At 45.5% G+C, this 66,839-nt stretch overlaps 5 protein-coding genes across 8 annotated transcripts; 3 read left to right on the forward strand and 2 right to left on the reverse strand.

The window, feature by feature from the left end:
* Window positions 1-578: 578 nt before the first annotated feature.
* STAG3 (stromal antigen 3) lies at window positions 579-31,876 on the reverse strand. The gene is made up of 34 exons (XM_037135001.2): window positions 31,793-31,876; window positions 28,564-28,746; window positions 27,405-27,507; window positions 26,859-26,975; window positions 20,901-20,997; window positions 20,143-20,219; window positions 19,653-19,857; window positions 19,028-19,179; window positions 17,360-17,433; window positions 16,442-16,565; window positions 15,821-15,919; window positions 15,531-15,610; window positions 15,110-15,217; window positions 14,740-14,854; window positions 14,478-14,583; window positions 14,171-14,274; window positions 13,839-13,931; window positions 13,627-13,716; window positions 13,175-13,375; window positions 13,002-13,072; window positions 12,805-12,892; window positions 11,334-11,414; window positions 11,160-11,252; window positions 10,850-11,018; window positions 10,591-10,727; window positions 9,913-10,014; window positions 9,227-9,375; window positions 8,883-9,011; window positions 8,627-8,784; window positions 3,399-3,573; window positions 3,028-3,129; window positions 2,652-2,730; window positions 1,251-1,310; window positions 579-977 (listed from the first exon to the last, which is right to left on the reverse strand). Exons 2-34 carry the CDS (start codon window positions 28,734-28,736, stop codon window positions 969-971), a joined length of 3,720 nt encoding a protein of 1,239 aa, XP_036990896.2. The 5' UTR covers window positions 28,737-28,746; window positions 31,793-31,876; the 3' UTR covers window positions 579-968.
* GPC2 (glypican 2) lies at window positions 30,239-36,230 on the forward strand. The gene is made up of 10 exons (XM_037135002.2): window positions 30,239-30,425; window positions 31,073-31,231; window positions 31,554-31,876; window positions 32,792-32,872; window positions 33,607-33,769; window positions 33,976-34,106; window positions 34,321-34,464; window positions 34,560-34,699; window positions 34,808-34,983; window positions 35,694-36,230. The coding sequence occupies exons 1-10, from the start codon at window positions 30,260-30,262 to the stop codon at window positions 35,924-35,926; spliced, it is 1,716 nt and encodes a 571-aa protein (XP_036990897.2). The 5' UTR covers window positions 30,239-30,259; the 3' UTR covers window positions 35,927-36,230.
* A 948-nt stretch (window positions 36,231-37,178) lies between these two features.
* GAL3ST4 (galactose-3-O-sulfotransferase 4) lies at window positions 37,179-42,767 on the forward strand. 2 transcript variants are annotated; one of them, XM_037134953.2, is made up of 4 exons: window positions 37,179-37,262; window positions 38,538-38,639; window positions 38,832-39,135; window positions 41,312-42,767. In XM_037134953.2, exons 2-4 carry the CDS (start codon window positions 38,542-38,544, stop codon window positions 42,341-42,343), a joined length of 1,434 nt encoding a protein of 477 aa, XP_036990848.2. In that variant the 5' UTR covers window positions 37,179-37,262; window positions 38,538-38,541; the 3' UTR covers window positions 42,344-42,767. The 2 variants fall into 2 exon arrangements, with proteins under 2 accessions (XP_036990848.2, XP_036990847.2); XM_037134952.2 differs by having other exon boundaries at window positions 37,181-37,262; window positions 38,341-38,639.
* Window positions 42,768-42,991: 224 nt separating this feature from the next.
* On the forward strand, window positions 42,992-47,332 carry TRAPPC14 (trafficking protein particle complex subunit 14). 2 transcript variants are annotated; one of them, XM_037134949.2, is made up of 11 exons: window positions 42,992-43,586; window positions 43,785-43,880; window positions 43,983-44,112; window positions 44,276-44,362; window positions 44,523-44,643; window positions 44,745-44,892; window positions 45,008-45,090; window positions 45,177-45,340; window positions 45,852-46,006; window positions 46,246-46,439; window positions 46,552-47,332. In XM_037134949.2, the coding sequence occupies exons 1-11, from the start codon at window positions 43,176-43,178 to the stop codon at window positions 46,703-46,705; spliced, it is 1,743 nt and encodes a 580-aa protein (XP_036990844.2). In that variant the 5' UTR covers window positions 42,992-43,175; the 3' UTR covers window positions 46,706-47,332. The 2 variants fall into 2 exon arrangements, with proteins under 2 accessions (XP_036990844.2, XP_036990846.2); XM_037134951.2 differs by having other exon boundaries at window positions 44,823-44,892.
* A 236-nt stretch (window positions 47,333-47,568) lies between these two features.
* Window positions 47,569-50,963, reverse strand: LAMTOR4 (late endosomal/lysosomal adaptor, MAPK and MTOR activator 4). Of its 2 annotated transcripts, none has more exons than XM_037134954.2 (4): window positions 50,868-50,963; window positions 50,248-50,328; window positions 48,238-48,355; window positions 47,569-47,872 (listed from the first exon to the last, which is right to left on the reverse strand). In XM_037134954.2, exons 1-4 carry the CDS (start codon window positions 50,868-50,870, stop codon window positions 47,775-47,777), a joined length of 300 nt encoding a protein of 99 aa, XP_036990849.1. In that variant the 5' UTR covers window positions 50,871-50,963; the 3' UTR covers window positions 47,569-47,774. The 2 variants fall into 2 exon arrangements, with proteins under 2 accessions (XP_036990849.1, XP_036990850.1); XM_037134955.2 differs by having other exon boundaries at window positions 47,569-47,889.
* Between the last annotated feature and the right edge of the window lie 15,876 nt (window positions 50,964-66,839).

Here is a 66,839-nt window from a genome sequence, read left to right on the forward strand (position 1 = left end):
TGTCTTGACAGGACTTGGTGAGAACTAGCTCGGGAAGGCAAGAATGAAGGAAAGGGTGATGTCCAAAAGACTTGCATTTTAGGGTTGGACACTTAGAATAACTTCTAAGTTACCTCCTAATTCTCAGATACTGAGATTCTATAAAATTTCAAATTATTAAAGGTGTTTGGGGGATGCGGGCTTACAATCACCCCTGCAAAGAACCCCTAGGTGAAGGCTGCCAAGGTGTATGGACTGGCCTGGTCTCACTGTAGGTGGGACTGGCAGGTCCACCCTCCAGCAGATCAGTATACTACCCTTCCTCTTCAGCCTAAACTGTTCTCAACCGATAAACTACTCAAAGGCAGCCAGTCTCCCCCTAACTTCTCTGCCTCGCCCAGTCTCTCCATCACTGAGCAACAGATCCTTGAGAACCAGTATAATATAAGCACCTGAGGTGTGTGCAGGGCCGCCCCTGCACACCACACTATGGAGCTGGGCAGGGCCATTTAATACCAGCAAAGACCTGATCCCCATCAGTTTAACAATCTCAAGCCACATCTGGGACCCAGCTGATTCAAACATGTTTATTGAGCTAATCATTAGGGTACAGGAGAAGCTAGGAAACATGTTCCAAAAATAAAGGAAAACTGTTATGCTCTTTCAATTCAACACAGGAAGGTAGTGCCCCTCTCAAATACTGAGGTGAAGTCCCCACCCCTCCAAACACAGCAGGAAATAGGCACTATGCTCAAACACAGGGGAACAGAGCCATGGTGCATTAGGAACGATGGGGCTTAAGGCTTCTCTATGCCAACATCATCAGAGAAACATTAAATTAGAAGGGCAAAGCCCACTTCTTGTTCCTCTCAGAGATCAGGGCTGGGGCTGCAAGTAATGGTTCCTTTTGCTTCTTTTCCTGTTTGCCTTTTCCAAGTGGTCATACTGTTGAGGTGGTGGGTGGAGATAGATAGGGGTGCAGAGTCATGTCAGAAGTCCTGTATTGAGAAAGTTGAAAGGCAAACACAGATATTAACAGACCACAGGGCAAAGAGATGACTACAAGGTCCTACAGAAGACAATTCTAATTCCCCTCCTGCCTTCCTCCCTGGGCTAATCCTAAAGCTCCGGACACAGCTGAGAGGGCAGGCCATGACCTGTGGCGTTTCTTTCCATCTATTTGGCAGGTACACAAGTGACATGCCAACACATCCTAAGAATACACAACTCCTCTTACCCTACCATCCACAGCCTGTTTTGGGGTCACTCACCTTAAAGTTCAGCTCTGTAGAATCTAAGAGGTCCAATCCAGGCTCACTGGAGAAAGAGTGCTAAAAGAAATGGGGTCAAAAGTCAGAAAGGGCCTGGCTGGTGTAGCTCAGTGGATTGAGCACGGGCCTGCGAACCACACGATCGCGGTTCGATTCCCAGTCAGGGCACATGCTTGGGTTGCAGGCTGGTTCCCTGCAGGCCAGTTCCCAGCAGGGGATGCACGAAAGGCAACCATACATTGATGTTTCTCTCCCTCTCTCCTCCCCTTCCCCTCTAAAGATAAATAAATAAAATCTTAAAAAAAAAAAGAGTCAGGAAACTGTTTAGAAAAAAAAAAAGTCAGAAAGGTCCTTGCCTAGTTTCATCACACTGCAAACAATCACCAAGTTCCTTTTCCAGTAACAAGCGTAAGGGCTGCACTAGGTCCCTAAAGCAGTCAGGGAGAGATTAACAAAGGCGGGGGGGGGGGGGGGTTCAGGCCTAGGCTTCCCAAAGTCATCAGAGAAGTGCCTCCTCTTCTGATGTGCCAAGTCCCTTAAATTTGTTCCATTTTGGAACCTGAGAATGGGATTTTTTTAGGGGTCTTTAGGAAAGACTACAGAATTTTAATCACAGCTTTGCTCGCTAGTCTCTGGTTTAAAGATGTCATTGTCTGGTTTTTTCCTTCTGAGCATAAAATCTCGTATTCTCCTGCTTTATTCCATCCTTTCTCCTTCCCCTCAAAGAGAAGGGAGCAGAAGGATAACAGCAGCAGACACACAATCTTTTTCAGTTTATAATCATTTTTGTTCTTTTTCATTTTGTATTTTGTGTAAAAGCTTCATTTTAAAGATGAGGAACCTAAGAAGGGTTAAAGAGCTAGCTTTATGAAGTGGTAGAATTGAGGACTCTCAGGTCACCTCAAATTCCATGCTTTTCCTACTCAACTGGCAGCATTTCCTGGGGAAGTAGTCAGGCTGGGGTAGAAAAGGAAGTGAATGGAGGAACAGGGACTGGCACAGCTCTTTAAAGAGACAGGAGGGAAGGCAGGGTGTCCATGTGCCCATGTACATGCGTACATTATGAAGAGACTTAATGAATGGGCTGCAAGACTAGGCTAAGTGACTTTCCATCTCTAGCTCTAGGACTCCTTTCAATTTAGATTCAGATGGAAAATACTTATTTGGAGTTCTGTTTTAGTCCTTTCTGGTACGTTGTGCATTTCTTTAGTAAAAGTAAAATCCCAGCAAATACAAAGCAACTTCAAACCTCTTTCCATTAATCTGTGATGCTTTCAAAAAGTCCTAAGTATCTTTCAGGGACAAAGACATCATCAGGACTGATAGAGCAGAATCACTCTAGTTTCTCTTTCTCATATGTGCATCTCATATGAGGGAGAAGGGAATGTTGGGTCCACTCACTTTGTCTGGATCTTGCCATTCTTCACCTGACTTGTTCTGAATTTCTAACTCTTCTTCATCCTCTTCCATAAGGCTGAGTCTGATGGCAGTAGCAAAGAGTAGAGGTTTCCAAACTGCTTTTCAAAGACTCCTGAGAATTTCTCAGAGGCACCCCAGGGAGCAATAAGTAAAACAGGTTCCCACTCCTGTTTTAACCAGCAACTCTATGCTTACCACAGTTTTACATACTAGAGTTCCACACTATATTAGAAAGAAGTGTTCTGTTGTTAAAACAATTCCACAAAGCATCAGCACAGAAGCTTTGGATAAGGGGAGAACCCTTTCACCATGGGTAACAGATCTGAAGTGAAGACAGTAGATAATGAGAAAAGCTCACCGGGTCAGCCGGTGGCCCAGACCAGGACCTGAAGGGTTGAAGGAAGTCTGGAAACGCTGTGGACTCAAGAACCTTGACCTCTGGGTGCCTCTAAGGAGTTGGCTGTTGGGAAGGGTGTAGGATCAGTGACAGTTATATAAAAATAAAGGGTAAAAAGAAGAGATAAGGTGGCCAGCATAAAGGGGGAGAACAGCTCAGAGTATAGGGAAAAAGAGAAAGTGTAGAGCTGAAAAAATTGAAAAGGATTGGAGGAGGATCCAAGAATGAGGGAGTGCTACAGGGGAGAACAACAGAACAAAAACAGCAAGATGGAGATGGCAAAACACCAAACTAAAAAATCAGACACCCAGATTCTCCCTCTCAACCCTCACCCTCGAGTAAACTCTGATTCTGAGCCACCTTCTTCTTCTATTTCTTCCAGCCCCCCTAGGGGCTGCCTATTCTTCACCGCCGTGGAGGTAAGGGTGGGTGTAGGTGGGATGCTGTTCAGCTGCAGGCTTTCCTCCTGGGATGAAGAGATGTCCTCTCTGTGCTGCCTGGAGGAGCCTGCAAAGAAGCAGATGCACATATAAACTGTAGACCAGGTACTGCCATGGACAGTTTTATTTTTTTTCAAGACCTGCATTTTGGTTAGAAAAAGTTAAGAAGGAAATGGAAAACCTAAATGGCCTCATTATGTTACGACTAAAAAAATGAGTGTAGCCTTACATACTAAAAGAATAATGACTATAGAAGTGTATCTAGCACTTTCCAACTCCAGCCGACACAGTAAAAGAAGCTGCCACCACGTCTGCCTACCTGCAATGGATGGTCCTACAGAACTGCTCCAGCTTTCTGATAAACAGGAATAAGCAGACATACAGCATGGACCCCAATGATCTGAAGGCATGCAACTCCTTCTGCTACAATGGGCTGATTCACCACAAGATGGCGGGTGTGAAGCCAGTGGCTGATGGCAAAGGTGTGGTGGTCATCATGAAGCAGAGATGGGGACAACGAAAGCTGGCCACCTCCTATGTGCAAACACCATCAACAGAATGCCTAGGCCACCCTGAGCAGCATCCAGCACAAGATCCGCAAGAACAAGTTCTACTTGGATCTGCACGGTTACCATATGCAGGGCCAGCACTACCCTGGGCAGCCAGAAGCCCATGATGGTAAAGAGGAATCAGGTCCACCTCACCAAGAGCTTCTGAACATCACAAAGTAATAAAGATATCAGCGACTTTTCTTTAAAAAAAAAAAAAATGTCCTGGCTGGTATAGCTCAGTAGATTGAGAACAGTCTGTGAACTAAAGAGCCGCTGGTTTGATTCCCAGTCAGGGCACATGCCTGGGTTGCTGGCCAGGTCCCCATTGGGGGCCACATGAGAGGCAACCACAGATTGATGTTTCTCTCCCTCTCTTTCCCCCTCCCTTCCCCAATCTCTAAAAATAAATAAATAAAAATTTAAAAAATAAAATATTTTTTAAAAGACATGGAGGGAACTTAAATGCATATTACTAAGTGAAAGAAGCCAATCTGAACTAAATAAATAAATAAATAAATAAACAAACAAACAAACCTAGGACCTAGCTAAGAAAAACTTTACTACCAGCTCAGAAAATAAGATGGAAAAAGATATAAATATATTTCTCACATATGAACAGTAACATCTGAACACGAATGTGAGAGGGCTGGACTCCCCTAAGACTGAGAGGTCTCAGTTAATAAATGAAGATATTTAAGGTCCTGGTTATTCAAGATTTCTGTGGTGAGAAAAAGCTTAAAATGGCAATAGAGTTTGGGACCTGAAGGGGCAGGGAAGGAAGAAAATGGAATACTGGATTTTCAAAAAGCCAGAAAAAAATGAGATGATTGCAAAGTTGGTGTAGTGCTGATATGAAGGGTAAGTAAAGAACCTAGTTAAGAATCTCTCTCCTGCAGAGATCTGAGAAGGTAGAGGAGAAAAAAAGAATCCAAAATGTCTCAAAAAAACTCAGGTTATACTATTTGAAAACATGAGTTAAACTGACACTAATATTTGTCATCTGTAAATATTCACATCCCCATTATCCCCCCCACCCCTTATGGCCATGCTTATACACTGAAACCAAAAACCTGGAAAAGTGAGGAAGGGGAGGACTACAGATAACAGGAGGAAGCCACAAGCATGAGGCTGTAAACCCACAGAGGAAACCTTGGGCCCCCAGGTGGAGCCTCCTAATCTCCCCAGCCTGTTAATGGGCATAATTCCCAAGCACTCAGCCTTTGGGCCCCTCCTCTGTCCCACCTTCACTGGCTTCCTTAGCCATTTAGCCTTCACACCCTTAAATACCAACTCCCAAACTTATCTCAGCTTTTGCCTCTCCCCTGAACTCTAGATTCCTATTCCCAGCTGTCTGTCCAACATCTCCACCTATAAAAACATGGCTAATATGAAAGTCCTGATCTCACTCACAGCCTTGCCCATTTCCTATCGATGACATCCTTTCAACTGTTAGGCCAAAATTCTTGGAGGTACCCTCACTCCTCTGTCTTACATCACACATCTGGTTTGTCAGGAAGTGCTATTAGTGATATCTTGGAAATATGTCCAGAATCTGGCCACTTCTCACCACCTCTGCCACTCCCCCCTTTGTGTCCTGTCTCATCTGTACTCCTACAACAGCCTCCTCAGTGGCTCCTTTGCTTCTACCCTTGGCCCCTCTTGTCAATTCTCAACACAGCAGCCAGTGGAATGCTTTTAAAACATAAGGCAGGTTCTGTCACTCCTCTGTTCAACTCCTACAGTATTTTCTCATTTCATTCCATATAAAGTCCAGTCTTTACTCTGTGCCATACATTCTAGGCTCCTATGACATCTTTGTTCTCATATCCTACACAATCTCCATTCGGCAATTATGTACAGCCAAGGAACAACAGAGAAGCCAATCTCTATTCGGCTACACTGGTCTTCTCTGTTGTTCCCTGAACGTGCCAGACAAATCCCCTATCATGGCCTCTGGATGGGCTGCCCCTCTGATAAACTATTCTGATATACACCTAGCACCCTTCCTCACTTGCTTTAGGTTTTTGCTCAACCTTCGCTCTCTATGAAGCTTCCTTCTGATCACTCTCTACACGCCACAATCCCCACCACATCAGTGTTTCCTTATCCTCTTCCATTTTTTCCATATTATCACTACCTGACACTCTAAAGAAAGGGATAGCTGTCTTTTTTGTTTGTTGTTCACATCTCCGGCACATGGTGCTCAATATGCATCTGCTGAATGGACAATGGAACCAAACTTTTTAGTGTCATCCTACCTTTCCAAACCCTGTTTTAGGCAAACCAATCAGTACATCCATGTGTTTTACCTAAAGCATAGCTTCCTGTGTTTGCTTATGCTATGCTGCTAGTCCATGGTACTCATTCTTCCTTGGTTCAGTGTATGTAAATCTTACCCATTTTTCAAGTTCCAGCTTAAATTCCATATTCTTGGCAAAACCTTCAAAGATCAACTAAACTTAAAGTGGTAACTTCCTTCCCTGAATTCTTTAGCATTTATCTTTAAATTCTCAAATGCTCAGGAAGTTATCATTTACTGGTGACTATTCATAATTCATATTTTCTATAAATGTATTTCCTCTTTCCTATTAGATGATAAGCTGCTTAAGGATCTTTCATGGTCTCTGAAACACCTAACACAGTATGTTGCATATAGTAGGTTCTTAACAAATAATTTATTAGCTAAATGATTAAAATCAAGTTTCCTGGTAGTACAGGATAATTTTAGGTGGTATACTGAAGACATTAAAAAGAATTCATACCCTCCCTCAAAACATATATAAAAATTAACTCAAAATGAATCACAGACCTAAATGTAAGAGCAAAACTAGAAAAGTCTTAGAAGAAAGTATAAGTGTAAATCTTCATGACCTTGAATTAAGCAATGATTTCTTAAAATGACACCAAAAACATAAACAATGAAAGAAAAATCAAATAAGTTGGATTTCATCAAAATTAAGAACTTTTGCGTTTCAAAGGACACCATAAAGAAAATGACAAGAAAACCCACAGAATGGTAAAAAACTTTTTGATATCCTATCAGATAACATATCTAAAATATATAAAGATCTCTTACAACTCAACAATAAAAAGACAAACCAATTTTAAAAGGAGCGAGGGATTTGAATAAATATTCCTCTAATGAAGACAAATGGTCAATAAACGCATGAAAGATACTCAGCATCATTAGTTATCAAGGAAATAAAAATTTAAACAACAATGAGATACCAATTCATAGGCACTGAGGTGAATAAAATAAAAAACACAGACAATGACAAATACTGGCAAGAACATGGAGAAACTGAGGTCCTCATATATTGGTACTGGGATTGTAAAATGATGTAGGCACTTTAGAAAACAGTTTGGTAGTTCCTCAAAGACTTAAACATGGAGTAATCATATGACTGACCAATTTCACTCCTAGGTATAACCCAAGAGAACTGAAAACATATGTCCCTGAAAAAACTTGTACATGAATGTCCATAGCAACATATGCATAATAGCAAGAAAGCAGAAACAAACTAAATGTTAATCAACTGATGAATGGATAAATAAAATGTAGCCTATCCATACAATGGAACGTTATTATTTAGCCCTAAAAAGGTATGAGGTACTGACATATGCTAAAACATGTATAAAACTTGAAAACATTATGCTAAGTGAAAGAAGTCAAACACAGAAGGCCACATATTATATGATTCCATTTTATAAAATGTAAAAAAACAGGCAAATCCAGAGTTACAAAGTACATTAGTGGTCTTGCCCAGGGTTGGGAGGGTGGGGAGAATGAGGAATGACTACTACTACTATTTTAATCACATCAAACTTGTGATTTCTAGGATGTCACTTAAGATGACACTATATAAGAAATTTAGTTTAAAAAAAACCCCTTAGGTGAATTATAAAATAGGTGGTGATCTGAAGGTAAAAAATCATGAAGGTGCGTAAGAATATTTACAATTTGTAAAATCACAGAATACAAGGGGCAACCCCAAACATATAGATCTTACCGCAATCTTTGGCTTTATCATTAGTTTCCAATTGATTTTTCATGGAGGTTTGCTTTTTTTAAGTTGGCTAAATAGACCTTAATAAAAATGAGTACCCTTAGTCCTGGCTGGTGTAGCTCAGTGGATTGAGCACAGGCCTGAGAACCAAAAGATCGTGGTTTGATTTCCCCGTCAGGGCACATGCCTGGGTTGCAGGCCAGTTCCCAGCAGGGGCCAGTTCCCAGCAGGGGGTGCACAAGAAGCAACCATACATTGATATTTCTCTCCTTCTCTCCTTCCCTTCCCTTCTAAAGATAAATAGATAAAAATTTAAATTAAAAAAAAAAGCTGGAAAAACTTAAGAAAAAAGACAAAGAATGCTATTTTAAAAAAATGAGTACCCTTAATGGTAGTAGATGCTTCAATAAAATATTTTTTATTTAACCAAAGGCAAAAGTTTGAAGTAGGCAAAAGACCATATGCTGCTTATCCACATAGTGGCACTAAAGGAAGTAGTGCTGGGGACCCTGAAACCTGTACACACAATATATATACACAGCACACATACATGGCACTTTACCTTCAATGCGCCTCTTCTTGGAGTGGGGGTAGCCCTGAGGGTTGGTCTCTGCTGTGTTCTCCATAGGGCTGAGGGAGTGGCAGTAAATGGTGACTGAACCCCAGGGATGGCCAGGGGTCTGGGAGACATGCTGCAGACACTTTTCCAGGTAAGACAGTCTAAGCAAAGGGTGGAATGAAGAGGCTGAAATGATCCCTGGACCCTCACCTTCCCCTTCTTCCCTAATCCACATCTTTATCCATCCACCACAACTTACAGTAGCTGCTTGTCCTGATGGAAAAGTCGGGGGGAAAACTCTGAAAGGAGCTCCAGGAATGCAAGATTTGGAGGCTGACTGGAGGATCCAGCTGGAGGAAGCTCAGACAAGGAGAACTTGATACCCTCCCTTGGTTGGACAGATTTATTTTAGGAAAAGAGTCCCTTTTCCACTTCTGTCCCAGGGCTGTCCAAGTCCCCCAGCTTGTCTCCCATAGGTGCCCACCTGCCAACCTGACTGCTTATCCTCCCTCTAAGACCTTATTCCCAGCTCTCCCTACACAGTGTTTGGCTTAAACTTCTCAGGAAAATTCAAAACACTGACTTCCACCAATATAGCCTTACTTGTGCAGCATGACCACAAGGTCACGGTTCTGTAGCTGCTGGGGTCCAAAGCTCAAGGCAAACCTCCGGGCTAGGTCCCTCATCTCCATGAAGGCTGGAAGCTCATTAAGGCCCTGGGGCCCCTGTTCCTGCAGCAGTTCTGTGTACAGCTGTGTCAAAGCCACATGATACATTTGAGAGAGGGAGGAACAAGGTGGACATAGAGAAGCAGAGCATTCCCTTCTCTGCCTAGAAATTCTGAAGGGCTTGGTATGCTGTCTGCTACTTTTACTCTTTCTTTCCTCCTAGGACACTATCCCTACCTCTGGCCCCTGCATCAGAGAGAGCTTTCACCCCTCCTCTACAGCAATAAAAAACAATGTCTGTAGTAACCAAAGGAGGCTGAGAGATAACAGCTTTTTAAAAATTAGAAATTCCCTATCACTTTATTGTTGGTGTTCCTAAGTCCCATCTAATAGTTGAACTGCTATAGAGTTGGGGTAGAAACTGTCCTTCAGTTAAATATTTCATATGGGTCTAGTAGTTATGAAGGAGATGTCATGTAAAGTAACAGCAAAAAAAAAAAAATCAGAAAGTTCCTGCTCTTAAGGATCTCACATTCTAAGTAGCTTCAGGTGAACAGAAAGTCTGTGAACTATACACAGGGCATGCCACAGTTCTGAGGCACTCCAGGCAGAAGAGTATACCTGCTTGAGGCTCAGCAGCAGGATTCGGGAACAATGACTTCGGTCAATCTGTCTTGTTCTAGTTAATGTTTCCTTGATGATGTCACCATAATCATTGTAAAACTGAGGGAGAAGAAATGGAGAAGACAGTGTTTGACTATAGGAAAAGACTGTTTCTGTTTGGTTTCTTCCTTCACATTCCTAATTAAGTCTCCTTCCAAAAGTGACTTAGTGACACCTTCACTATTTGACCCAACTAGAGAAAAGTTCTATGAAGCAGGAATTTTTTTCTATTTTGTTCAAGGCTTTGCCTTTAGTGTTTGGAATGATGCTTGGCACATAGTAGATGCTCACTAAACAGAAATCAATACAATGGTGGGTTGAAAAAACCAAGATATACATCTAGGCATCTTATAAAAGCTGATCCCTCTTTTTTTTCCTTCTTATATTACCCCATTCCAGAGACTGGGTTCACACAAAAAGATATTTCCTCTCCAATGAACTTCATCCTCCTAAAAACTTTTTCTCCATAACTGTTTACTACTAAGTTTCTTTTCTTTGTTCCTTTATTCTAAACTCCTATTGCTTTTTTCTCCTACTTTTCCTTTAAGCCTCCATACCATAATCTCCCCTACCCTCCTTTCTATAGTGCTACAGACTCTGCAGTCATGCCTATAGTCAGCTTGGTGCCCACTGTACCTTGTTATAGTGTTTGAAAACATCTGAAGCTGCATCCATCTCCAGCACCCCATAAATCAACAGCTTGCAGAATCCTGCCAGAAGGCGGCGCCGCTTGTGCAGCTGCTCTATCTGTAAATGATCCTCCTGGGAATGACCTGGCTCATATTAAATGCAGAGTGGAAATATAAGAACCAAAGGTTTAAGCCTCTTGTCCTCTTTGCCTGAGGTAGGCCCAAGCCCCAGACCTTCCTTAACCCCAGGTATACAACTCCTGTACCCTTGCCCAGTTCTCCGGGCTGGATGAAGATGTGGTCCATGAGGAAGCTGGCTAGCTCAGACTGCAGAGTAGCTTCAGGAACAAAGACAAGGGGCCTAAGAAAATCACGTCCCCCTACAATCATCTGAGGGCTGAAGATGAGAAGTAGATCACTTAACAAGACAAAAGCCTGTTAGGGAACAAAAAGAATGCTTAAAAATGTCAGAACATAGACCAAGAGCAATATTACACAACTAATTTCTCCTTAGAAAGGGATTGCTCAAACCATGGGAAGTCTTGCCTCCTTTGTCCCTCTTGAATAAATGCTCACCTGTTCCTGGATCTCAGGATCCACATCTGAGAGGCAGCTTTGGCAGAGTTCGCAGAAGGCCACCATTCTGCCCTTCAAACTCAAAAGCTGTTTCTGTGGAGACAGTGCCTTCAGGGGAAGGAATGAAGACACAGCGCCTTCATTCCCATTCCCCCTACTCAGGCCCATATTCACCTGGGAGGCACCTGCTCCAGAAAGGTGGGTTAGTGTCCAGAGAATGGAAAAATAGACAACAGTCAAGGCTGGCAGGATCACCTGTAACCACCAAATGTTACAAAAATGAGAGATAGGTCAGGAGAGTAATAAAAAGATAGGGAGGGAAAAAGAGAAAAGAGAAGGAGAGACAAATAGGTAGATGTATATGAGGTCTGTCTGGAAAAAAATCCAGCCAAGAACAGTTTGCACAACATCAATGTAACCTGGCAGCCAAGGAGAGTGGACTGGAATGCGCATGCATGAACAATGATGCCTTCACTGTACTAATCAGTGGGGGTGGATATGCTGTTGAGTGAGCATGTGTAGGTACTGCATGGCCATTCTATTCAAAATGACTGAGTAGAACAATGAATTTGCATCAGATTTTTCATTAAGCTTGAACACTTCTCCTTGGAAGCTATTTAGATGATGCAGAAGGCTGCAGCTATAGGCAACCAGTGACTGGCAGTTTTATCACAACATTATGCCCACTCATGCATCATGTCTCATGCAGTTTTTTTGGCAAAACATCAAATCACCCAGGTGACTCAGCCCCCCTACAACTCAGATTCAGTGCCCTGCAACTTGTGGTTCTTCCCAAAACTAAAATCACCTTTGAAAGGGAAGAGATCTCAGACCATGGATGAGATTCAGGAAAATATGACGGGGCAGCTGATGGTGACTGGGAGAACTGTGTGAGGTCCCAAGGTGCCTAATTTGAAGGCAACTGAAGCATCATTGTCCTATGTACAATATTTCTTGTATCTTCTTCAATAAATGTCTCTATTTTTCATATTACATGGCTGGCTACTTTCTGGACAGACCTCATACAAGGCAATAAAAAGAGACAAAAGCTGTGAAGAAGAGAGATGAGATTAAGGGGTGCCCCAATTCCTTTTCTGCTATAAAAGAAGTGATTCCAGACAATCTTCAGAGGATTTTATCCTGGATAAAAATGTCACCTCTGCTTAATTTATTTGAAGTCTAGAATCTGTCAATATTATCCTTGACTCCCAGAAACCAGAGATGATAGCTGTTTTCAGGCATTGAACAATACAGTTCAGCCCTGACGGATGTGGCTCAGAGGGTTGAGCACTGTCCTGGCAAAGCAAAAGGTCACTGTTCAATTCCCAGTCATGACACATGCCTGGGTTATGGGCCAGGTCCCTGGCTGAGGGCATAAGAGAGGCAACTGATTGATGTTTCTCACACATCAGTGTTTCTTTCCTTCTTTCTCCCTCCCTTCCCCTCGCTATAAAAAGTAAAATTAAAAAAAAAAAAAGTACAGTTCACTTTCCAAGAGTGAAATGGAAGGAGAGCATAAACATGATCTTCTTTTGTGTCTGCTTCACATCCCTAGGACTGGAATTGCCTGGGAGAATTTGCTATCTAGGACACAGGGCCCTTAAAAACTCCTCTCTGCCTCCACATCTCCAACTTGTCTACTTGCCTGGTGAGGAACCTGTCCTGTGTCCACAGCCTTCCGGATGAGTCGGTAGCATGGCTCATAGAGCTCCCATCGAGTTAGGTCATGAGCACTTGAGTGGGGAGGGAAGAAGGGAAATGTTACACCAGAACAGAAGGTGAAGAATCAACTCCATAGACACCAGTAGAAATCAAAGAGAAGGGAGGTGGTGAGCTGCTCACTTGTAGAAGGCAGAGAGGCGCTTCAGAGTAGCTGCCAGGCTATACACCTCATCCTCATCTAGGAAGGATGACTGAGGAAGAAAGAAGGTCCACAATGAAATTTTCCCAAGAACTCACAGATCCATGTTCCCTGTACTGTGGCCCTCTCCCTGTCACTCAGCCCCAGTTCCTACCTGCAGCAGCTCTTCAAGTTCCTGCTGGACGTGGTCAGTCAGCAGATCGACTAGTTGGCTGCGGGTAAAGTCCACTCGGCTGAAGAATGTGAACTCAGGATTACAGAGCAGATAAAGGGCGTGAGCTCCAGCCTCAAGCACTGCTGGGTCTGCATGCTTCATCACCACCTCCTGAAGTTGCTGTAAAAACAGCTCCAGGTGCTAAGGAAAAAATGTGGGAGAAACTAATGCTGTTAGGGAGGTGGAGAGGACAACTCTTCTGGAGGGGAGTATAGCTAAGGGAGACAAGAAACAGTGTTAAAAGCATTAAACTTTAAAAATAAGATACCTAAGAAAGGGAAAACTGATTTTTCAGAAACCCAGGTTCTTGAGAAGAGCCAGATACTAGCCAGTAGAACCTTTGGCCCTAGCAGGGAAGTAGCAAGGCAGAGGAAATACATCTTCCTTCTCACCTTCTCTAAACGCCTGGTGCAATAGATGTTGAGGTCAAAGTAGTTAAGAAGCTGCAACAGGGGAGCAACCTTCTCTGCATCAGCTGAGAACTGTGATTGAAAGGGAGACCAACTTGTTACCTAATATACTGCTAATTCTTACTCCTATTTCCCATCAGATACACATTTTTCACCCCTTCATTCCCAGATGCTGAACAGTGAGGCATCTCTACCTTGGCCAGGAGCTGAGGTAGCAGGGGAATGAGATGCTCAGTCAGCTTCACCTTGTCATCCGCTTGGATCTTACGTTCTTTAGGGGTTAAGCCCTGGAATTAGAGTCATTTGGAGGTGTGGAAAAGGTGTAGAGAAACACTGGTATGTGGGTCTCTCCTCCCCAGGAAGGAAAAGAATATTCAGCAGTTCCCTTCAGATTTTTTTTTCTGGAAATGGAATTCTTTGAGAGACAGAGTAAGGGGCACCCTAAGCTAAGACTTGAAGATAAAGATTGATAATACCTGTCTGGATTTAATATTGCCAATCAACCCAAGCCATCCCCATGCCATACCTTCCTCCCAGTGACCCGTCCCACAGGTGGGTGACCCTCTGAAGCTTGCCGAACACTGGACACAAGGATTTCTATCAGTGTGTTCTCTTGCACATCACCCAGGTCTGGATTGGCAAGAGAATGAAAACACAGAATCATAGATTGGCCACCTTCCATATCCAAGTCTTCCCCCACCCTGTGTCCCCACTGCCCATTTAAAATATGGGAAAAATACTTCTGCCTTTTAAAATATAGGACAGAAATCTTTCCTGGTTTCCTACTAGGTAAAAGACCCCCACCCTGCCCCCAGTTACCATATGACACGCACTCTGGTCCTTCTCCAGAAGCAAGCTTGTCAGACTCTCCCAGTCCTTCAGCTGAGACCCTGCACAGTCCCACAAGCTGTCTACTAAGTAAGCAGCATGGTCATGGAGCTGTGGAAGAAGGTACCCATTAAGTTACTGAAGCCACATTAAAAAACCCTAGGAAGTGACTACTGATAAACCATGTTTCTTCTTCCTGTAGCTCCCATCCTTCTCTACCTGCAGGAGTCATGCACAACAACCAAACAGCTCCTTCCTATACGTCACCTCACTCTCCAGAAAGAAGGACAGCAGAAGGTGGAAGAAAGTCCTCTGAGCTAGTGGACTTCGGCGTCGCTCTCTCCCACTCACCATTCTTGTCTCATATTCAGGGTAGAAGAGCCTGGTAAAACAGACACAAAGAAAAGGCACAGCACGGGAAGAAATAACCACCATGGAGGAAAGAAAAAAATCCAAGAAGTGGTATAAAGAGGAAAGAGGTTCAGAGCTAAGGGAAGCCCCAAGGAATTGAGAGAGAAAAGGAGACCCTGAGAGACTTTAATAGGTATGGGGAGTTCTTAGCAAGATTAGCAGCAGGTGAGAGAGAGAGAAAACAGAGGATGGTGTTAAAGGAACAAATGAAAGGAGCCCCACTCACTTCCAGTACAGAAACTCCCCTGCAGCAGAGGCCAGGGCTCGGTGAGAGGCATACACAACAGGGTAGATGCTCTCACAGTCTGCATCCGTCAGCACCCCTTCCATGTTCCTGTCAAGGGAAAAGCAGAAAAAGGAGGTGGGTATGGATATAGTCTTCTGGCACAACTGAGGCTAGAAATGGAAACAAGCAAAAACAATAAGGATTAACTCACGAAGAACTTTTAAATGAAGAGTGGAAGACAGAGGAGTATGGAGAGTTAAAGAAGATAGGAGATCTTGCAACTCAGGAATGACCTCTTTCAACCTGTACATAAGGGAGAGTCAACCTATGCTAGGTGGAGGGATAGAACTCTGGAAGGGCCTGTCTGATGCTGCAAAGGTGCAAGTTCGAGAAGCTTGCTTCTCTACTTCCCATGACTCACTTAAGGATAAGTATAAGCAACCTGACGGCCTCCACTGCCACATCGTACTCTCGGTCCATGACCATGGATACCATCCGATCCTGCAAGAAGGAGAACATTGTTCAAAACTTCACTATACCCATCCCCAAAATCGTGTTCTCTTAGAATTTGAGAGATTCCTAAAGAGAGGGTATAGAAGCAGATGCTGTGATAGCTATAGCTTTATCAGAGCAATAGAAATGGAAAGATGAGGCAGGGCAATGGGAACCACAGGACAGAGCCAAGCACAGGAGGTACTGCCCCAATTTTACCTTGAAGCGGCTAGTAAAGAGCTCTAGGCGTGCAATCAAGTCTCGGTTGCTGTACAACTCTTTGAGAGCCTTCAGGCACTTCAGACGGACCTCTCGATGCTACTGAGGAAAATGGAAGTATGACTGACTACTCCCTTCCTCACCCTCACTGGGCCTCCATACTATCTCCCCCTCCCCCAGATTACTCATTCTGGGCTTGGGTGTCCTCTACAATGAGGATTCTGAGATGCCCTAAAGACAATTTACAACTATCTTATTACTTAAAAAATAAAAAGATCACAGCGATATTTAGCAATCATAATGGAAAGGATCTCTGGTTATTACCCTAGTACCCTTGCTATACCAAGCCATCAATAATGTTCTTGCTTTTTTATAGAAAAAGTCTTTCTCCCCTCTACTCTGGTTTTGAGGTGTTATATTTCCTGGATAGGTCTTTCTCTTCTACCTTATCCTATCCTCTCCTCCCCAATATTGAAGAAGTTTCAAGGTTCAGTATCTCGACAGGTTGATCACTGATCACTAATGAAACACCGAAGTGGCAGGACCAGGAAAAGCTGAAGTGTCCTAGGGCAGGGGAAAGAATGAGGGCAGCAAGGAAAAGGAGATGGACTCTGCTCTCACCTTATCATGCAGGGTCCAGCCAATATATTTTAAATAGCTATCGGTGAGGAAAGAGGCACTGTAGCTTTGCATCCAAGACCCAATTTCCTCAATGCAGATAGCACGAATCTCAGGAAGAACATCTCTAGGCATAGAGAGATAAATTGACCCATATCATCTTCTCTCCAAATTCACTTTCCATGCTACCTGATGACCTCTCTGTCATGGAAGAATTTTTCTTGGCACCACCTACCATGCCTTTCACTACCTCTCCCCAATGTAAATATAATAGATAAAAAGTAAACCTCTTCTTTATATTACCAGCCCATAAAATAATTAAACTTATCTTTCTTGTCCCCTTTAAAAACTAATTTTGGAAGTTAATTTAACTGTTGGCCAAACAGTGTGTTTTAATTTCATTTCAGGAAAAAATTAAATCAGCTAAAGGGTTCTGAAAAGGCAGAGGCAAAAAAAATATAAAGAATGAGAAACAAATACAGATGCTCTTTTTTAACTAAGTCTACCCATTTAAACAGTATAAAACTCCCCCACTTTAGCATAGCAAAACAGTATGCTAGGCTTGGAAAAGGCTTGCCAAACTATACATCCTCAGAAAAGCCCTTTTTGCTTTCCATTCTTATCCTTTCAAGTATCTAGCCCCAAGAAAATGGGAGCGGGAAGGTACGAAATGATGCTAGAGTAGAATAATACTCAGCAATGCCCACCCTCTTATTTGATCTCCCAGAAGAGCTTACAAGATCCTTTGTAGGTGAGGATAAACTAAACTTTATTAATTTTAAACATCTGGTAGTTCGTGCTCTAGCTGCATATGTTCTAAGACTAACCAAATAACTCAGAGTTAAGGAGGGGGCCATGTTACTTCTATAAACTCTGTAACCAAGGACTAGTTCCTTCAATGAGAAAAGCCCATTAACTCACCTATACCGATGTACAAAGACACCCCTGAAAAGGGCATTCATCATCCCCTCAATCTCCTCTTGATGCTCTTGGAGCTGAAGGATAGGAAGGAACAGGTCGATGTTTCTTGTACTTGAACAATATAAGGCCATAGAAATATGAAAAAGTATGGCTTCTGCTTGCTTCCTATTTATTACAGGACACAGTCTGAACCCTTGGTATCCCAAGTTCCCTCTGAACCTTCTAATTCTGGAAGAACCTATATAGTCAACTAATATCTCAGGGGCCTCTCTGTATTTGGAAAAAATAATATTTCCTTTGTATCTGGTTATTTTTTTATTTTCCTAAATTTTTGAAAATTTCATATTTAAAAGAAGAAGGAGAGGGAGGACAGAAGGAAGAAAGGTAGATTATCAGTACCAAACTCTACAGAAGTTTGGAAGAGGGAATTTGAGAAAAGGCCATTGACTAAAGGGATTAGAAAGTTACTGGTTTGAGAATGATTTCAAAGAAAAATGAGGACAGAAGCTAGGCAGCAAAAAGGATTCAGCTGAATATTAAGAAAGTTAGGAAACACTTTCTCACAGAAGCAAAGAATAAGGGTACACTTCAAGAGCCTCCATATATTTATAAGTGGAGAGAAGAAAACAGCAGGGAAGGAGGGACTAAAGAAAAAAAGAGGAATGATAATTGATAAAGCAAGAGCATGGAGAAGTACAAACAAAAAGACACACTCTACTGTACATAAGATTTGAGACAGAACTAATAATACACGTAAGGTTTAAGAGCATACTGACAGTGAAAACTGAGAAAGAGAATGAAGTAGAAAGTTTCCTTCTCTAATGATTTAGCACAGAAGATATCTTTGGTAAGGGCTGGGAAAACAGTTAATTAGTATAGTTAGACATGGTGAGTCCCGCCATCTCAAGATGGGAAAGTCTCAGATATCGAGGGAGAATTGGGGGGAAAAATCAGTGTCTGTCTCATGACAGACACAGCTATTTGAAGTTTTAATCAGAGTAAAAGATTTTGTTAGGGCTTATGTCCTCCAGTGGTCTTTTTTAAGTTTCAAAGGAAATAAAGCAAGTATCTATTATGTGCCAGGCTAGGTAATTTACTCATCATACTCTCCATAAAAAGGTAGAATTATCCCCTTTCTAAAGAAAAGGAAACTGAAACTTAGAAGTGTTACATAAGGCCCTGGAGCTAGTAGCTAAATGGAACAGAATTTAAACTCAGGAGTGACTGAAGGGCCTGTGCCCTTTCCATTCCTTAAAAACTTGGCTTCCCCGATCAGTGGTAAGCCTTCGTGGTGACCTGCATACTGTATACTTGACAAGAAAGTCAAAACTTAACTTCTTACATGAGATGTAGGCACAACACTTAAATACTCCTAATAATGAATGTAGATAATGGAAACTGAACAAAAGTGGAATTATAGAGAACTCTAAAGTCTACAAATTATCAATGGCAATGATAATGATTGAGCCCACATCCCAGAAGCAAGATGAGCATGCAATGACCTCTGACAGGATGGGTCTATTAAACTACTGCTAGCCTCCATTATTCATGATGTAGAAGGATGCTTGGGGACCTGTGCCTTGCCAGAGAGAAGTGCTTGGGGACTGATACGATGGGCTGTGGCAGCAGCAAATGGAAACTGGGAGAGAGGCAGAGAACACTTCTCACCTCTTTCCGTTTCTCCAACAGACTCTCCAGCCTCTCAGGTGCTCTCTGTCCTGGCCCCTTGTTTCGTTCAGCCTCATACTGGCGCTGATTGTTGTCCTTGTGCAAACTCAGTTGGAGGGCTACTCTTACTAGAGAGGTCATTAGCTTCATGGCTTTGAGTCAGGAAAAACAAGATAAGGAAATCATCACTTAAGTCAGAGGAAAGAGGGTAGGTTCAAAGAAAGAGGAAATAGGAAGCAGTAAAAATAAAAAGCTAGAACAAGGTGACCCTCAAATTGCAAGATTCACTGTTCTGGAGTGGACTTTTTCCTCCCTAACCCCTTGAGGCTTCTTTTAATCCTCAGCATATTCCCAGCAGTGAGCTATAAGAAACATGGGAAAGCTGGAAACTGTCAATGTTTTGTTGAACACTGTCGAACACCTACCCTTTTTTTACAATTCCACTAGTGAGAAACTAAATTTGGTTTGTGATTTAAAAAACAAACAAACATACAAACAAAAAAAACCCACGGCCTTGAAATAAGGAGCTAAGATGCAGGAAGGAAAGAAGATCCAGGACTATAGAACAGAGGAAAGTCCTAACAATCCCCAGGAGAACATTTACAGAATAAAAATGAGTGCTCACCAGCCAGGGTGCTAGTGTGACGAAAGGCACGGACTTGGGAGTCTGACAGGCCAGTGAGCAGGGAGATGAGGTTGTCCATAGGAAAGCCATCATAAAGGAGACTGTACTGACACTGATAAACCAAAGTCCTCACAAATTCACAGAAACTTCCATGGAACTTCTTCCAGGAGGGACCTGGAGCTGTCAGGGGATAATCTCCTGAGTCCTACACAGGGTTTATGAAAAGATTGGGAAAGTTATTACCAGGTATACGAAGCCATGGGATGTCAAAACCCTATAGTATAGTATGTTATCTTTGCTTTACCTCATTTCCTACTATTTTCAACTCTAGAGATATATTCAAATAATATCTACGGGTCCCTTTTGCCCCCAAGAGATTGAGCTTCTCCTTCTAAAAACTATCCTATTTCCCAGAATCAGAAAGAAGGCGATAAGGAGTCTTGTGTTTTGAAACAAGAGTGGCATAATAATCTTGGTCTTCTCCTTCTACCTCATTAAACTGTTCTGTTAGGTGCTGGATGATCTCTGAGTTGGACATCTTCTTGAACATCTCAGGTGTCACAGTGCCTAAGGAATGGAGGAGATGAGATATTCACAAGGAAAATATCAAGGCATCATGACTCTTTACATATACATCTGAAGATGAGCTTGGGAATATATCAAAAAGAGCTTAGCTATCAAGAAGACCCAAATCATCTAACTGTATATCTAATATAAGGCAACCACTCCAGAAAACCCAAAGGAATCAATCAGTGGAAAAGTACAGTTACAAAAAAATCCAACAAACAAACAAAGATAGCAATAAAACAACACCAGATTCTGGATTCTTATAATACAACCTACCTAAGACTACCTGCCCCAATAAATTAGGTCCTGGACCCTGAGGGCCCATAGCTTCAATGAAGAAATATGCAATAAAATGGCTAAAGAATAGGGAATAAAATAAAATATTATTTCAACCAGAGAAAGGAAGACTAAAAGGTATCTGATGGTCCATTTTTAATTTGTGACTAATGTTAGTGTGATTAATTGCTTTTCCACAAAGGGTCTTGTCTCCAAACCAACAGTGATCCCCACTGGATCCCTATTTGCCACTTAACAAGGTAGTTAAAAAAGTGAAACTTTCTTATGATTTACCTTCTCCCTTCATTTAGGAAATGTCCAATCCTACTTGTCTCTAAATGGAAGAAAGTTTCATAACATAGGAGCAGAAGGCTAGAGACCAGAAAGAGGTAGGCGTTTCCTCACCTTTACATCCACAAGATTGAATGAAAAAGTTAATGAGCTCCAGGAATGCTGCCTCTTGGTTTTGTTTGTAGCTCTCCAGCCACTCATCCACCAAAGACTAGGAAAACAATGTGGATAATTTATATTTTTGGCAATATGACAGTCTAGAAATCCTGTATGATCTTCCCAATTGAAGCATGTAAACTTCTGATTAAATTTTTTAAAAACATCATTTAAAATTTATTGCTGAACTGGAATGAAAGGTAAAATTCTGTATAGTCTAAAAATGAAGTGAAGGCAGAGATCCCTAGAGATAAGCCAACTGACTTTTGCCCTGAGGGTTTCTATAAAGCCCTGGGAACCCCGGCTTTCTGTCCAGAAGGCTGCCTGGACATCAGAGCATAGGAGATGGAACCTAACAATTTCCCAAAAGGAGGCTCCTGCATAGAGTTGGGTCCTGCAGAGAGTCATATCCTCATGAAAGGAAGATGGGAAATAAAACTATGGGTCAGAAGAAGACAACAAGAAAACTCTCTTGCTATGAACTTAGTGTGAGGTGGAGAGAAAAAAGAATTCTCCTTTGAGAATTCATAACCATGAGCCAGCTCACAGGTCTAGATATGCAGTTCAGATTCACACTCCCTTGTATAATCAGAATAATTGCAATAAGAGAATTTAATTAAAAGTGATTCTGGAGTGTCCCCAGTCAACTACCAGAAGCAAATGCAGATTCCTTTCTTAAAATCCAACTTCAACCCAGGCCCCAAAGAATTCTAACATGTAGAGCTCCATGGAAAATGAGATCATAGTAAAACCTAGTAATGAAACAAGGCACTGAAAGTAAGAATCAACAGGAGAAACAGACAGCAGAATTATATTCACAGACTTTAGACACTGGTTATCACAGATTATAAAATTGCTATGTTTACTATGATTAAAGAAATGAAAGAGAAGCCTGAAGGTAGAAGCAAATAATAATTAATTTTGAAAAGGGCCAACCAAAATTTGCTGTGATAGAAAATGTAATAAAATTTAAAACTTCAATGAACGAATTAAAAGCAGATTGGGCCCTGGCTGGTGTAGCTCAGTGGGTTGAGTATGGGCATGTGAATCAAAGGGTCACCAGTTCGATTTTCAATCAGGGCACATGCCTGGGTTGTGGGCCAGGTCCCCAATAGGGGGCGTGAGAGAGGCAATCACACGTTGATGTTAATTTTTTTTAAAAAAGCAGATTGGACACAGAACAGAAGATGAGTAAACTGGACAATTAAGCAAAAAAAAAAAAAAAATCCAAAATGCAGCCCAGAGACTAGGAGAAATAATGAAAGTGCTATTTAGAGACATGGAGAATATAGCAAGAAGTTCTAATGGTATCTAATTGAGTTCTAGAAGATAATATTTGAGATTAGACAATATTTGAAAAGAACTTTCTGTAATTGTTGAAAGACACCAATCCTCAGAGCCTGAACACTAGTAGATCTTAAGCATGACAAAACATCCTTTAAAACATCATAACACAAAAGCAAAAAAAGTCTCGAAATAGTCACAACGAAAGGAGATCACTCACAAAGAACTGGCATTTAACACTTACAAACAATAACATATACAAATTACATCTACACAAATGCATTAGCCCCTCGCCATATCTGGCTATTAAAGTTAAATCAAATAAAAATTAAAAATCCAGTTCCTAAGTCACATTAGCCACATATCAAATGCTCAATAGCCACTGAATAATGGATACTGTACTAGACAAAGGTGACAAAGCACATTTGCATCCTAACAAATTGTTGTATTAGACAGCACTAACTTAGACTGATAGCTGACTTTCAGCAGCAATAAGGGAAGTTAGAAGGCAGTGAAATAATATTTTTAATGTGTTGAGAGGAAAGAAAAAGGTCATCTTAGAATTCTATATACAGCAAACAATCTTTCAAGAAAAAGGGTAAAGAGACCCGAGCAGGTGGCTCAGTAGGTTAGAGCAGTGTCTCATATATCAAAAGGTTTACAGGTTCCAGCCCTGGGGGTTCAATCCCCAGTTGGTGCACATTTGGGATGCTACTGATCGATGTTTGTCTCTCACATCAATGTTCCCCTCTGCCCTCTGTCCCCACCCCTTCCAAGTCAATAACAATATCCTCAGGAGAGGATTAAAAAAAGAACAAAGGCAAAGACACTTTATACAAGCAAAAAATAAGTTTGCTAATAAACTCCTATCAAAAGAAATTTTAAAAGATAACATTGGACAGCAAGAGAATGATTCTGTACAAAAGATCTGAGATTTCAGAATAAATGACAGACAAAAGGATAAAAATGTAGTTATATACAAACACTGTATAAAATAGCAATGTCTAATTTTGGGGAGAGGAAGAATGGACACAACTAAAACACTGTACGAAAGCATGTAAACTGGAAGGAACAATGGGATTAAAATGTGCTCAGGTCCTGTGGAAGGCAGAAATCCAAAAGCAGGCAGGAAAAGGGAAAAACAGACAGGAAAGGCAAGATAAAGTGAAAGTACATACAATTGTAGAAATAAATTCAAATATATCAGTAGGGACAATAAATATAAATGAATTAAACTCTCTTGTTAAAGGAGAGATTGGACTTCCAGTCAAGATGGAGATATAGGTAGACATTCTTTACCTCCTTGTGCAACTACAGAAAGAATTACAACTAGAACTCAGAACAATTAATACCCAGAACTGTCAGGAAAGCAAGCTGTATGGAAGTCTGACAACCAAGGATTTAAAGAACCCACATTCATCCAGACGAGTAAGAGGGGCAGAGTCTGCAGGTGGACGGAGGGACATGGAAACATGGTATGGCACAAAGAGGCAGCAGTGGCAGAATGGACAGTCCCATATTCACGCATGGTGGATAAAAATCAGGAGGGATACCTTGGTAGTGAGCAATTCCAGCCCCAGGTCAGACTGCATAGCTCAGGGTTCCAGAGCCAAGAAGATGAATCCCCGTAATTTCTGGCTGTAAAAATCAGTGGGGGTTGGGGTGGCAGAAGGAACTGCCAGACTATCAGGAGATTCTGTTCAAAGGGCCCATGCGGACTTAGAACATATGCAAACCCATCCACTCTGTGATTCAGCACCAGGGCAATAGCTGGAAGAGTGCCAGTCAAACATGGGAAATGAGTGGAGTGACGGGAAATGCGCAAACCTCCAGAAGCCAGGCAGTGGCACTGTCCCCTCTCTGAGCCCTCCCCACACACAGCCACAAAGTAGTGAAGGGGGTTGCCCTGCCCTGGTGATTACCTAAGGCTCCCCCGCGTACTATTTACAGGTGCCTTTTCTATAATAGGCCACACTACTAAGGCAGGGAGTCCAAGCAACTCTTCCTAATATGCAGAAATAAACACAGGGAGGCTACCAAATTAAGGAGACAAAAACATATGGCCCAAATGAAATAACAGAACAAAACCCCAGAAAAACAACTAAACAAAACAAAGACAACCAACTTAATTGATGCAGAGTTCAAAACACTGGTGATCAGGATGCTCAAAGAACTCATTAAATATGGCAACAACATAAAGGAAGAAATGAAGGTTACACTAAGTGAAATAAAGAAAAATCTTACAAGGAACCATCAGTGGAGGGTAGGAAGCCAGGATTCAAGCCGATGATTTGGAACATAAAGGAGAAATAAGCATTCAACCAGAACAGCAAGAAGAAAAAAGAATTAAAAAAAAAATTTTAATGTGGATAGTATAAGGACCCTCTGGGACATCTCCAAAAGTCCCAACATCTGTATCATAGGGATGCCAGAAGGAGAAGAGGGAGAGCAAGATATTGAAAACTTATTTGAAAAAATAATAAAAGAAAACTTCCCTAATTTGGTGAAGGAAATAGACATACAAGTCCAGGAAGCACAGAGAGTTCTATACAAGTTGGACCCAAAGAAGACCACACCAAGACACATCATAATTAAAATGCCAAAAGTTAAAGATAAAGAGAGAATCTTAAGAGTAGCAAGGGAAAAGCAGAGACTTACCTACAGAGGAGTTCCCATAACACTGTCGGTTGATTTCTCAAAAGAACTTTGCAGGCAAGAAAGGACTGACAAGAAGTATTCAAAGTGATGAAAAGCTAGGACCTACAACCTAAATTACTCTATCTAGCAAAGCTATCATTTAGAATGAAAGGGCAAAGTGCTTTCTGAACAGGGTAAAGCTAAAGGATTTCATCATCACCAAACCATTGTTACATGAAATGTTAAAGGAACTTATTTAAGAAAAAGAAGACGATCACAACTATATAGAATATTAAAATGGCAACAAATTCACAACTATCAACAACTGATTCTAAAAAGACAAACTAAGCAAACAACTAGAACAGGAAGAGAATCATAGATATGGAGATCATCTGGAGGATTATCAGATGGGAGAGGGAAGGGAGAGAATGGGGGAAAAGGTTCAGGGATTAAGAAGCATAATTAGTAGGTACAAAACAGATGGGGATGTTGAGAATAGCAAAGGAAATGGAGAAGCCAAAGAATTTGGCTTGCACAACCCATGCACAACCCATGGACATGAACTAAGGTGGAGGACTGCTGGAGGGAAGGGGGGCACTAGGCAGAGGAGGGTAAAGGGGAAAACTGGGACAACTGTAATAGCATAATCATAAATATATTTTTAAATAAATAAGTAGATAAAAATATAAAGGAGAGATTGGCAGAAAGAATTAAAGAAAATAATCTGGATGCATGCTGTATGCGGCAGATTCCAAACATACCTAGAATGTAAGAGGGTAGAAAAAGATACTAGGCAAATACTAATAACAAATAAAGCTAGTGTAGATATGTTAACACAAAACAATTTTTGTCTTAACATATAAAGAAGTATCAGTATACCACACGAAAGGTTTGATTTACTAGGAAACAAAGCCTCCTCATACTTAAGGCAAAGACGGATATGAACACAAAAAGAGTAATTGAAAGAGTTGCCTTTTTAACACACCTCTTTCTGTAACTGATACATCCAACAGACCAAAACCAAACAAACTCCCTAACCCCCTAAGTCAGTAGAAATACCAAAACAGTATCACATTTAAATCTTTCATCTCACATAAGAGAACACTGGACCCAACAACTGAAGAAAACACATCCTCAAGCACACGTAGAATAGTTTCCAAAAAGGACTAAATGCTTAGTCATAAAGCTAATCTCCAAGTTTCAAAGACCACATTTTCTGACAATGCAATAGTGTTAGAAATCATGACAAAAATATAAATATAAAAACTCAGTTTGAAAATTTTAAACTTCTAAAAACTATAGAAACCTATACTACACATCAATATGGATCTCAAACAACTGAAATAATTAAGTCACAGAACAGTATAATGATTCATTTATTTAAATTAAGGAACGAATTAACTGGTGATAAAACCACCATGAAAAGACTAGGAAATGATTAACAGAAAATTCACTCTAGTGGTTGTCTCTGGGTGGTGAGGGGACTATGGGGATAGGGTAGAAAGAAGATATACAAGGGCCTCTACAGCACTATTAATATTCCATTTCTTGAGCTGGTGCTGGAGATCTGGATGATCATTTAAAATTTCTGTAAACTACATAAAAGCCTTATATACTTTTAAATGATAACAGAATTACAACAAGTTATAAAAAAAGAAATGTGGTGAAGGAAAAAGGAATTAGGTATAATTGTTAGAGTGGAACTAAAAAATGACAAGGGTGAACAAGTTGCCACCCATATCCAAGCATTCTCGCTAAATTTTCCAATGCCTACTTGCTCTGTGATACTGTTAGGAAAGGAACTATCTTTCTCACCTAAGGTCTCCCTTCGTATCATTCCAAGGATTCACTTCATGGTCTTATCTGCCTTTCCTGATATAGGTTATATTCATTAAAATGTCCACATCAAATTAAGTTTGTAGACACCTGTCCTTATCTTTCCACCCTACAAAGAGTGAGATGGTATTAAGAAAGAGAAGTGAGACACTGTGTTACCTGCATGTCACTTTTGGCAGCTTTCACAGCATCAAAGAGATCACTGGCTGGTGGCTCTGACTCTTTCTGGCTATGACCACGTACCATTTGAGAGCCCTTCTTAGGGTGTTTTGCCACCTATTAAGTATAAAGAGATCAGGGATATGTTTAAAAAGTGAAAGTCACATTAACACTTGGTTTCATCATCACATTGGTAGACTTAAGCTGCCAATTATACAGCAGTTTGAGTTCCTGACTCAAATCTGAAATAACTGGTTTTAATAAATAACTTTATTTTTTTCCTTTTAAAAAGTCCCTTAGCCCAATAAAGAAAGATTTATTCATTTAAATTAAGGAACGCATTCATTGGTGATAAAACTACAATGAAATATTCCTCTGAATCCTAATGCCCTCTTTTATCCTTTTCTCTTCAAAATTTGCCTTATTCCTCTTAACACTCTTTAAGTCTTGTTTTTTTCACCAAACATATCTCCTGAGCCTCTTCTAGGTTTTCTTTTGGCATTTCCCAGAACAGGTTTGAAAACAAAACAAAATGGACTGACTCACTGGGGCTGTTTTCAGTGGTCGTTTTGCTGCTCTCTTCTTCACATTGCGTTTCAAGCTGTCTTCAAAGTCACTGCCTTCATCAGCTGACAAAGAATCACTATCCCTATGAGGGAGTGTGGTTCTCCTTAGATACAACACCCCAGTACCTCCACAGAAAAGGGTAAATAAATTATAATTTCTTTTTAATCTCTAACTGTACCCCTTCTCCATGAAGTATGTATTCAGATTTTCTTCAAGAAGAGATGAGCTTACTGATACCCAGAAGTAGGGACAAAGTCTTAAAGAAAAACTCACTTGAATAAAGCAATGGAGGTGAATGAGGAACTACAGTAATTGAAGAACAACCTTTTACTAACAGTCTCTCTGAATAAGAAAATCAAATGGTATTTACTTAAGCAGGCAGAGGTATCACTGCTGAGCGGAGAAAAATCAGCACGGCTTGGGGAATCATATATTACTCATACATAAACAGGAGATTGATACGGACCTGGAGTTTAATCCCACCCTGGAAACAAACCCACATGTCTGACTGATTAGAGTTAAGTTTGTAACATAGGTATAATCTGGTCCTCAATAGTAGCACTGACAAAAACAAATGATTTGAAGGAGGCCAACTGAAAGAACTAGGAGATAAATCAGATCTTGTGTAAGATTATATTTTTTCCTGCAAAGATTAAAAGAACTAGTTATTATAACCTTCACCAAAAAGGCTCAAAAGTGGATAAGGATACAAAACAAATAAGGATAGATGAACCTGTATATAATATACCCAAATTAAAGCACTAAAGGACATAACTACAAAGCATACACTGCATGTCAGGCAGCAAACAAAGAACTCTTAACTTCCCCTTCCCCTCTCTCCCCGTCCCCACTACAGGCTGTACATGCCAAACATAAAAACGTATTCAAGAAAGGGATCGACAACTTGGATGATGGATTTAGAACACAATGTATTATTCTTGATCTGCACAACATGGATAGCAACTAAAAACAGACACCAGAACTGGAGGGGCGTCACTGTTGCTCACCAGAAAAGCATCTTTTACATTTTCATGTAGTCACACCCATTTTACTACTAAGGCAGTAAAAAGAGCGAAAAGCTGCCAACCATGCAGGAGAAAACCGGACAAGGTAACAATCTCTCGCCAACTCCACTCACCCCTCTGAAGTCTGGTCCGAGTCCCTGTCTTCACAGGGCACATTGACATACAAACTGGAAGATGCAGACAAGCCTCTCTGTCCACTTCCCATTGCTTGTTGCAGTGGGGAGGACACACTGCTCGGGGAGGAGGAGCCATGGAGGCAGGAAGATGGGGATCGAAGTGTAGGCATGGTGGTCCAGCTGGGGAAGGAAGAGAGGGAAAGGTTTCTATCCAATCACTTCCCCAGCTCCGACCACCCGCTTTCTTTCCAAAGGAACTGCTCTGGCACTTGGATGGGGGGGGGCACAAAAAAAATAATAAGACAGTCTTGACCCAAGGCATCAGGGATTAAAAACACCGCTGCCCCAGACAGACACAGACTGGGTTTGGAGTTACTCTCCGAGGGCAGAGCGAGGTACACACACCACAGCAGCTGAAAGCAGACCCCTCTCCAAATTCGGAAGCCTAAACTGACTGGAGCAAGTGAACCAGACCACACGTTACAAACAAAAAACAAAAAATTACCTAGAGTTTCATTTCTAGCATGGAATGGGACATTTTTTCACAATTTGGGGGTGGAGGCGCCATTAGAAAATAGCCAGAAACGCCGAAGGAGTAAAGGAAAGCTCACATTCTCTACTTTCCTAGATGGTGGTACTTCTGACCCTCCATCGGGTAAGTTTCTTTGGGCTGAGGAGGCTTCTGACAGTTCAGGAGAGTAACTATCAGTCCCTCGGGTTGTAAAAATGGAGGAGGCCACTGAGGCATAGAGGAAAATGCCTCTCTGAGGGCCAGGACGGCTGCGGGTGAGGGGGTGGGGGCGTATTCTCAGGTCGAGGAGCCTCACTGTCTGAGTCCGGAACAGAAATTCTGGCTGAGCAGGGTTGAGAAAAAGTCACCACCTGGGGGGGTCCCTCTGGTCTCTGTAGTCACCCCACCTGCGACACAGGAGCCCACTGCTTCCCTTCCTGTGGCAGAAGAATCCAGAAAAACGCGGGAAGGCACAAAGCGCGTTGTGCGCAGGCGCGACCCCAACGGCTAGTTGCGGGGCTGGTAATTGTCGCGAGGCTTGGATGCGTGCAAGCTCGTGCTCACTACATTGCAGTCACGCTGCTCTGGAAGCCTCGTGTGCTCGCCTGCTCTACCGCGTGCGACCCCGTCACGTGGGCTCAAGCGTGCTGTCTGCCTGCATCAGCTGTGCCCCACCCGGCCCCGCCCCTCTGCTTCAATATTCTCCTTTCCCCCCACCCCATTGGCCGGGCTTTGCACTAGACCAGTAGTAGCCCCTTCAATCTAGTTTATCAACTGCCATAGGCTGGGTTCTATCCTGGCCCCGACTTTCAGACTGGATCGCCACGCCTCTAAGACAGGCCACGCCCCTCTCCCTCCAACTAACCTCCTTAGTTCAGCCTAATTACGCCCCTCTGCTGAGCTTCCCCACTACATTGGCTTAATTTCTCTCTTGATCCCGCCCCTGAGGCCGGCTCCGTGCCATCATTGGTAAGGCTCCACCTTGGGCTCCTCCCGCGGTCCGACTCCCGGCTCCCATTGTCTCAAAAGAGACAGCTATCGTGCTCCGGGTTCACATATCTGAGGTCGCTCTCTTTCTCTGGCCGGCGGGGCAGTCCTGCAACGGAGAACCAACTTCCCGAGTTCGGGCAGTTCCTCTTTCTTCCTTAGGACCCACTTTGCTGTTCCAGGGTCGCAGCTACTATGTCTGCGCTGCGAACTCTTCTGCTTCTGCTGCTACCTCTGTATCCTGGTCTTGGTCCTGGAGCCGGGAGCGAGGCAAAGGTCACCCGGAGTTGCACTGAGACCCGGCAGATTCTGGGGGCCCGGGGATATAGCTTAAGCCTACTCCCTCCCGCCCTGATTTCAGGTGAGAAGAAAAAGGAAGACTAGAGAATTCGGGGAGAGAGAGGGGTGCGGGGACGGGTCCTCCCCATCTGACAATAATAACTCTTTCCTTTCATTCTAATCTTTTCATCCCATAGTAACTTCTCTCCTCCTGAAGTTCCTTATTAGGATCACAATAACCCTCCTGTTCACATAATAGCTTTCTTACTCCACCCCATCCCACCCCAGGAATCCCTTTCTAGTAATGAGCATCCACCTCTCGGTTCCTTTCTTTATGGCCCAATATGTTCGCCTCGCTATTTTTAACAGTACTTCTATAATAATACATTCCCGCTTACTAAGTAACTCCACCCCTCTAAACCCCATTCTTCCTATAGAAGCTGTCCCGTAAGTCCTTAGAGACCTGGGGTGTGCGATGTTGGGGAAGGTCCACTGAGGACCCTCTGATCACTAATTTGGCCCATCACTATTTGATCCCATGGCCAATGCCAGTGGACTTGGGATGGGTGAGGGGACAATAAAATGGGGATACAGTCAGGTAGGAATGCCGGTACAGACAATAGAAAAGAACCCCCACAGGTGAAAGAGAAGGGATGGCCCCCAGAGATTGGCAGGAAAAGGAAGGAATTTCATCACATCACTTCCCACCATTCTTTGTTCTCTGTCCAGGTGAGCACCTCCGGGTCTGTCCCCAAGAATATACCTGCTGTTCCAGTGAGATAGAGGAGAGGCTGACCTGGGACACTGAGGCTACCTTCCGAGGCTTGGTGGAGGAGAGTGGCTCCTTCCTGGTTCACACATTGGCTACCCGGCATAGAACATTTGATGGTGAGGACTTGGGGTCCCCAAGCCTGTCCACACACCCCCTCTCTGTGCTCATGACCCCAGTAAGCATCCTATCATTTCCTACTCTATCCCAAAGGCACCCCAGCCCAGGCTTAGCCCCCCACCCCCACCCCATCCCCACCCCAGGCTCTTTCCAGGATGCTGCCCCACCCACCCCATTCCCAATCTGCTGAGAGTTGCTCAGTTTCTAACTCATTTGTCTCTTCTCTCCCCATTCTCATCTCTTCTTTCCTCTACCCTTTCATTTTTCCATCCTTCTCTGGCCTCACCTCACCTCACCCCCCTTTATTTGCATTTACCACAGAGGTTTTTCGGGAGATGCTCTCGTCAGCTGAGCATTCCCTGGCCCTGCTCTTCCACCGCTCCTATGGCCGCCTGTATTCCCAGCATACTCCCTTATTCAGTGGCCTGTTCTCTAGGCTGCGGGACTACTATGAGAAGTCCAGTGAGGGGTTAGATGATGCCTTGGTGGATTTCTGGGCGCAGGTCCTGGAGAAAATGTTCCCCCTGCTGCACCCACAGTACATCTTCTCCCCTGAATACCTGTTCTGCCTCACGCGCCTTGCTTCCTCTGCTGATGACTCTCTGAAGCTTTTCGGGGACTCACCCCGTCGCCTCCGCCTACAGGTGAGGGGTTTCAAGGCCTGAGTTTCCGTTACCTTTGATCTAGCGACCTCTGAACTGTGCATTCACCTCCAATCAAATGACCCCCCCCCTTCATGCCCCAGTCACTTCTGACCTGGTGATACCCACATCCTGCATGTCAGCGATCTCTGACCTGGTGACTCCTATATTCAGCCCCAGTCATTCCTGCCTGACCCAGTATTCCTTGGTCTCCTTTGATTGTCTGTCCCCCACTTTCATCCTGTGTGGTAGTTTCGCACACATCCCTGACCCACTCACCTATTCTTGGCCCCCAGTCACCTTTCTGCCAACTCTTCCCTCATCCCAACTTGACTTCCTCTGGTTCAACTAAATGTGAATTAGGCACTTAATATTTGAGAATGATTTTTTTTTACTTAATCTTTATTGTTTTTTTCCATTACCATTTAGTCCCCATATAACCCCCTTCCCCCAGCAATCAACACACAGAAGGAGTTTCATTTTATAGTATCTCATTTGATTGCTATTGCAACTCTGGGAGGTAGGTGGTAGTATTCCTGTTTTGCAAATGAGAAAACTGAGCCTGCCAGACGTTAATGTCTTGCAGCCAGTAAATGGTAGAGTTCTGTCTCATAGGTCTTCTGGCTGTACATTCATTGTTTGTTCTGGTGCACAGAGTTCCTCTATCTCCAAGCCCTGTAAAACACAATCCCTCCATCTCTTCCCAAGCCCAACTGCCCTTGATCCTTCCAGACTTCTTTGAGTCTCTTTGAGTCTCTTGCACCTGCCTCCCTATACCACCTAACACTCCTAACCACCCCTTAATAACTCCACAGACCTATCCCCTTACTGCTTATCCCTTTGGTGCCGTCTCTTGGCCCCAGTCTTGACTGACATAACAACCCTATGGTTTTTCTCCCCTTCTTTCCCCTCCTCCAGATAACCCGGGCCATGGTGGCTGCCCGGGCCTTTATCCAGGGCCTGGAGATTGGAAGAAATGTGGTCAGTGAAACCCTTAAGGTTAGAGGGGGCCTGAGTGTGGGAGGGACTCAGAGAGGGGGAGGAAGAATAGGAGAGGTCCCATGATGAAGAGTCAGGTGCCAAACGGCAGGAAACACCTGCAGCCTGCTCATATCAGCCTCAAGGTCCTGGCATTCCAGGGAGAATCTGGAAGTAGGGGTGCCAGAGTGGAGTCACCCTTGTGTCGTGATTCATGACCTCCTCTCCCCTCTGCTACCCTCTGATGATTCGTACCCCTGCCAGTCTCTAGGGACCTGCTCATCTCCATAACATTCTGAGATGGGAGTTCTGGTGCCCCTGGTTTCCTCCAGACCCCTCACTGGCTCCCTGTTCCCCTTTCCTGAAGGCCAGATTCCTGATCTGGCTTTCAAGGCCCTCTTCCTTCTGCCCATTCTCTCCCTGACCTCCCAGCTTTACCTGCATCCTCAGTTTCATCCTTCCCCTACCACTGTCGCCTCATTCTTGTCCTCAAACCTTTTCTCAGACCCCACGGTTCCATCTCTCCCAAGAAACAGTTTCTGCAAGTTGGCTCCTAGAAACCTCCCTCCACGGTCTTTTAGAGGTCTCACCTGCTGCCACATGGTGTCACCCACCTGGCTGTTCATTATCAGTTCTCCACATAGGGCCTGGGAAGGTGGGGTAGGGTATTTGATTTCTCTCTGTGCCTGACACCAAGCTTGGCTGAGGGCAGCCTCAGTGTTTGTGGATGACACAGCCAAGCCCTCTGCCCCCAGGTGCCCATGTCTGATGGCTGCAGACGGGCTGTGATGCGTCTGACTGGCTGCCCCTTTTGTCGGGGGGTTCCCTTGCTGCCTCCTTGCCGGGGTTTCTGCCTCAACGTGGCCCATGGCTGTCTCAGCAGCCAGGGACTGGACCCTGACTGGGGGGCCTATCTGGGTAAGGACTCACGGAAGCCTGAAACGGCTGTCTGTGTAGGGATGAGTGGGATGGACTGGGAGGGGGAGCATGGAGGGGAGATCTTGAATCCTCCCCCATCTAACACCTTGCTGCCCAAGTTAGATTTGTGGGAGCTTCCTAGTTTAGTGAGTATCTCCCTGGCTGTCCCCTCACTTCACCCTTTGTCTTTCTCCCCCTCTTTCAAGATGGTCTCCTGTTACTGGCTGAGAAGATCCAGGGCCCCTTTTCCTTTGAGCTGGCAGCCCAGGCCATTGGGGTGAAGATCTCAGAAGGTTTGATGTACTTGCAGGAAAACAGTGTTGGGGTGTCCGCCCAGGTACAGGAGGAGTGTGGGAGTGTCAGTCTGGGGCCAGGGGAGAGCAGTCTAGTACAGGAGAGGGAAGGGTGGAGACAAGGGTCTAGGGTTGGGCGACAATGTGGGGTATCAGGGAGACACTATATCTGGGGAAACAGGGACTGTCGGGAGATTTAGGTGTTGGAGAGGGGATATAGTTTCAGTTTTGCTGTGTGGGGGCATCCCTGTGCCACAGGTGTTTCAGGAATGTGGGGTCCCCCCAAAGGCGACGACCCGTGCCCGCCGAGCCCCAGCACCAGTAGAAGAGGTGGGCCGATTCTGGACGGCAGGGGCAGAGGAGGAGCTGCCGACAACAGCAGCAAGCATGTTGCCCCGAATGGTGAGCTAAGGACAGGCCACATGGGGGTGTTGAGTGGGTAAGTGGGCACGAGCTGCAGCTCCTGCTGCACTTACCTGCTCTCTCTGCACACCCAGGTGTGGGAGCTGCGTGAGAGGTTGGGCCGGGTCCGGGGCTTCTGGGCTGGGCTGCCCCTGACAGTGTGTGGGGACCCCCGTATGGCTGTGGACATCGCACAGGAGGCAGCACCCTGCTGGACCGGAACTGGGCGGGGCCGGTGAGAGCTGGGCAGATGGGTGACTTGGTGGGCGAGTGAAACCCAAATTCGGGCATGGGGCTGATCGGCGGGGCCAGGCGGAAGCCTTCAGGGCTCCTGTGCTCACAGGTACTTGTTGCCCATGGTCGGAGCCTCCCTGACGGAGCAGCTCAACAATCCAGAGGTGCGAGTGGAAGCCTCAAACCCTGACCTCCAGACTCGGATGCGGCGGCTGCAGCTCCGGTCAGCCACCATCAGGATGAGGGCAGCCGCCCTGGGACGTGACCTGGAACTGGAGGACTGGGGTAAGACCCCTGGGTGCCCTGAGGGCCTCCGACCTCTGGCTGCTTGGGACTAGACTTTGGTCCTGCCCACTGCTTTCTGAGTCCCTCCCCTCTCATCTTGGTTTTCATTCATACTCTCATGCATTTTACAGTCTTGTATTGAATGATTACCTCAGAGATTAGGGGTAGTAGAACAATCTGTGAGAAGGTCTCTACCTGTCAGTTCACATTCCAGTCAGGAGACTCCAAAACATTCTCACAGAACAGTTGGCAAAGGACTGTGGGAGATTGGGGAGTGGGCAACCCAGGGGAGATGGGGGTGCCACTGGCCTGGATTCCCAAAATAGAGTTTGCCAGAGACACACAACAAGGACACAATTTTTTTCTCTCTCCCACTGTCTGTCTCTCTATCTCTCTGTCCTCCCTCTCTCCCTTTTCCTGTGTGCTCTCTGCTTCTATGTACTCGTTTTCTCTGTCTTTTCCTATTTATCCGCTCTCCCCGTCTGTCTGTCTCTCTCTTCTGTCTCCCAATGCCTTCCCTCATTCCCATGTCTACCTGACCTTTCTCTCTCCTTGCCTTCCTGTCACTGTCTTTCTCCCTCTTCTCATCTATCTACCTATGTCTCTCTCTCCTACCACTCTTTCTTATTGTTTCTCAGTGTTCTTCCTTGTGTCTCTCTCTTTCCCTTTTACTCATCCCCGTCTGTCTCTGATCCTATCCCTCCCTGCAGATGAGGACGCCAGTGGCTCTGGAGAAGGACAACACTATGCAGATGACTGGATGGCCGGGGCAGCAGCTGTGGGGCCCCCAGCTCGGCCTCCTCGCCCTCCTGGCCGCAAAGGAGGTTTCATCATCCGCCAAAACCAGGGCAGGAGCAGGACTGGGGGGACATCTGTGGGTTTTCACACTCAACCCATTCTCATTCTCTTCCTCTCAGCCCTGGCCCTGCTTGGACCTCGATAACAGGGGAGGGGTGCCCTGGCATCAGAAGGGTTCATGGCCCTTCCCCTCCTCCCCACTCAGCTGGGTCTGGGGAGGAGTTGAAGGGGGCTGCAGATAGGGTAGAGAAGGGACTTTTGGGTGAATGGCTAGGGCCCCAAATCCAGGAGTTTCCCACTGGGGTTGGGTGGATGGGTGTTCACAATATTTATTTTTTCGTTTGGTATTGGGGTGGGGAGGCTGGGGGTATTTATTTAGGACTTGTGGTGTCTCCAACCAAGCCTCTAAGGTTGCGCTCTGGTGGTCAGTCAGCTCCAAGGAGGAGGAAGGGAAGATTTTTAAACTGACATTTGGTGATATGGGGCGGGGGGGGGGGCACGGGGGGGTGGTAAGATTTGAAGGACATTGGAAGTGGGGGGTGGGGGCCACCTGGCCTCAGAAATTAACAAAGCTGGGTACCAACAAGATGTGGGGCAGGGAACTTGGTTGGGTATGTGAATAGGGTGTCAGGATCTATGGATTCCATGAGTTTTTTCAGTATCAATTTCTTCAACTAAAACACACACACAAAGGACTCAACTCATGACCTCTGCCATCCACATCCTTCACAAGCTTTGCGTTTCACAAATAAAACAATTAATTTATTGGACCCTGAGTGTGCGACTCTGTAATTTCAGCAGCTCTCCCTGGGCCCTTGACTCCTTGCAGAGGCCCCAGAGCCTCTGTAATGGCTCATTTTCTGCTTGCTTCTTGCATCTCTTGGACCCTGTCCCCTGATACTGAGTTTGGGCAAGTTGTTCACCCTCCGGATCTGATAACCTTCATTTGTAAAATGGGGAGAAATGTGAGGACCAAACAGGAACTGTGTGAGGAAGCACCTTGTCACTGCCAAAATTTGAACATGAGGCATCATTAGTATTACCACACTAGTGCCCCTGCCTTCAGGGGGGGTCCTGTCTCTGCCCTCCCGCCTTAGGCTACCTTGTCACGAGCTCTTGACAGTGCCTGCTTTCAACTCTTGTCTGTTACTTGCTCCTTTCTTTCTGTCTCCTGAATGAGTCTTTTGTTCTGCCGGAAGCAGAAACAGAAAAGGAATAAGTGATTCCTAAGCGTGAAAGGAGGGTAGAAATTGTGTCTTCTAAGGGTGAGCTGGGTGCCCTAACGGAAAGATGCAGGGAGGGAAAGGCCCGAGACTGGATCAAAGCTGAAACAGCAGCAGGGACTGGCCAGACAAAGGGAGGGAGAGGGGAGGAGCCTGGGCGCTGAGAAAGTTTATGGGGAAAGTTTAGCAGAGTGAGGAGCTGGTCGGTGGCTGGGGAGGGCCAAATCCTGATTTCCTTGCTGCTCCTCAGGTGGCTTGGTGAGTGGGCAAGTGACACTGAGGCTGCAGCCAGTGGAGGGACTCAAGAATTTATGGGAGGAGTCCTTGCGGGGGGGGGGGGGTCACCAAAGCTGAAGGGGACAGAGGGCTAGAATCGAGTAATGGGAGGAGACAGAGATGGGTGGAAGGATTAGAAGAAATCTGGACACGAGAGGAGTCTGGCACAGGGCTGGATTCTGGGGACTGTGTTGGGGGATGGATGCCAGAAGGGGCAGGTCTCTAGATTGCAAATATCGATTCTGTCTGGGGTTACTCCTGGCTTGTCCTGGAAGGGGGCTGTCCAGGCTTGTTTGAAGGGCTGTGGTCCAGTAGTTGTGGGCTGTAATCTTAAGGGGTGGGTCCGACTCCCAGTTGATTAGGAAACTGGGGCCTGGGAAGGAATTCCAAACTCGGTGCTTATGTCTGTCAGTATCTTTGTCTTGCAGAATTTCTCGCCTGCCCTCCAGCCCCGCCCTCTCAGCCTCCTCCTCCTCCTCTCAGTCTCCTCCGGGTGCACGGATGGGGTTGGAAAGTGGGAATAGGAGTGTGCGGAAATGTGCCCAGGTATCTGGGTTTTGTCAGTAACCCCACACTGGGGTCAGCCCTAAGCTGAGAGGGGAAAAAGAGATGCCTAAGTTTAGCTCACATGACTGACTCGTACTCATTATGAAGTCACTCCTGTGGTCTCACCACTCTGGGTTCATCTGACCTGTATTTCCTCCTTATGGCTTTCCCTTTCAGCCTCCAAATGGGACTCTTGTTCCCGATCTATCAGAAGCTCAGGAGTAAGCCAGGGACCTGGCAATGTCCACCTCACTGTCATATGAGCAGATTGGCCTGATCTTTCTGGCAGGGTCTCTTTCTCCCCTTCCCCTTCAAATCCCTGAGGCTCAGGGAGAAACTGTATGTGGTAGTTGGGGGAGCTGGAGACTGACAGCAGAGGGGCAGTTGAGGGGCACCTAGGTCTGGTTGTAGAGAGTACCTCATCACCACCCCCTCTGTGAATTACTCTCAGCTGCAGGAGAGAAGGTTCTACCCTTTCCTCAGACTCCCCTCCTTCCCCTCATTTCCCTTCTAGACGCTGACAGAGGCAAAAATCTGCTAACTCAGGGGGCAGACTCAACCAGGGCTGCAAACAGGCCTGGGGAATGACCCCCGATCTCGAACCTGTGCCTTCTGCGGCTGCACGGCTGCCTCTGGCTGTCTCTGCTTCTGTGCCTGACCCTTGCCCTGTCACCCTTCCCTGTGCCACATGGGCCCTCTGTCTCCTACCAGGACCATGCGCCTCTGGGGGCCTCGGAGCCTGGGGGTGGCTTTGGGAGTCTTCATGACCATCGGATTTGCCCTCCAGTTCTGGGGGGGACCCTTCCAGAGCAGGTGAGTTTCATCTTGTTCCGATACCTGATAGATGCCCCCTCACATGCTCCTCCCAACCCTACCCATGACTGCCGGGAACTTGGAGGAGGCTCCACACCCTCTGAGCCTCCACACCCTCTGTCCTTGATCCACAAGATGCCCACCCACCTGCTGGCAAGGGACAGAACACATTCCCCCCCATCTTTTCCCCAGGCTATCTGGGCTGAAGCTTCAACAGAGCTGGGCCCCATCCCCAGGACCAGCTGTTCCATCCTGTCCTCCTCGGCAGCGACTGGTGTTCCTGAAGACGCATAAATCTGGGAGCAGCTCAGTGCTGAGCCTGCTTCATCGCTATGGGGACCGACATGGGCTGCGCTTCGCCCTCCCTGCCCGCTACCAGTTTGGCTACCCAAGGCTTTTCCAGGCCTCTCTGGTCAAAGGCTACCACCCTCAGGGTGGAGGCACCCAGCTGCCCTTCCATATCCTCTGTCATCACATGAGATTCAACCTGAAAGAGGTGAGTGGTATAGAGGGAGTGGGTGGGACCTGAGAGGGATGGGATCAGGCCTTTGGCCAAGACTATCGGTGGAGGAGGCCCCAGGCGTCACCTCACCCAAAAGTAGAGCATGGAGCCACAAAGGTGAAATTTCCTGTCTCTTTTCAGCCGTCCCGTCTCCAGTAGTTCCTGAGAGCAGAAGTCCTGGCCCCTCCTATCTAGTGCATTTTTCAATCTCCTCCTTGAGCAGCTGACCCAGCTAGTGTCAGCACCCTGCCTGCTCTGAATCCTGCCCCCAAACTCTCCCTCCAAGTGCCCCTTGCCCTCCTTGGTCCTTTCCATTGACATTACCAGGCTCTCTGCTTAGCCACTGCCTTCTGACCTGTCTTCCTTCACTCCTCTCACCATTTATGCCAGAGTTTGAGTGTCATACATGCCAAGCCATAGCCCAGCCCTGACACCCCTGGAACCTCAGTTCTAAAGCGGAAGATGGGTACATGGACTCACATGCTCATCTGAACACACAGAGAAACCTGAGGGCTCTTTCTTGGAGAAAGTCGACATGCAAATGAAAACATGCAGGGAAGGGGCTAACTTTTATTGAATACTTCCTGAGTTCTGGGTATTAATCTTACCCTCACCTTGCGGGGAAGGCATTACTAAGTGCTCCATTATACAGAAGAGGAGATCAAGACTCTGAGAGGCCATGTGACTGGTCTCTGTTTGAACCCGGAGACCCAGATTTGAACCCAGGCCCATCTGCTCCAAAGTCAAAGTGCTTTCTGTGGCATGTGTGCACATGTGTGTCTGTATTTGGAACTGTGGGGAGAATATTCATCAAAAAGAGGTGAGGCTTTCTGGAGAGGTAGGTTTTAAAGAAAAGGGTGGGCATAATTTTGTAGTGAGAACACAAGACATTCTTGGAACAAAATATCAGCTAATGTGTGGTGGTGTGGATGTGTGCAAGGGGTGTGTGTGTGTGTAGGTGGTAGAACTTGAGTGGGGGCAGCAGACACACTCCTGTTAAAGCTGGATCTGGAGAAAGCAGCTGAGGAATGTGAGTGTGATCTAGTAGGCAGCAAAGGCCCACTGCTGGGGGTGAGGCAGTGACAATGATCTTTGAGGCAAGTTTTTCCAGAGGTTAGAATGATGACCTTCATTGTCACCACCACTTATTGAATACCTATCATGTTCCATGTACTTCCACATTCTTCAAGTTAAGTGTTAACCCAGATTTATAGATGGAAGAATGAAGTCTCTGAGGAATTCAATAATCTGCCCAAAGTTACTTAACTGGTAAATGGCTGAATTGGGATTTTATTCCAGGTCCACTTGATGCCACAGACTATTCTCTGTACTGTTCTCCTCTTCCTTCACAAAGACACACATTTCACAGCTCTGCCCTGCAGGCATGCTCATATGAGCAGGCAGTTCGGAGGACATGATGTCAGGAAGTTAGATTCAATGACAGTCACATTTAGAGGCAGAAACCCGTCAGGGAGCCCAAAAGCTGGTTTCTGATGTGCATCCACCTCGCTCTGCCCAATTCCCACCTTCTTTCTTGCTGAGAAGGGGGACCAATGTCCCAGGTCTCAGGGCAGCTCTCTACCAGGTGACCATGGCTCCCCACTGTCCAGTCCAGAGGTGTCTTTCCCTCTCCGAGATGTCCAGGAGCCCCAGAAGTGCCCTGTTTTTCAGCGCATCCTGGGCTGCACACCAGACATCTACACCCGAGACAGCATTATGGTTGCCACTCTTTTCCCTCTTTGCAACAAGTGAAGGCCTGATGCCTTAGAGTTGTGACCAAGAGTCCCAGGGTAGGCACTTAATAGTTTTTTGCTGCAGAAGTGAACACAAATTGTGATTCTTAGAGGTTTTACTGACCAAGGCAGCGAGGCCAAAGGAAATAAATATTTTCCAGGAGCGTTCCACATTCCAATTCCCCTCATATCCTTTATCCCATGTAACCTCCATAATCAACTGGGAAGGAAGGCACATGTATCCTCATTTTGTAGATGAGCAAACTGAGTCTCAGAGACATTAATAACTTGGCCAAGATCTGTCAGCCATTTAAGAAAGCTGGGGGTTCCTCGCAGAGCTGCAGGAGGAGGCTGGGGTATCTGTGGACATTGGGCTTGTACTTAGTTTCTTCCTGGCCCAGTTCTTTCTCCCTATGTCTGTTTTTTCTCCTCTGCAGGTGCTTCAGGTCATGCCTTCTGACAGCTTCTTCTTTTCCATTGTCCGAGACCCAGCGGCTGTGGCCCGCTCTGCCTTTTCCTACTATAAATCCACCTCATCAGCCTTCCGCAAGGCACCTTCCTTGGCTGCCTTCCTAGCTAATCCTCGAGCCTTCTACCGACCTGGGGCCCGTGGAGACCACTATGCCCGCAACTTGTTATGGTTTGACTTTGGCCTCCCCTCCCCCCCAGAGATGAGGACCAAGAGAGGATATCCTCATCTTCCCAAAGATCCCAATCCCCCAGAGTTGCATGTTCTGCCTTCTGGTACTGGCCCTCGAGCCCACATCCTGGATCCCAATACTCTCTTCCATCCTGCTCCCACTGCTGTTGATGGTCACAGTCAGCTGTCCAGCCCTGCTGCTTTAGATTTGGGGTCTTCATCCTTCATCCAGTGGAGTCTGGCCTGGCTGGACTCTGTCTTTGATTTGGTCCTGGTGGCTGAGTACTTTGATGAGTCTTTGGTTCTGCTGGCAGATGCCCTGTGCTGGGGTTTAGACGATGTAGTGGGCTTCATGCACAACGCCCAGGCTGGAAGTCAGCAGGGCAGAAGTGTTGTCAGCGATGGTGGACTGACTGCTGAGGACAGGCAGCTAACTGCACGGGCCCGAGTCTGGAACAATTTGGACTGGGCTCTTTATGTTCACTTCAACCACAGCCTGTGGGCACGAATAAAGCAATATGGCCAGAGTCGACTGGAGAGTGCTGTGGCAGAGCTCCGGGCTCGCCGAGAGGCCCTGGCTAAACATTGTCTGGTGGGGGGTGAGGCTTTAGACCCCAAATACATCACTGACCGACGGTTCCGCCCTTTCCAGTTTGGGTCAAGTAAGGTTTTGGGGTATGCACTTCGGAGTGGATTGAGCCTCCAAGACCAGGAGGAGTGTGAGCGCCTGGCTACCCCAGAGCTACAGTACAAAGACAAACTAGATGCCAAGCAGTTTCCTCCAACAGTCTCTCTGCCCCTGAAGACTTCAAGGCTACTCTCTCCCTAGACATTAGACCACTGAGTCTTAGGTTAAAAAACAGCTAACCTACAAGATACCTGTAACAAGTATAGGGCTGCCAGACAACATTTCTGCTTCCCTCAGAGTGTTTGCCTGCTCCCTAGAGGATGGATGGAACTTTGCACGGTTGTGGGAACCAAAGTCAACCAGGCTGTGCCCAGGAATCCAGTCGTTCAGCTCCTAGCAGCACTCCTCTGCCCTGTTTTGCCTCCTTCTCCTTTCCAGGCCCCTGCCAGGTCTGTGTAGAACTCTCAAAGGCTCCCTGGAGGAGCAAACCATGGTGTAAGCCAGAGAAAGTTTGGAACACGATGGATTGGAATAATGCATCCATTTCTCCATGAAATATTTGTTACTGAGCTATGCTCATTTCACTATGAAATATTTGTCAAATGAATAAATAATTTGAAACTTGGACTTGCTTTATGTAGGGCAGAAAAGGGATGAAGCATCTTTCTTCCTGGGAGAAGCGGGGTTTGGAGGGGGTTCTTTTAACATTACTTCTTTAAAAAGTCTGCCTATAGTCTTTCCTAAAACCATGCCGCAGCCTAGCCGCAGCTGAACCCCGCCCTTCTCCAGGGTCTGGTCACCCACAAATTCCGGGGCCTCAGAGGCCACGCCCCTTCCCTTCCACTTCCGGCTTCTCTCCAGTCATTCGGCCTCGCACCTTGCACCGGGTTCCGGCCCCGCGGGGTCCCGGCTCCCGACCCCAGCGGGTGTCTTTGGGCCGGCCTGGCCTGGCCACGCGCAGCTCCCGTTGGGTGTCAGGAGTCCCTGCCCCTACCCCGGCGGCTTGCCCTTCACGGCCGTCCCTCGCCACCCCATGGAGTCCCAATGCGACTACTCGATGTACTTCCCGGCTGTGCCGCTGCCACCGCGCGCGGAGCTGGCTGGGGACCCAGGCCGGTACCGGGCGCTGCCCCGGCGCAATCATCTCTATCTGGGGGAGACTGTCCGCTTCCTGTTGGTGCTGCGCTGCCGGGGCGGCGCAGGCTCCAGCGCCGGGGGTGGCCCGGGCTTGGGCTCTCGAGGGGCCTGGGCAGAACTGGCAACCGCCCTGGCGGCCCTGGCCTCAGTCAGTGCCGGAGGCGGGGCCCCCGGGGGTGGTGGCTCCTGCGACCAGGATCCTGAACCCCCAGGGGGCGGGGATCCTGGCGGTGGGGGGTTGTTTCGAGGCTGCAGCCCCCTTCTCACCCACGGCCTGGGTCCTGCTACCTCAGGGGGACCGACCACGGTGAGAAGCTGGGGTGACACGCACAGGGGTGAGGGTGTGATTTGCTGGGCCCCAAAGACCAGAGAGAAGGGAAACACTGGAGGGAAGCTGGAGACAGATGACAGTTGAGAGGGGAGGGAAAGAGGAGCCAAGCACCTCTTAAAGGGAACTCTGCAGGCTGCCTCAATCCTGACCTCTTCACCCCTTTCACATCCCCAGCTGCCTGTGGAGGAACCAATTGTGTCCACAGATGAGGTCATCTTCCCACTCACTGTTTCACTGGATAGACTGCCCCCAGGGACACCTAAGGCCAAGGTAAGATTGGCAAGGGGTGGAGCTGTTCTAATTACCACACCTTCTCTAAGGTTGGCTGGCTGTCTCCCCTCTTGACTGTGGTCCTGTGTACCCTGTGCTCAGATTGTAGTGACTGTGTGGAAGCGGGAAGTTGAGGCACCAGAGGTCAGAGATCAAGGCTACCTGCGCTTGCTGCAGACCCGATTTCCTGGAGACACCTTCCGGGGCGAGCAGAGTGCTTTCAAAGCTCAAGGTAGGGAGAATGCAGGGAGAAAACGCTGGAGTTTGGAATTTGCGGGACAAAGTGGAGGGGTGATATTGGCAAATGCCATATCTGAAAAGAGAAAGGTTAGAACTGTGGGTTGGCTTAGGTCTGTACCCAGCCCATAAATTCTTGCCTTCGCCCTTTCCTGCAGTGAGTACCCTGCTGACTCTGCTGCCCCCTCCAGTTCTGAAATGCCGCCAGTTCACTGTGGCTGGAAAACACTTGACAGTTCTCAAGGGTGAGCAGATTGGCAGCTCAGGCTTTGGGTAGTAGTAGCAAGGGCATTGACTGGGTGGCATTTACCCTGTGCAGGATGGTGGGAATGGGTCCATTTTTGTGGGATTAAGGTAGGGTCTGAGGGTCTGGACATTTTGCGCTGAACTGGTTACCTTCTACAGTGCTGAACAGCTCCTCCCAGGAGGAAATTTCCATTTGGGATATCCGCATTCTCCCAAACTTCAATGCCAGTTATCTACCTGTCATGCCTGATGGCTCTGTGCTGCTGGTGGACAATGTCTGGTGAGGTCCTAGGGAGGGGCAGGGCTGTGAAGTGGTGAGGATGGGGACAGGGCCGAGAGTTCTGGCATGGGAAGATCCAACTCTTCCTCCTTCTGAACTAGTCACCAATCTGGGGAGGTCTCCATGGGCTCCTTTTGTCGGCTCCCTGGTACCTCTGGCTGCTTCCCTTGCCCGCTCAGTGCCCTGGAGGAACACAACTTCCTGTTTCAGCTGAGAGGGGATGAGCAGCCACCTCCAGGGGCCAAGGAGGTGAGTATAAGGGGCTGGTGATTTTAAGGAACAAGGTTAAAAAGCAGGAGGGAAAGGCCAAGGGGGTGTTGCCTAAAGGTGACATATATGGGGGTTTCCTTTGTCTCTCCCACAGGGCCTAGAAGTTCCCCTGATTGCTGTGGTTCAGTGGTCCACCCCAAAGCTGCCCTTCACCCAGAGCATCTACACCCACTACCGGTGAGTGTGTGGGAGCCTGGTGAATACCGCCCTGTTTGCCTGTTTCAAAACACACACATCCTGCTTTCCTCTCTCACTGCATCTAGTCTGCCCAGCATCCGCCTGGACCGCCCGTGCTTTGTGATGACTGCTTCTTGTGAGTCTCCAGTGCAGACCTATGAGCGTTTCACTGTCACCTACACACTGCTGAACAATCTCCAAGACTTCCTTGCTGTGAGGCTCGTGTGGACCCCAGAGCACGCACAGGCTGGTAAGTTGCTACCAGGCTGGGCAATTGTCCCGAAAGAGGTAGGGGAAAGGGAGTCATGGAAGTGGGTGACTTGTGGCAGGCTGCTTTAGCTCTGTCCCTGAGTGCGTGTCACAGATAGGTAGTTTAGAGAGGCATTAGGGAGCTGGACTCCCTGGTATTGGTATGTTTGATTACTACCTCTCATTAATAAGCTGTGTGACCCTAAGTAGATATTTAACCTTTCTGATACTCAGATTCCCCATCCCTAAAATGGAAAAAATAATACTGCTCAATACTCCACACACCCTCCACTCATAAGGTGATTATGGTGATTTAAAGATTTAACATGTGTGAAATGGTTAGAATAGACCTGGGCACACAGTAAATATAAGCTGGTCTTTCTAAAATTTGGCAAAAGATATACTCAATTCACTCTACAGGATAACCTTGAGGGTCAAATGAGACTGTGCTTGTTGGAAGCCCCTTGCTGAGGAACACTATGTGTTTAGTGGTCACTGTTTCTGCCCCCCAGGAAAGCAGCTGTGTGAGGAGGAGCGCCGGGCCATGCAGGCTGCCCTAGACTCCATTGTCTGCCACACGCCCCTCAACAACCTTGGCTTTTCCCGGAAGGGCAGTGCACTCACCTTTAGTGTGGCCTTCCAGGCTCTAAGGACAGGGCTCTTTGAGGTGGGCAGGGGAGGCGCTGGAGAGGGGTGAATGGTGTGCTGGGTTATGCAGAATGTTGGGACGGGAGACATGGGGGTTGCTAGCTTCTGTGGATGAAATAACAACGGGCAGCATGAAAAAGCCAGGCCACGAGAAGGCGGGATTTAGATCCAACACTGCCCTGTCAAGGGGGAAGATGATTTGAAAGGTCTGGGGCCTGGAAGCCAAGTGGAGATGCTGATCTGTCTCTCTCCACCCAGCTGAGCCAGCATATGAAACTGAAGCTGCAGTTCACTGCCAGTGTGTCCCACCCTCCACCTGAGGCCCGGCCCCTCTCTCGAAAAAGCAGTCCTAGTAGCCCAGCTGTCCGGGACTTGGTGGAGAGGCACCAGGCCAGCCTGGGCCGCTCTCAGTCCTTCTCCCACCAACAGCCCTCTCGCAGCCACCTCATGAGGTATGGAACCAAAGGAGGGGTGCCACTGGACTCGGTTGAGGCCAGAATTGGAGAGGGAGCAGGAAGAGTTCCTGAGGTCTAACCAGAGCCCACATCCTCTGCCTTCTTCCAGGTCGGGCAGTGTGATGGAGCGCAGGGCCATCACACCCCCCGTGGCCTCCCCTGTTGGCCGCCCCCTCTACTTGCCCCCAGAAAAGGCTGTGCTTTCTCTGGACAAGATTGCCAAGCGCGAGTGCAAGGTCCTGGTGGTGGAGCCTGTCAAGTAGCACTGTGCTGGCTCTCTTACACTCCCAGGAATCAAATGCCTCCACAGGGGTCCTTGTTCTAGGCTGTGCCCCCCTAGGGATGCCTCCTGCTATGGGGGAGGAGGCCCTCCAGGGCGCCTGTCCGTGTCTGCTGATGAGAGAAGAAGCTGTGAACTGGGTGGGCATGGCTGCAGCACTAAACCAATAGTATTTCCCTGACTTCCTGGGGGGGCTGGCCCCACCCCTGGATCAGGGCAAGGGTTCCAAGAGCTCCCTTGTTCCCTGCCTTGTACCCTGGCTCTAAGTTTACAAAGTGTTTTCTCATTCCTATTAAGTTGTCTTTCCTGCCTTTGACATTCCCTCCCACCCACCCACCCACCCCAGGGCTGAGATTAGAGGGTGGTGATGGTAAAGGGACCCAGACAATGACCCTCCTGTGTCAGAGGGGAGAGGAGATAGCTAGGTGGCCTCCTCCTGCCCCTCTTGTTTACGTTTGCAGCCTGAAGCACTTTAAGTTGTATGGGGTTTTTTGTCTTTGTTTTTTTTTTGGTCTGTCCCTGTAACTTATTCTCCAACTACTGCTTCCACAGAAATGAGACTATTAAATGCCTGTTCAGGAGGGAGAAGAATGACTGTTTTTTGTGTGTGGGTGGCAGGAGCAGAGACTCAGAAGCTCAAAATGATTCCCTTCAGCATGCATACCAAATAGCTCCTGTCAGCTCCCTTCCCCCATTTATTTTTGATTCCCAGTTTCATATGCCCAGAGGTGGCCAAGATCCACACCTTTGGGCCAAGGTACCAGACTTTCTTCCTAGAAGGTGGAAGATATGGGTATAGCACCCACCCCCCCCCCCCACTCCATACACACATCTCTGGGCCGGGGAACATCAACAGACTCATGTTTATTTCCTCACAGTCCTTAACACAGTGCAGTCACCAAGCCCTTCCAGGTAATGGGGGCGGGGTGGGGGGAGGGGGGAACAGAAAGCCTTAGTTCTAGCAGCAGGCCAAGAAAGGTGGAAGAAGTTTGTATCTTTGTCATCAGAGGTTCATGGACCCAGTCCACCTCTGCCCCTCGCCTTTGGCAGGCTCAGACGTCAATGGGCTCCCGGCCTCGATTCTGCCTCTTCACCACAAACACCCTCTGTCCTGACACGGTCACCAGCAGCGTGTGTTCTCCAAAGACCACTGGAAGGGAGACACACCTTCCCAAGCCCCAGCAAAGGGAAGGGAGCACCGAATCAGTGGGATGCAATGGCCTCCATGGGATCTCACACAAACTGGCTGGGATCAAGAGCCAAAGAAATTTGATGGTTCAAGACTCAAGAGATCTAAAGGTGGCAGGTCTCCATTCAATCCCCTCATTTTCTCATACTTCCGAGATGCAGGGGTGCATCCCAAAGGGAAGAAAGTGGCCAGAACCAGGGACCCCAGGGAGAGAGGGTAGGATGCTGGGAGGAAACAAGTTGTTTTTTTCCCCTGAGGACAGCACCCCACCTCTGGGAATACCCTACTTCCTATCACCACCCTCAGGGGCAAGGGCTGTGGCTCACCTGACAGGCGCTTGAAGGGTATGTTCATGCCGTGGTGTAGCCGGAAACCGCAGGCTGTGCTGACCAGCTCAGAGATGGCACTGGCTGCCTGCTCATCATTCTCTAGATCCCCAGATGACTACATGCAGACAAAGGAAGGAGGATGGCAGAAATTAGGGAACAGAATTGGGAAAGAATTCCAGGAAGAGTCACTTGGCTCTAGCTTTGGTACTCTCTCCCAATGGTCACCTCAGCTTTGGAAAAACAAACCTGAAACTTTCCTACTACATTGCCCTTGATGCCACAGTTTCTCATCCTTGTTCTGGGCTTCCCATGATGAGCAGTGACTCTTATCCACTTCTTTACTAACCACCAGTTTTCTAACCCCTCAAAACTAGATTTCTCGCCCTGTCCCCACTTATTTGATATAACCACATTCTCAAACACCAGTGCCCACCCACCACTGACTTGTTCAAGGCTCCACCTTGTCCTCAATCTTTCCACTTGTAGCCCTGTCTGTTGAATCTGAAATAAACATTTTTTATCCTTGAACCCCCTCCTATTACCTAGGCCTTGAGTAATAACGTCAGTGGTCTGGGCTTCCTTTTTTTCTGGTGACTGTTGCAACTTCTCCCTACCTCCTTGATATGGGCCTCTCACTAGGTTAAGTTCAGTTCCCTTTGCTCTCTTGGACATCTGTACCTCAGTCTACTCATCTGTAAATTAGAGACATTACCTATCTTATGGTCTTGTAAGGGTTTTATGTACATAAATTAACTATTATTACCCTATTTCGAATTCAACGTCCTAGGTCAAGCCACCACAATTCCCCTTACCGCTCCCATTCCCCAATCAACTTCCTTTAGTAATTTCCTGTTAAAGACACCACCTAGAAAGTAAAAGTATCTCCTCTATTACATTATGTCTAGTCATTACAAAGATATATTGATTCCTACTTTAAAACGTCTCCTTGCTCCTCACTGCCACCAGTCCAGACCCATAGATTTCCTTCAGCAGCTTCCCCACTTCTGGATCCCTCCCCTTCCTGCCCAAATTCACACCTATTAGAACAATCTGCCTCAACTATTTCATCAGCACACGTTTCTGTTCAAAACCCTTCAAAGCTCCTATTGCCCTCAAGATTAATCCAAATGTCCTAACCCAGCCTGGAAGTCCTCCACAATCAAATCTTTCCTTAACCACACTCCCTTCTTTCCCTTCTTTGAAATCTTTTTAACATAAATGTATCACCAAGTCAAACAGGCTGGTGTCACTCCCACAAATATCTCCACCTCTCAGCCATTTCCTTTTCTGCCTGTTCACAACCATCCATCCTTTAAGGCCAGCTGAATTTATGTCCTCCAAGGATTCCTTGTTGAAACACAAGTTATAACGTTAAGGGTTGAATCCTCCATTTTCTGGACTCAGTATCAGTAGTCTTACCAGGGGCACCGCCTTCAACTTTTACCCATGAGCCTTGTTTCTAGCTAGACTGAAAACTTCTAGAGAACTAACACTGTAGTATACTAAGAAACAAAATACAAATCCCCTTCGATAAATGCCAAATAAAGCCCTGGTTGGTGTAGCTCAGTGGATTGAGCATGGGCCTGTGAAGCAAAGGGTTGCCGGTTCGATTCCCAGTCAGGGCACATGCCTGGGTTGCAGGGGGGGCACATGGGGGGCAACCACACATTGATGTTTCCCTTTCTCCTTCCCGTCCCCTCTAAATAAATAAATAAAATATTTTTAAAAATACCAAATAAAGACATATTAGAGAATAACTTGGGTAATATCAGTTACCAACAAACCTGTGACTAGTTGTTTGACTTTGGTAAAGTTAGTAAACCCTTTTATTTCAGAACACTTACCACTCTAAGATTCCAGAGATTTATTTAATTATCGAAAACTTGCTCTATGCCAGGCAGGAATGGTACCAATTAAGACCGTGAATTGCGGGAAATAAGTGGGCAATGTTAGAAGGGATCACCCGGCCGTGTGTACTTGGGGTAAACCCCCTTGCCCAGAACGCACCGCCAGCACTGCGCCTTCACTCAGAACCAGGTACCCGAGCTGATCGGGAATTCGCTCCAGCCCCTGGGTCAGTGCAGAAGTCTAGTGGATAAAGATGGAATCAGTAAGAAGCACTGCTAGGAGGTTGGCCCTTGAAATTCTTCACTTGCAACCCACGTCTCTCCTGACCTGCCCTAGACCTTCTCTTTCCCAGGCCAGGGCCCTTCCAGACCCTCCTCCCTCTACATGGCCTACAACACTGATCTTCTTGAGCCTCTGATCTGTCCTCACCCTCTGCTCCTGGGATCCCTTGGCCTTCCACATCCCACCATTGCTACCACCGGAGGCCTTCGCAGCCTCACTGGCCCCTCTCTCCGGCCCCCCTCTCCAATTCCCCAGTAGCCAGCTGCTCCTCTGCACACTACTGCTCAGCCCTCGTACACCCTCCCAAAGACCCCTCCTCAGCCCTCTACGTCGCCACCGCCCTCCTCCCCCACCTCTCGCTCCAATCCATCTCTGTCCAGGCGAGAATAGGCAGTGAGGGCGGAGGGCGGCCCCACGAATGGAAGGGGTAAACTGAGATTGGGGACCAGGGACACAGAACCCCCAGCAGGTACTCCCGCGCATGCGTCCTCACTCACCATCGCAGCCTTAGGTGCGGAGGGGTGCTCCCTACTAGATAGGTAGCTTCCGGATCCAGGACCAGGTCACGTGCTTCCACCAGACAGGCTCCGCCTCCTCCTGCCTTGCGTCGGCTGGACTTAAGCCACGCCCCCGGAATGTGGATTGGAACTTGACCAAGTCATCAAACTTAATCTGCCAGTGTAAGAGAGCCGCTTGTCGGAGATGCATGCGGATTGGTCGCAGACCATCTTTAACACCCATCTCCCCGCCCCCCTGCCCCAGAGTGTGTGAAGGAGGGGTAAGTGTTGGCGAAGGGGTGGGCCTATGGTGGTGGGCGGGAGGGGGCGGTGCCAGAGGGAGGAGTGTGGGAGCCTGCGTGCCCAGGATTTGGCATAGGGTTTCTGCCTGCCATACGCTGCTCGCAGCTGTGACGGTAGCAAGCGAATTAAGTGAAATGACGTGACCTGCATGTGAAAAGCAATTCAAATGCTACTCTTAGGCCTACTCTAGACTGTTCTCTGTTTACGGCAGGGATTGGTTCCCAAAACGGCGTTTCTTCCAGGAATTCTATAAGGAGCCGTGTGATGGTGAATTGAGTCTCCCGCTGGGCAAGACAACTTCAATACTGGATACTCTCTGCCAGGAAAAACTAGAAACAGTACCATGGAGTCATTTAAAAAAGAAAAACATGATTGTCACATAGGAATTTTGTGTTTTCATTTCAGTAGTTTCTAGACCTGCTGCAATACTAATGTGACTGAGGCAGTGTTGGTTAAGTAAAATGGATGATTCTAGAAATAAAACAAGTATGTGTGGGGAAAGGATGTGGAGAAATTGGAGCCCTAATACATTGCTGGTGGGGGTATAAAATGGTGCTGCTGCTGTGGAAAACATCAGCGGTACCTGGAGAAGTAAAATACAGAGTTCTGTGTGACTTAGCAATTCCATTCCTAGTTATGTACCTAAGAGAATTGACAAATATGTTTACACAAAAACTTGTATCACATGTTGTGGCAGCATTATTTATAATACCTCCCAATGTAAACAACCCAAATATCCCTAAATTGAAGAATAGATAAATAAAAGTAACATATCATCAGTACAATGGAATATTATCACCTTTAAAAAAGGAATTAATTACTAATACCAGCTAGGACACAAATAAGCAATGAAATCATTAAGCTAAGTGAAAGAAATCAGACATGCGCAAGGCCACATATTGTGTGATTCTCTTTATGTGAAATGTCTAAACTAGACAGAAAGCAAATAAGTGGTTGCCTGGGGCTGGGGGGACAGGAGAGTAATAGAGAGTGACTGCTAAGGGGCATGAGTTTCTTTCCTGGTGATGAAAATGTTCAGGAATTTTATAGTGATGATGATTGCACAACTTTGGAAATGTAATAACAACTGACCTGTACACTTTAAAGTGGTAAATTATATCTCAATAAAATAAAACTAAGTACTGTTGCTTGAGGAGAAAACTCATTAGAGAAGATGCATTTTAAAAGAGGAGTTATGTTTATAATTAAAAAATTTAAAGTGAAGGAGGATGTAGAGAGAGAGTAAAATACAGTGTGGAGATGTTTAATCTGCAAAGCCTTCCTGAGCCTCAGTATTGATGACAGTTTGTAGTATCATTTTCTTTGCACTCACTGCTCAGAGCATTTTCATCCATGCACTCATCTAACCTTCACAGTAACCACCCTGTACTAGTACCCCAATTTTGCGGATGAGGAAGTAGACACTAAGAAAGGCTGAATGTTGCTAACAAGGGCCCCACTGGCAAGTGGCAGAGCCAGATTCCAGTCTGAGTCTGCTGATGCTGACGCTTTTTCCATTGCTCCATGGGCCAACTAGGTTTCTTATTATTTTAAAGCTGCATTTAATATTACTGAATTTCCTGCACTCATTTTTCTTGACACAGAGGAAGCCTTAGCAGAACAATGCTCATTAGCCATCATTAAATTGTTTCATCTTCACAAACAGCTTGAATCATACTAGTCATATAGAAAGCAAGGTTTCTCTGTCTTTCATTCAACAACTGTTAATTGAGCAAATTCTATGTACCAGATGCTCTTCTTGGAATTGGAGGTACAATAGTGAATAAAAATGAGAGCTCTCAAGGAGCTGTAAGGGAGAGGGTGACCTCAGACAATCAATCAATCAATCAGAAAATAAATGTTAATTGCTGAGAAATGCTATGAAAAAATAAAGCAGAATTCCATTTACATCAAGTTCAAAAACAAAAAACAAAATAATGTATCATTCAGGGAGATACATATATACATATAAAACAATAGGGATATATATCTCAAAATAATGAAAATCAAGGGAATAATAAATTTCGGCAAAATGGTTACTAGTGGGATAAAGATGGGGGTGAGATAGACTAAAGTACAAAAAGTTAAAAAATATTGATAATTGTTATAGACTGAATTTTTTTTTTTTAATCTTTAGAAGGGAAGGGAAGAAGAGAGGGAGAGAAACATCAATGTATGCTTGCCTTTCGTGCGTCCCCTGCTGGGAACTGGCCTGCAACCCAGGCATGTGCCCTGACTGGGAATCGAACTGCAATTGTCTGGTTCCCAGGACCGTGCCCAATCCACAGAGCTACACCAGCCAGGGATAGACTAAATGTTTTTGTCCCACTTCAACTTCGTATATTGAAACCTAATCCCTAATGCAATGGTATTAGGAGGTGGAGAATTTGGAAGGTGCTTAGGTCATGAGGATGGAGCCCTCATGAATGGGATTAATGTTCTTACTATTTAAAAAATTTTTTATTTTCACCCAAGAACATTTTTTAATTACTTTTAGAGAGAGAGGAAAGGAGGGAGAGGAACATTAATTTGAAAGAAAAATCAATCAGTTGTCTCCCAAACATGCCCAGACTGGGGACCAAATGTGCAACCTGGGCATGTGCCCTGATCGGAAATAAAACCCACAACATTTCAACAACTGTTAAAAGTTATTGGATGACACTCCTAACAATGGAGCCACACCAGCCAGGGTGGGATCAATGTTTTTATAAAAGAGACTCCAGAGTCTCTACCCCTCTCATCATATGAGGACACAGCAAAAAGATGGCAGTCTATGAACAGGAGTGGGCTCTCAACAGGTACTGAATCTGCTGCTGCCTTAATCTTGGACTTCCCAGACTCCAGAAATGTGAGAAATAAATGTTTTGTTTTGAATAAGCCTCCTTGTCTCTGATATTTGTTATAGCAGCCCATTTGAATGGACTACGGCAGTAACATACTATTTCTTAAGATCTAAGTCTGTGAGTAACTGTATACATACAAACACTGTTTTTAATACATGAAAGATTTAATAATTTTTTAAAACCTTTAAAAAGTAGGTCTGTGACCCAGAAATTTCACTCCAAGGTAAAATGTATATACCACACAGAAATGTTTACATATGTTCACCCAAAGACATATACTGGAATGTTCACAGAAGCTTTATTCCCAATCACTCAAAATTGAAAATGCCCCAATGCCCATCAATGAGTGGATAAATAAATAGTGTCACATTAACATAATGGAACACTATAAGCAATGAGAATGAATGAACTAAAATGATACATAGCCACGTGAATAAATTGCAGACTTCATGTAGAATGAAAGAAGTCAATCCCAAATGAGTACATTCTGTGTGGTTCCATTTATGTAATGTACAAAAACAAGCAAAACTAATTAATGCTGTTAGAAATCAGGGTGCTCATATTCATGGGAGAAGGCTTAAGACTGTGTACATTATACTTGAAAGGTTAAAAAGAAGTGGGAGGTTGAGAGGGTGGTACGTGCTATTTTATATCAAGTGGGCAGGATCAACCCCTGATCCAGTGAAAACTAAGCAGAGACCTAAGGGAGTTCACCTTGCCGTTACTTGTCTACCTGGAAGTGATAGGGGACTCAAGACTTGGAAAATTTTAGCTTAAGATAAAACCTTGTAAGTCTAGCAAGTAATGTTTATTGTTAAAGCTTTTGTTTTAGAAACTACAGATAAGGCCCATCCTAGCTCCTGGGAAAACAGCCGCCCTCCTGGGGCACTGGCTAGAGATTACACCTGGGGACAAATTGGAGGCATCCTGGCCTTTGTGTTGCAGGGAGAGACAGAGGACCACTCCCCACACCCCCCACCCCCCCACTGCCCAGGACAAGAATGTTGCAGCTTCTTTCACCTAATCCTCCCTGAATCTCAAAGCCCTCACCACACCTTGTTTATTCCCCCCACCCCTACCCACCTCCACCCCAGTTATAAAACGTCTGGCCTGGAAAGAAAAGACAAGATGGTCTGTTAGGGTATGAACCCACCATCTTCTCAGATCACCGGCCATCTGAATAAAGTGCCCATAAAGATTCAATCGTTGTCATTGCTTATTGGGTTTGGTAGTGACAGGCAGCCTGAATTCCAGAGTGTTTTCTAGTTTCAATAACAGAGGAAAAGAAGAAAACTAACACCATATTTTCCACTTTGTGTTAACTTACTTAAATGTCATAAGAACAGTAGGTAAGTTTTGCATAAATGTCTATTTTAAAGATTCTGTGTGGGGCAAATTTTTTAAAGATAAAACTAATCTCTGATTCCTGCTTTTTTCTTAATCTATCCCCCCCCCCCCCAAATGGTAGCACCAACTTTACATATTGCAGCCCTCTTTTTAGAAACTATAAATTTTCACTTATGGCAAATAAGAGGGTTCAAGCAGGGGCCTATTAGCTAGATATTGTTTCTGAGTCACCCAGCAGGATTTTTCCTGTGGTGTATGTTCCTCTCCCTCTCAACTGCTTGTAAATCGCCCATTTTCACTTCTGAAATCCAGCACCCTGCCCACCCTCCCATTTTCTCTTTTGTTCAAAATGTCTTATATACCTAATGTTGCCTCACTGTCCCTGGGAATTTTCATGCCTATTTGGATTCCCCATGTGCATGCATTAAAAACTTTGATTTTCTCTTGTGGAAAAAAAGTCTGGGTTGAAAAGAAGAGTGCTAAAGGAGGCAGCAGAGATACAAAACCAACTGAAATTAGCCATCAGTTAACCACTGTATTAGTCAGGGTTTAACAAACAGAGAATGAGGGAGAGATAGAGCTATTTTAAGGAATTAGCTCACACAATTGTGGGGGCTGGCAAGTCTGAAATTTGTAGAGTAGGCTGGCAGGCTGGAAATTCAAGGAAGCATTGACGTTGCAGTTTTGAATCTGAATTTTGTAGGGCAGCAGGCTAGAACTCAGGCAGGGTTTCTGTGGTATTACAGCCTTAAGAAGAATTCCTTCTTCACTAGGAAACTTATCTTTTGTTTTAGAGCAGGAGTGTCAAACTCATTTTCACCAGGAGCCACATCAACCTCATGGTTGCCTTCAAAGGGCCAAATGTAATTTCAAATCCTTAACAGTTAAGGAGTAGTTACATTTATAAGACCTAAAATTATTTTGGAGGAGGACGTCTTTCACATGAGGGTTTTATTGTAGTGGCCTGCCCAGGACCAGGGCTAGCCACTGACTTAATAGGATGAATGTAATGGCTAATTGCCTGCCCAGGAGGGGGGCTTGCAGCTGAGTCAACAAGATCAGGAAGAGCAAGTAACTAAGTAACTGGGAAGTAAGAACAAAGAATTGTGCATTAACTCCTATCAGCAGTTCTGCTTTCTTGCTTCTGTAAACTGCTTCTTGCTTACTCACCAAAAGTACTGGTCTGAGTGACAGACCTCCTCCTCCCCCTATATAAGCAATTGCTCCCCACTGATCGGGGCCCAGAATTTGGAGACTGCCTCCTATGGGTCCGTATGTGTAAATAAAGTTCTACTCTGTACATCTGAAAGCGGCTGAGTTGTTTTCTGTAACATTATCTCCTGTCCTCACAAAGAAAAAGAGGACAGCCAGAGTGCCCTTTCTGCCCCTGCTATTTTTTAATAGTAGCTCAAAATAATTTTTTTGTCCAAAAGGCATATTTTGTGGTGACATATTCTGATTTCCTTGAACAGTAATACCTACACTGCTGTTTGACCAGGCAGCTGGGTACCGCAGCCTAGGCAAATTGACACCTAAAATGAACGATCACAGCCACAAAACCCAGAGAGGGTGGGTGTCCCTTTCCTGCAATGGTCTCCATGGCAGCATTCATACCTCGGCCTACACTCCTGAGTGATTCTTCCTCCTGGTTTTTAAAGGGGACTCAAGACTTGGAAAATTTCAGCTTAAGGTAAAAAGTTATAAGTCTAGCAAGTAATGTGTATGTCAAAGCTTTTGTTTCAGAAACTACAGATAAGGTGCATTCTGGCTCCTGGGAAACAGCAGGCCTCATGGGCCACAGGCTAGAGATTACTGCTTGGGGACAAATTGGAGGAATCTGGGGCCGTTTGTGTTTCGGGGAGCAGAGGGACATTGCAGCTTCTGAATCTCAAAGCCCTCACTGCACCTTGTTTGTTCTCCCCCAACCCCTCTATAAAAGATCTGGCCAGGAAAGAGATGGTTTGTTAGGGTATGAACCCTCCATCTTCTCAGATCGCCAGCCATCTGAATAAAGCACCCATAAAGGATTCAGTTGCTGTCATTGCTTATTGGATTTGGTAGTGACAGACAGCCCAAACACCTGTGTCTTTTCCAGTTACAGTTTTCCCTCTTTTACTTCCACCCCCACCCAGAAGTATGATGAAATAATGGAGCGAAGGGGAAGGACTGTACTTTGTCAGTACATATTTTGGGGAAGCATTGGTGAGCTACAAGGGAAGGAGGCATTTGGGGGTCTGGGTTCTGGCAACCTGTGAGCACCAGGAGCTTTATGTGATGTTCCACTGTCCATCTCCTTACTTCTCTATGGCCAAGAGGGAACAAAGTTTATTAAAGCCCTGACCACTGCTGCTTCTCAAATTTAACAGTAATGTGAAAAGGCAAAGAGAAGCAGAGTTCCAAAATTGTGGCATAAATGAAATAGTTATATTTAACAAATGAATGCTTTTAACACAAAGCTTTGTGATTTTGAAAGTTATTCAAGAATTACAAGGCTTATCAAGTCATTCCATGGGGCAGAATGCTGTAATGAGACACCAGTTAAATTGTGAGCTGAAAGACTCCTACTATAACTGGAAAAGACACTGGCATTCGGGCTGCCTGTCACTACCAAACCCAATAAGCAATGGCAGCAATTGAATATTGGTGCTTTATTCAGATCGCTGGCGATCTGAAAAGATGGCTGGTTCATACCCTAACAGACCATCTTGCCTTCTCTTTCTAGGCTGGACTTTTTATACCAGGGAATAAACAAGGTGCAGTGAGGGCTTTGAGATTCAGGGAGGATTAGGTGAAAGAAGCTGCAGCATTCCCATCCTGGGCAGTTAGCTGTTCCCAGGGGAGGGTGGTCCTCTGTCTCTCCCTGGAACACAAAGGCCAGGATACCTTCAGTTGTCCCCAAGTGGTAATAATCTTTAGTAGTGCCCCAGGAGGTTGACGGTTTTCCCAGGAGCCCAGAGGGGCCTTATCTGTAGTTTCTGAAACAAAAGCTTTAACATACACCTTACTTGCTTGACTTATAACTTTTTATCTTAACCTAAAATTTTCCAAGTCTTGAGTCCCCTATCAGTTCCTTTTTTGTGGGTGTGTCTCTGGCTGAATATATAACTAGTCCCCTTTAGAGGGAATGTACAACACCTAAATTTGAGGTTCTTTGTGGATGTGAGGCCCAGGCAAGAAGTCCCCCTCACCCTGAGATAGGCTCCAGATACAGCGTTAACGTGCCTCAATGTTTAGCTATTCTCATGACCCTAAGGAGGGGGAATCCCAGACAGAATTAATAATGTGGCCACATGTCACATCCTCAGCCCTGGTCTCTTTTTTTCTAGTTATAGATTTACTCAACTGAATGTGTAGCTCCTTCTAGTACTTAAGTTTTTCCCTTAGGGCATGGGAGGATTCATTTGCCCATTATTGAGAGTTACTCTGTACCTGGCACTGTTACTTTTCCAGGGGAGGTGGATAGGACAAACAAAGACTTCCACTCTCATGAAATTTATATTCTAGTGGATGGAAAGAGAAGCAAGCAGTACACATAATAGGGAAATGAAATAGTATGTTTCGTTCACTAGTATGAAATAAGTGTTACAGTTATGGTAAAAAAAAGCAGAAGTAGATCAAGGTTAAATGGGGTCCAGAAGTAAGGGGTGAGGGGCCTACCACAGTATTAAATATGGTGGGACCTTTGCAGCTGAGCTATCTCTCCGGATTCTTGGCTGTCACACGTGGGTACGGGGCCAGCCCTTTCCACATCTCCACCCTTCCTTCATAATGCAGCTTCTTTTGTAAATCCTTGGTTATAAGACTTCTGTTCAGGTAGTCTTCAGTTGTTATGCAGGTTGACTGTTCTACAGTTCATCGTTAATTCCAGCTAAGCCCCAAGAGGATGAGTATATCTTCCACCCACTCTGCCTCTATCTTGGATCCTCTCTGTTTTAGTTTGCAAGTTTTTAACAGCAGCCCTGAGAAGGGCTGAGAAGGGTCTCTCTGAGAAGACATTGAGAAAAGACTAGCAAAGACTGGAAGGAGATGAGTCATCCTGGAGGAAACCTGAGAGTAGCCATAGCAGAGAGAACAGTGAATGCAAAAGCATACATAGTGTGTGTGCGTAGATGCTTGATGTACTTAAGAATCAGCCAAGAGGCCAATGTGGTTGGATCTGAATGATCAAGGAGGAGAGTAATAGGAGATGAGCTCGGGGAAGTAATGAGGGACAGATTATGTAGGGCCATGTAGGAACTTGACGTGCCTCTGTATTAGTGTTTGTTCACCTTTTAAAAATTACTATGTCCCCCCTTGGCTGGTGTAGCTCAGTGGATTGAGCAGGGGCCTGGGAACCAAAAGATCGAGGTTTGATTCCCCGTCAGGGCACATGCCTGGGTTGCACGCTAGTTCCCAGCAGGGGCCAGTTCCCAGCAGGGAACACACGAGAAGCAACCATACATTGATATTTCTCTCCCTCTCCCCTTCCCTTCCTTCCCCTTCTAAAGATAAATAAATAAAATTTTAAAAAATTACTATGTCCCTTCTGGGCCATTTTAGATTTTATTTTCCTGATTGCTACCATTTCATAAAATTTTAGTAATATAGATATAACATATTTGTTTATGTATTATAGCCCTTTGGAAGACCACAAAATATTGTAATATCCAAGGGAGTGAGTGAGTGAGTAGAATTTCTCGGTCAATAACCTTCTGAAGGTGAGAAAGGATGGGGTCTAATGAAGGGTTAGAGAAGAGTATAAATAGTCCATCCAAGGTAACAGAGGGGCAGGCCAATTGTATGGATGTGGATGCAGATAGTTGGATAGATTGTGGGTGAGGGAGTCTGTGAAATTTTTTTAGAAGTGGGAACCATGGTCATTACCTAAGAGAGAGGATGAGAAGTGGTATTTGGAATCTGAGGACAAACGCTCAGGTGCAAAATGATCAGCCTAGACTGAGCAGCTGAGAAAGAGTAGGTGACAGGATCATTGGTAGACAGCAGCTCACAGAACAGAAAAGCTATAGTGTTGAAAGGTTCACCTATATGGATTTTGAAATTGATGTGTGTTAGGAATTGGAGAGATTGACATTTAGCCAGGAGCTGACTTTGTTTTGAAATGAAAGAAAGGACATGGTGGCTGGCAGATAGCAGGAGCAACTTGCAGTGGGATCTCAGAGGCCCTGAAAAACGATTGGCATGGCTCCCATTTCTGGTCGTTAAAGTGGATCTGGGAGTAAGGCAGGTGAGGTGAGAAAATGTGACTTCAGAGGAGTAGCATTGTGAGCCACAGGGTCAAGGCCCAGGGCCAAATCAGTAGTAGCTAAGTGACCAGGCAGACTGAGAGCTAGAGTAAGGAGAGGCTCCTTTTCTGGCTTCATTAGAAGGTGAGTGTATATTGGTTGGGGCAGACATTTGAAATTAAAGGATGCCGATGACAGGATGAAGATGTGTAAACTTCCAGAGCTGCTAGTGCACATGATTTCATAGGAGTTCAATGGACGGGAGTCCAGTGGTTTATTGACACAGCTGTGGATTTATTAAGTAACATTTTCTTGCCTGTGTGGAGAAATAGCTATATATTATTAGTGTTTGACACTACCAACTGATTCTCTATTCAGCCCCTGAAGCCTCAGCTCAGGGCTGCTGTTAAAAACTTGCAAACTAAAACAGAGAGGATCCAAGATAGAGGCAGAGTGGGTAGAAGATATACTCACATCCTCTTGGGGCTTAGCTGGAATTAACGATGAACTGTAGAACAGTCAACCTGCATAACAACTGAAGACTACCTGAACAGAAGTCTTATAACCAAGGATTTACAAAAGAAGCTGCATTATGAAGGAAGGGTGGAGATGTGGAAAGGGCTGGCCCTGTACCCACGTGCATTATGAAGGAAGGGTGGAGACGTGGAAAGGGCTGGCCCCGTACCCACATGTGACAGCCAAGAATCTGGAGAGATAGCTCAGCTGCAAAGGTCCCTTCTGAAGAGCAAGGGGTCTCAACCCCATGCTGGGCTCTTCAGCCTGGGAAGAGGAGCCTGCATAACATCTGACAGTGACAATCAGTGGAAATTCTGTCAGGGTGAGATGGAAGCCTGCTAGAAACTCGGGCCAACACACAATATCTCATTTGGGGCCACTCACACATGGGCTCTGAAGGAAGAAGGGTGAATCAAAGGGTATCATAGAGGCAGAGACTAGCTGCTGTGGCTTGAAGAGAGGGCTGGGGGCACAGCTTCTAATCTCTCTGTGCTGAACCCTCTCACACTGCCCACAGACACTCCCTGAGTGTGTCAGTTCCCTGAGTTGAGCACTCCCCTCCATGGGACATCAGTCTGGGGGGATGCACTAGACCTACCCATCGACTCCCGGTGGCCCTGCCCTGCCAAGCTTGCTCATTGCAGAGCAGTCTGCTGGCTGTGCCAGCCTGGGCCTACAGTGCAGACAGAGTTGTTCAGTTCTAGGGCCATATCCCTCCTTAAGGCCCCAGCCAATGCCACCATTCCTATACAGATCCCTCCCTCCATATGGCCAAATCTCAATCCGCTTTAGCCTCAACTCTACTAGCTTTACCCTGATGACTCCCTGAGGCCCCATCTTACCACAAAGGTCTGCAGGCCCCAGGTGCTTGGCAGCTGGCCTTGATGTACCCTGAATCTTTTCCTGAGTGGCCACAGACCTAGCACTGGCACCAAGTTTGTATTAACTTGTTGGATACCACTCACCCCTGCCTGACGACTCACTGAGAGCCTCCCTCAGGCAATTTACATACTGGCAAAGACTCTTTCAGTGATTAAATCTAAAAGGCAGCTGTCAGGCACAGGTTAAGCTTGAGGTGCCTTGGACATTTTGCTGACCTGCCCCCAGGTTTGGTATTGATGGAGGCTGGCCTTGGTACACAGCTTGACCCCTCCCACATGTACCTAGGCCTGCAAAGGCAGCCACAAACTGTGGATCACTTTGTAGCTCATAGCAGGGCTGGTCATAAGCAGTGTCTGACATTGACCTGTACCAGAGCCCCAGAACCAACACTCACTGGCAGGCTTTAGGTCAACTGAGCATGAGCCGATTAGCTCCACAAGCAGCACACCCACAGGGAGATCTCATCAGGTACTAGACCCTGCTGGGGAAAATTCCACTTTATGGGGTCAGCCTTCGCACACCTGCTCCTACACTGTGAGCAGTCCTTACAGTCAGCTATCCTGAAGGTCAATTCAACCCACAGATGGGCCAACAACAATCAAGACTCAAGTACAAAAGGAGGGCTCACATAAACTATACATGGGACATCCTGGAGCACCTAGATAGGGTGATCAGGGAGATAGTGCCATTGAGCCCCACAGGTCACCTATTACATAAGGCCACCCTACCAAGATTGGGAGGCATAGCAGATCTACCTGATAGACAGAAATAAATACAGAGAGGCAGCCAAAATGGGGAAACAAGGAAACATGGTCCAAATAAAATAATAGGAGAAATTCCCAGAAAAAGAACTAAATGAAATGGAGGCAACCAATTTACCAGATACAGAGTTCAAAACAATGGTAATAAGGATGCTCTAAGAATTTAGGGAAGAAGGAATGAACTCATTGAGAACTTCAACAAAGAGATACTCAGCATAAAAAAAGGAGAGTTTGGGATTATTCTTTGCTATTCAGCTTTACTGCTTCACTTTTATCTTGGGTCTGATTCAAATTGGGTTGTTCTTTATTTGTTCCTCTGACTTTATTCGTCCTTGGGTTTGGCTGGAGCAAATGGCATTAATTGGGACTCTGTTATTTATCTCCTGAACTAGGGAAGTTTAAGCTATTTATTCTCTGGTTAGGAAGAATGAGAGGTATAAACCATTTGTTCTCAAGTGTCCTTGGTTAGGGAAGGTTTTGTGATTCACTAGCTCTCTGTAAATTATTCAAATTCTTTGACCTTGTTTAATTTTCTCAGTTTCTCCATTCCACTTATCTAGGAATTTTTCTAGCTTCTTACTATCCTGTATCAGTTGTTAATTGTCTTCATATATTTAATTGGGAAGTTATTTTCAACTTGATTTTATGACTGTTGAAAAAATGTTTGCTTTGATGTGTTACATAGCCTTTAAATGAATGGCAAGGGTGGATAGCTACGGACAACGTCGGAGCACCACAACCCTGCCTCTGGACAGCTCATCCTCCACAGAGGGCAGAGATTGATGGGCAGTGGTCACAGCCTATCCTTGCAGTTGACTGGCCTGGGTAAATCTCTCCCATTGACCTGCCAACAACAATCAAAGCTCAACTACAAGAAGAGGGTGTACTCAGCCCATAGGAAGGGTGCAGGTTAAGTACCCAACTTGGCTGATAAGGGAGTGTCTGCCACTGGACCCTACAGGAGACCTACCACATTAGGCCACACTACCAAGACATGCAGTCAAAGCAGCTCTATATGATACACAGAAACAAACACAGGGAGGTTACCATATGAGGAGACAAAGAAACATGGCCCAAGTGAAAAAACAGATCAAAACTCCAGAAAAAGAGCTAAACAAAATGTAAACAAGCTATCTCTATAAGATGCGGAGTTCAAAACAATGGTTATAAGGATGCTCAAGGAACTTAGTGAGGACCTCAGCAGCATAAAAAAGATCTAGTCAGAAATGAAGGATTCACTAATTGAGATAAGGAACCATTTACAGGAAAATAACAGTAGAGTGGATTAAGCCAAGAATCAAATTAATGATTTGGGACATAAAGAAGCAACAAACAACAAGTCAGAATAACAAGAAGAAAAAAAGACTCCAAAGAAATGAGGATAGTATAAGCAGCCTCTGCAACAACTTCATGAGGTCCAGCATTCACATCAGACGGGGGCCAGAGGAGCAGAGAAAGAGCAAGAAATTGAAGGCTGATTTGAACAAATAATGAAGGAGAACTTCCTCAATCTGGCAAAGGAAACAGACTTCTAGGAAGTCCAGGAAGCTCAGAGAGTCCCAAACAAGTTGGACCTAAGGAGGAACACACCAAGGTACATCATAATTACATTACCCAAGATTAAAGATAAGGAGAGAATCCTAGAAGCAGCAAGAGAAAAAGAGACAGTTACCTACAAAGGAGTGCCCATAAGACTGTCAGCTGATTACTCAAAAGAAACCTCCCAAGCAAGAAGGGGCTGGAAAGAAGTATTGGAAGCCATGAAAGGCAAGGATCTACAACCAAGATTATCTTATCCAGGAAAGCTATCATTTAGAATGTAAGCGCAGATAAAGTGCTTCCCAGTGAGATCAAGTTAAAGGAGTTCCTCATCACCAAGCTCTTATTATGTGACAGGTTAACGGGACTTATCTAAGGAAAAATATGAACAGTAAAATGACAACAAACTCACAACTATCAGCAACTGAATAAAAAAAAAACTAAGCAAACAATTAGAACAGGAACAGAATCAGTGAAATGCAGATCACATGGAGAGTTATCAGTGGGGAGTCGGAGTGGGGAGAATGGGGGAAAAGGTACAAGGAATAAGAAGCATAAATGGTAGATACAAAATAGACCAGGGGAGGTTAAGAATGGTATAGAAAATGGAGAAGCCAAAGAACTTATATGTATGACCCACAGACATGAACTAAGGTGGGGGAATGATGATGGGATGGGGGTACAGGGCAGAGGGGCGTCAAGGGGAGAAAAAAATTGGACAACTGTAATAGTATAATCAATAAAATATATTTTAAAAAAGAATATAGCTTTCTAAAGGTTTTGGGTTAAAAAAGGACTGTCAGCTGATTGCTCAAAAGAAACTTTGCAGGCTAGAAGGGATTGGCAAGAAATAGTCAAAGTCATGAAAAGCAGAGACCTATAGCCAAGATTGCTCTACCCAGCAAAGCTATCATCTAAAATTGAAGGGCAGAGAAAGAACTTCCCAGACAAGAAAAAACTAAAGGAGTTCATCACAAAACCATTCAAATCATTATTATATGAAATATTAAAGGGACTTATTTAAGAAAAATAAGATAAAAACTAGGAACAATAAGATGCCAAAAATACATATCTATCAACAATTGAATCTAAAAAACAAACTAAGGAAACAAAAAGAACAGAGACAGTATCATGGATATGGAGAGCCTTTTAATGGTTGCCACATGGGAGGGAGGTGTAAGGTAATGGATGAGGAGTTGAGAGGATGAAGATGTACAAATAGGTAGTTACAGAATAGCCATGGGGATGTAAAGTACAGTACAGGAAATGGAGTAGCCAAAAAACTTACATGCATGACCTATGAATATGAACAATGGTTGGGGTGATGCAGACACTGGGCCAGTGTCCACGTCATTATGGATGAAATGAGACATTCACATGGACTATCAAGTCCAGTGAAGGAAAAGGGACAGCATGGCTTTTCTCTCAAGGGGAGCAAAAGCCCAGGTCCTTGCTGTGACTGGCCTTTATTGGGTTTCTCAGCACATTACATCATGGTCCTCATTTACTATGCACAGGTTCACTTTAGGTGGTTACCTTTTACAGAAAACAAAGGAGCCAATGCTGCTAATTACATCACAGAAGAAGGATATTTGCAAATGAAAAGGCAAAAGTAGTTGAACTGGTTACTCTCCTCCTTGGAAGGTTTAGCATGGATTTTAAAAAGTTACTTTGCAGTAAATGTTTGCCACTGGTGGCTGGGCCCATGCCATGCAGAATGGTCTCCTAAATCTCCCCCCTTGTTTTTAGTTAGGACCGCTATAGATCCCACAAAGCTTGCTACTTGCTGGTCTCCCACAGGACCCTGGGAAAATAATTTTCAAATACATCAAAGTATATAGAGCATTATTATAATCAGTAAGCAACCAGTGGTTCCAAAGACCCACATTCTCAGATTAAGCCCATCCATCATTGTCAGGCAGTAATGATCAAATACATAACATTCAAAGACTCTGAGGGCCTATTTTGAGTCAGGGTCAGATAATGAAAGGACCATAAAATTTGGGGGAAACAAACTCATTTCAGGCTTGGGCCCTTACCATTTAAATTGAGTGTATTAGCATAGCAGGTTTCACAGGATTTTATGCATTCTCTCTTAGGCCTGATTGCCCCCAGGGAACCTACCCCTTCCAGCACAGGGCCACACCCACCTCTGGCATTGTTTCAGGTTTAGGTTGAGCAGGAAGTAAGGCAGCCAATAGATTAGGAGACTTCTTGCAGACAGAAAAAGGACTCAGGCTATGTCAGAACTGAGGGGTGAGGGTCCATCACCTCCTTTTTCTATAGCCCCCCAAGTCCTTCCCTGAGGGCCTCCACGTGATCATGCCTGTCTTAGGTCACCCCTCCCTTGAGGGATCTTACCGGTCTTTGGCTAACCAACCAAGCATTGGAGGCCAGGCAAAGTGAAATAAAGTGGGCAGAGGTAGTGCTCCTACCAGGAAGATAAGCTTTGTCTCCTTAGTGGCTTATGGTCTGAAGGTTGCTCCCTCAGCCTTAGCCATGGGGGGGGGGGGGGGCGGGTGTTACAACTTCTGAAACCAGGCAGGGCAGCTCCCAACA

This window comes from Artibeus jamaicensis, unplaced genomic scaffold, assembly GCF_021234435.1.
Source record: "Artibeus jamaicensis isolate MK-2021 breed Jamaican fruit bat unplaced genomic scaffold, CSHL_Jam_final contig_956, whole genome shotgun sequence".
NCBI classification, from domain to species: domain Eukaryota; kingdom Metazoa; phylum Chordata; class Mammalia; order Chiroptera; family Phyllostomidae; genus Artibeus; species Artibeus jamaicensis.

What these genes read in the sequence shown, in the direction of transcription:
- LAMTOR4 (XM_037134954.2), bottom strand. An exon ending in GTGAAGGCGCAGTGCTGGCG is followed by an intron (nt 48,356 to 50,247) that starts GTGCGTTCTGGG and finishes GTCTGCATGTAG; the next exon opens with TCATCTGGGGATCTAGAGAA. An exon ending in ACCCTTCAAGCGCCTGTCAG is followed by an intron (nt 47,873 to 48,237) that starts GTGAGCCACAGC and finishes TCTCCCTTCCAG; the next exon opens with TGGTCTTTGGAGAACACACG.
- STAG3 (XM_037135001.2), bottom strand. Translation starts at nt 28,736, where the DNA reads ATGCCTACACTTCGATCCCCATCTTCCTGCCTCCATGGCTCCTCCTCC. An exon ending in GACCACTGAAAACAGCCCCA is followed by an intron (nt 26,976 to 27,404) that starts GTGAGTCAGTCC and finishes TATACTTAATAG; the next exon opens with GTGGCAAAACACCCTAAGAA. An exon ending in TGCTGCTGAGCCTCAAGCAG is followed by an intron (nt 9,376 to 9,912) that starts GTATACTCTTCT and finishes GCTTTGACACAG; the next exon opens with CTGTACACAGAACTGCTGCA.
- GPC2 (XM_037135002.2), top strand. Translation starts at nt 30,260, where the DNA reads ATGTCTGCGCTGCGAACTCTTCTGCTTCTGCTGCTACCTCTGTATCCT. An exon ending in TGACTGGGGGGCCTATCTGG is followed by an intron (nt 33,770 to 33,975) that starts GTAAGGACTCAC and finishes CCCTCTTTCAAG; the next exon opens with ATGGTCTCCTGTTACTGGCT. An exon ending in CAAGCATGTTGCCCCGAATG is followed by an intron (nt 34,465 to 34,559) that starts GTGAGCTAAGGA and finishes CTGCACACCCAG; the next exon opens with GTGTGGGAGCTGCGTGAGAG.
- TRAPPC14 (XM_037134949.2), top strand. Translation starts at nt 43,176, where the DNA reads ATGGAGTCCCAATGCGACTACTCGATGTACTTCCCGGCTGTGCCGCTG. An exon ending in CCCAGAGCACGCACAGGCTG is followed by an intron (nt 45,341 to 45,851) that starts GTAAGTTGCTAC and finishes TCTGCCCCCCAG; the next exon opens with GAAAGCAGCTGTGTGAGGAG. An exon ending in TAAGGACAGGGCTCTTTGAG is followed by an intron (nt 46,007 to 46,245) that starts GTGGGCAGGGGA and finishes CTCTCCACCCAG; the next exon opens with CTGAGCCAGCATATGAAACT.
- GAL3ST4 (XM_037134952.2), top strand. Translation starts at nt 38,515, where the DNA reads ATGGGCCCTCTGTCTCCTACCAGGACCATGCGCCTCTGGGGGCCTCGG. An exon ending in GGGGGACCCTTCCAGAGCAG is followed by an intron (nt 38,640 to 38,831) that starts GTGAGTTTCATC and finishes TCTTTTCCCCAG; the next exon opens with GCTATCTGGGCTGAAGCTTC. An exon ending in TGAGATTCAACCTGAAAGAG is followed by an intron (nt 39,136 to 41,311) that starts GTGAGTGGTATA and finishes TCTCCTCTGCAG; the next exon opens with GTGCTTCAGGTCATGCCTTC.